Source organism: Cucurbita pepo, chromosome LG09 (genome assembly GCF_002806865.2).
Source record: "Cucurbita pepo subsp. pepo cultivar mu-cu-16 chromosome LG09, ASM280686v2, whole genome shotgun sequence".
Taxonomy (NCBI): domain Eukaryota; kingdom Viridiplantae; phylum Streptophyta; class Magnoliopsida; order Cucurbitales; family Cucurbitaceae; genus Cucurbita; species Cucurbita pepo.
Genome location: NC_036646.1, coordinates 7570863 through 7622230, shown reverse-complemented (window position 1 = coordinate 7622230; position 51368 = coordinate 7570863). Strand labels below are relative to the sequence as shown.

The 51368-nt window shown below is 36.0% G+C and overlaps 6 protein-coding genes and 1 long non-coding RNA gene across 16 annotated transcripts; 5 read left to right on the top strand and 2 right to left on the bottom strand.

Moving 5' to 3' along the window:
* Nucleotides 1-11175: 11175 nt before the first annotated feature.
* LOC111801867 (receptor-like protein kinase HSL1) lies at nucleotides 11176-15397 on the top strand. The gene is made up of 2 exons (XM_023686064.1): nucleotides 11176-13898; nucleotides 14764-15397. The coding sequence occupies exons 1-2, from the start codon at nucleotides 11291-11293 to the stop codon at nucleotides 15177-15179; spliced, it is 3024 nt and encodes a 1007-aa protein (XP_023541832.1). The 5' UTR covers nucleotides 11176-11290; the 3' UTR covers nucleotides 15180-15397.
* A 5817-nt stretch (nucleotides 15398-21214) lies between these two features.
* LOC111801974 (NAC domain-containing protein 73-like) lies at nucleotides 21215-23409 on the top strand. 2 transcript variants are annotated; one of them, XM_023686227.1, is made up of 3 exons: nucleotides 21215-21761; nucleotides 21841-22033; nucleotides 22743-23409. In XM_023686227.1, the coding sequence occupies exons 1-3, from the start codon at nucleotides 21666-21668 to the stop codon at nucleotides 23339-23341; spliced, it is 888 nt and encodes a 295-aa protein (XP_023541995.1). In that variant the 5' UTR covers nucleotides 21215-21665; the 3' UTR covers nucleotides 23342-23409. The 2 variants fall into 2 exon arrangements, with proteins under 2 accessions (XP_023541995.1, XP_023541994.1); XM_023686226.1 differs by having other exon boundaries at nucleotides 21256-21761; nucleotides 22740-23409.
* Nucleotides 23410-24821: 1412 nt separating this feature from the next.
* On the top strand, nucleotides 24822-29672 carry LOC111801503 (GDSL esterase/lipase At5g45960-like). The gene is made up of 4 exons (XM_023685515.1): nucleotides 24822-25315; nucleotides 26105-26338; nucleotides 28971-29244; nucleotides 29369-29672. The coding sequence occupies exons 1-4, from the start codon at nucleotides 24920-24922 to the stop codon at nucleotides 29566-29568; spliced, it is 1104 nt and encodes a 367-aa protein (XP_023541283.1). The 5' UTR covers nucleotides 24822-24919; the 3' UTR covers nucleotides 29569-29672.
* A 1770-nt stretch (nucleotides 29673-31442) lies between these two features.
* On the bottom strand, nucleotides 31443-32917 carry LOC111801533 (D-aminoacyl-tRNA deacylase-like). Of its 3 annotated transcripts, none has more exons than XR_002816151.1 (8): nucleotides 32777-32915; nucleotides 32612-32703; nucleotides 32457-32523; nucleotides 32264-32294; nucleotides 31993-32133; nucleotides 31865-31890; nucleotides 31663-31773; nucleotides 31443-31556 (listed from the first exon to the last, which is right to left on the bottom strand). XR_002816151.1 is itself a non-coding variant. In XM_023685555.1 (8 exons), exons 1-7 carry the CDS (start codon nucleotides 32816-32818, stop codon nucleotides 31714-31716), a joined length of 459 nt encoding a protein of 152 aa, XP_023541323.1. In that variant the 5' UTR covers nucleotides 32819-32915; the 3' UTR covers nucleotides 31443-31626; nucleotide 31713. The 3 variants fall into 3 exon arrangements, 2 of the variants coding, with proteins under 2 accessions (XP_023541323.1, XP_023541324.1); XM_023685555.1 differs by having other exon boundaries at nucleotides 31443-31626; nucleotides 31713-31773; XM_023685556.1 differs by having other exon boundaries at nucleotides 31443-31773; nucleotides 32777-32917.
* Nucleotides 32918-33670: 753 nt separating this feature from the next.
* On the bottom strand, nucleotides 33671-36092 carry LOC111801985 (peroxidase 19). The gene is made up of 3 exons (XM_023686239.1): nucleotides 35606-36092; nucleotides 35277-35477; nucleotides 33671-34356 (listed from the first exon to the last, which is right to left on the bottom strand). The coding sequence occupies exons 1-3, from the start codon at nucleotides 35882-35884 to the stop codon at nucleotides 33775-33777; spliced, it is 1062 nt and encodes a 353-aa protein (XP_023542007.1). The 5' UTR covers nucleotides 35885-36092; the 3' UTR covers nucleotides 33671-33774.
* LOC111801986 lies at nucleotides 34221-39266 on the top strand. Of its 4 annotated transcripts, none has more exons than XR_002816216.1 (5): nucleotides 34221-34338; nucleotides 35235-35521; nucleotides 36519-36674; nucleotides 37979-38077; nucleotides 38968-39266. It is a non-coding gene; the product is annotated as an uncharacterized LOC111801986 (long non-coding RNA). The 4 variants fall into 4 exon arrangements; XR_002816214.1 differs by having other exon boundaries at nucleotides 38953-39266; XR_002816215.1 differs by having other exon boundaries at nucleotides 37958-38077; nucleotides 38953-39266.
* Nucleotides 39267-40877: 1611 nt separating this feature from the next.
* On the top strand, nucleotides 40878-50709 carry LOC111802228 (probable pre-mRNA-splicing factor ATP-dependent RNA helicase DEAH9). 4 transcript variants are annotated; one of them, XM_023686519.1, is made up of 24 exons: nucleotides 40881-41106; nucleotides 41204-41348; nucleotides 42011-42085; nucleotides 43370-43459; nucleotides 43558-43637; nucleotides 43930-43999; nucleotides 44091-44176; nucleotides 44342-44411; nucleotides 44584-44679; nucleotides 45290-45392; nucleotides 45819-45865; nucleotides 45953-46036; nucleotides 46114-46167; nucleotides 46490-46590; nucleotides 46868-46958; nucleotides 47517-47681; nucleotides 47958-48047; nucleotides 48657-48728; nucleotides 48856-48954; nucleotides 49027-49065; nucleotides 49143-49229; nucleotides 49404-49457; nucleotides 50257-50336; nucleotides 50424-50709. In XM_023686519.1, exons 1-24 carry the CDS (start codon nucleotides 41006-41008, stop codon nucleotides 50569-50571), a joined length of 2127 nt encoding a protein of 708 aa, XP_023542287.1. In that variant the 5' UTR covers nucleotides 40881-41005; the 3' UTR covers nucleotides 50572-50709. The 4 variants fall into 4 exon arrangements, 3 of the variants coding, with proteins under 3 accessions (XP_023542289.1, XP_023542287.1, XP_023542288.1); XM_023686521.1 differs by lacking the exon at nucleotides 44584-44679 and having other exon boundaries at nucleotides 40879-41106; XM_023686520.1 differs by lacking the exon at nucleotides 49027-49065 and having other exon boundaries at nucleotides 40882-41106.
* Nucleotides 50710-51368: the final 659 nt, after the last annotated feature.

Sequence of the window (51368 nt, the reverse complement as noted above, 5' to 3'; positions counted from 1 at the left end):
ATAATTAATGACAAGCACATTAAGGAACTTGGTCCCAATGGTTAGGTAGCTCTAATTTATCCATTCTAGGAGGAAGAAGTTATGGGCCATCTATCTGTTTGTCAAATTATTACCCAATGGAATAATTGATATCTAAAACATGAGGCGTGGATTTAATTGGCCATTCTTATAACATGCTTTAAACCTTACCGAGTTGACCACCACAAGCTAGCCATTAGTGTTTGGTGGTTGCAACAGGGACTCAATGGTAGTGGGAGTTGGAGGCCCTCATTATGCAGTCATGTGCCTCTCCCTTGGAAGGAACTCCCAAGATGTTTTTAACGGCCCAAGCCTACCGCTTCAAGGTTTTGAAAACGCGTCTATTAAGGAGAGGTTTTCACACTCTTATAAAGGGTGTTTCATTCTCCTCAACCGATGTGGGATCTCACAATCCACCCTCTTTCAAGGTCTAGCGTCCTCGCTGGCACTCGTTCCTCTATCCAATCGCTATGGGATCTCACAATCTTTCTAAAAGGGTGTTTCATTCTCCTCCTCAACCGATGTGGGATCTCACAATCCACCCTCTTTCAGGGCCCAACGTCTTCGCTGACATTCGTTCCTCTCTCCAATCTCTATGGGATCTCACAAATTTTCTAAAAGGGTGTTTCATTCTCCTCCTCAACTAATGTGGGATCTCACAATCCACCCTCTTTCAGAGCCCAGCGTCTTCGCTAGCACTCGTTCCTCTCTCTAATTGCTATAGAATCTCACAATCTTTTATCTTTTTTGTTTTTTTTTTCCTTCCCTTTTTTTGATGCAGATTTTGACAATATTACCACTTGCAATTATTAACTGTGTTGGTTGGTTTGTGGCTTTCCTGTTTTGAGTGATTATGTACAAAGCTTTCAACTCACAACATCCTTATAGATATCTGGTGTGAGAAATGTGATGATGAGTTGTCTCAATTGCATCTGGAATGTGACCATCCTTTTTTTGGCACACACAAAAGCATGTTGAAATATTCATCTGGACATTCTTCCTTTCTCTCTCTTTCTCTCTCTTTGAATGCTAATAATTGATAGCCTCCAAACTTTATTTTGATGTCAGGTTGCCCTTTCTGATTTAGGCTTCATTAGCAATGAGTTTGTTTGTTGCATTTAGCACTTTTCCCTCAATTTAAGGACTAGTTGGCAAGCTCAAAAGTGGTCATCATCACCTACTCTTTATATGTTTTCATTTCATACAATCATGTGTTAGATCCCACATCCGTCGGAGAAGTGAACGACGCTAGTACTAAAGGGGAGTGAATTATGAGATTCTACATCGGTCGGAGAGTGGAACGAAACATTCTTTGTAATGGTGTGGAAACCTCTTTAAAAACTTTAAGCAAAAGTCCAAAAGAGAAAGCACAAAGAGAACAATATCTGCTAGCGATGAAAAGAGAGGATACTACTTGATTCTCGTGCTTCTCGTGCTGTCGTAGTAGAGCCATCCATCAGTCAGTCACTTACCCATCAGCGTTTTTGAATTCTTTTAAGGCTCAAAATCTTTCGTTTTTTTCTTTGGTCAAAATTACTTTTTTTTTTTTGTACCCAATTTTTGAATTGCCCCTTTGATTTTGACACTTCATTAGTATCAATAAAACATATGGTTAAGGCTAACCAAATCTCATATTTTGTCACTTCTTTAGTACTTTTCATAATTTATTTGCCCATTTATATGATTTTAATCTAACTTATCTAATTTATTCAAATTTTAATTTTTTTTTTTAAAAGTTTTTGATGTGGGTCCCACATATTTATAAACAATAAAGTGTATTTAATCATGAATATTAAAATAACTTTAGTATAAGATATGGAACATTTAATAAAATGGAGGAATTAAAATGGTACAACAACATCCCATGTTTAATAATAACATTACCTCAATATCCAATATTCATATCATAGTATGATGATTACTTTTGAAAAATTTAAATAAATAAATGTACAATTCACATGTGCTTTTTAAAAGATAAATTTAATTTTTAAAAAAAAATTATTTATATAAAAAATTATAACTCACCTTTATTGTATTAAAAAGAAAGAAAAAATCTCTTGGAATCTCCTACGTCTATCCTCAATAATATATGATAGTAGGAGAGAAGAGAGGATAAACCACTGCGAGCATATATTGTCCTCTTCGGGTTTCCCCTCAAGAGATCCACTGCGAGCAAATATTGTTCTCTTTGAGATTTCTCTTTCGGGCTTCCCCTCAAAGCTTTAAAACAAGGTACTTGTTCTCCTCCCCAACCAATGTGGGACATCACAATCCACCCTCCTTCGAGGCCCAGCGTCCTTGCTGGCACTCTTTTCTTCCTCCAATTGATGTGGGACCGCCCCCAAATCCACCCCCCTTTGGGGGCCCAGCGTCCTTACTGGCACACCGCCTCGTGTCTACCCCCCTTCGGGGAACAGCAAGAAGGCTGGCACATCGTCTAATGTCTGGCGTTGATACCATTTGTGACAGCCCAAATCCACCGTTAGCAGATATTGTCCTCTTTGGGCTTTCCCTTTCAAGCTTTCCCTCAAGTCTTTAAAACGCATGGTTTCCACACCCTTATAAATGGTGGTTTCTTCTCCTCTCGAACCAACGTGGGACATCACACAAACACTTCTTTAAACTACTTCTTAACATTCCTATTCTCAAGATCATTTGACCCACAATAATAAAATACCAATACGAACAGACATTCCTATAAACAAAAAACACGAAAATTTATGATTAAAATTACTTTTTTCCCGTCCCCTTCTGTAAGTACGTAACGGAGCCAAGACGCAGCTTATCGAGCTAAAACATTATACGATAATTGTGGGAAGGAACAGGGTGAAATGGGTTGGAGCCACCATTGGCTAACACTGTTCCCTTTTTCAAAATAATCAAAGTTATTATAATGAAATTTGGTCCCATTTTTGTGCCTCAAAGTTTGAAAACATAAACTCCCCATTGGCATTGGCCCCACACATTTTCATGCCTCTAAGATCTAATAAAAATTTAAATTCCCTTTTATTTTTAACTTTTGTCGCATATTTAAATAATATAAAGTACTTCGATGCACATCATTAAAGAAATTAAAAGAAGTCCTTCGAGCTACCCTTTCTTTCTGTTTGGACCACTCTTAGTCACATCTATATTACAAATTAATATAAATCGACTTTTTTTTTAAATATATAAATATAGCTTTTCGGTTAATGGGTTAGTGTAAATTTAATTATATCATCATTTTAACGACCGTTCTTTAAAAAGTAAATAAAGAGTTTTGAAGGGGTAAAAAGGTAAATAAAGAGTTTTGAAGGGTGGAAATGACAAGATTTGAATCTAAGTTGTACAAACAAATCCAATGTCTATGTCTCATGTTTGGTAGCCTATCAAAATCAAGTTTACATAATTTACTTAAATGCCCCTACATTTGTCTATATTGTTTTTTTTTTTTTTTTCATTAATGGTCACAAAATACTAAATCGTCTCCACTTAAGCCCATGCACACGTTCGAGTGATCGTGAGTTAGAGTTTGCACGATAAATTGGTTTATAAAGTTAGTGATTGATGGGACTTGTTATAAAGCGTATGCTCGTTTTAAATAGTTAGGTATGTTGATTGGAGAATTTATTTAATGTTTCGTAAAAAATAATTTTTTTAATTTCTCTTGTGTATTCGATAGTGTATAATTGTTAGTTACGTTGTACTAGCCTCCTTAAATTATTGCTTTGTTGTTTGTTGTATTTTAGAAAGATCGTCCTTCAAATAAGTCATCACCAAAAAGTTTTTTTTTTCTTTCTAGAAAGATCCAAACCTCGAGGCCAATCGAACGAACTAAATTCTAGAACCATAGCTTAGGAACGAAAACTACATCATCACTCGTACATTAGCAACCTAGCTTGATTGGTGCATGGTCTAGTAACTTGTAGCTCAGTCGCCTAGCCTAGAGTGTAAGCCTACACGTTCGGCCGCACCTGACTCGCTTACACACCCTCTAGCCTCGACTTGCTTGTGACTCCCTCTTTAACCGCCTCCCTCAAGCCAACCACCAGTCGTTTCCTGCACAACCACTAGCCGAATTTTAACCCCAGTTCAACTTATTCAGCTTAAACGCCTCGATTTAAAATTATAGACACTGTAAACCATTTTAGATCATCTAATAGCCCTTTTTGACATATCTGGAAGTCTTTGAGGTCAATAAAGCCACTGTTTAACTAATTTAACATACTCAGAGCCTTTTTGGATCAATCACGAGAGTTTAGAAAGTTAATTCTTGAATATGCTCTAATTATGATATCATGGAACATCATAGATGGAACCAGACCTAAACGAGCAGGATCAAACTAACAATAACTCAAGAAATTTAGTGATTTTCGCTGAAGAGTAGATCACACCATGAACCATACAACCATGTTGCACGTAATTGCATTACCTATCTACTAAAGATAACCGATTGAATGATTGAGAGACCATGGATTACATGTACATGAAGAAAGTGACAAAGAGTGATATGAATGGTTGGGGCGTTGAGGGAAGAAGCAAGGCAAGGGCATGCCTTTTGGCATTGTATTGCATGAGGATCATCACTACACATGGCTGAAAAGGCCAACACATTGCTCATCATGCCCTATGTAGATATCAATTGAACCCTCCTCCGCCTGCCTTCACGCGGCTCACTCTCTTTACTTTCCCTCACCTTTTCTCTTTTAAACCCTACCTTTTTCTAATTTCGATAATCCCGCTCACTTATTGGCTTGAAAGTTTAGTATAAGATCCAACGACTCGTTGTCAATATTACTAAAATTGTAACCGTTCAAGCCCACCGCTAGTAGATATTGTTTGCTTTAGCTAGTTACGTGTCACCGTCAGCCTCACGGTTTAGAGGTTTCCACACCCTTATAAGAAATGTTTCGTTCCCCTCTCCAACTAATGTGGGATCTCACAATCCACCCTTTTAGTGGTCTCCAACGTCTTCGTTGGCACATCGCCTCGTGCCTGACTCTGATACCATTTGTAACAACTCAAGCCCACCGCTAGTAGATATTTTTCGATTTAGCCCATTAGGTATCGTCGTTAGCCTCACGGTTCTAAAATGCTTCTAGGTTTCCACACCCTTCTAAGGAATGTTCTTTTCTCTTACTTACTAATGTGGGATCTCACAATTCACTCTCATTCGGAGCCCAATATCCTTGCTGGCACACCACTTGGTGATTAACCCCGATACCATTTGTAACAGCTCAAGCAGTCTGCTTAAAACGTACGGAATTAAATTGAAACCTTTTATACCGTAGGAATAAAATTGAAGAACTCCCAAAACATTAGAGGCTCAAACATATCATTATGGTCTTATACTTCGATACTTGTTTTATTTCGGTCATTATACTTTCAAGTATTCAAATTCAATCCTCGTCATTTTTTAAAATCTTAAAATTAGTCTTTTTTGTTGGTTTAATGGATAAAAATTAACTTCAAATTAGCGATAGTAATTATTAATTAAACTAAATTTGGTGAGCTAACATAAAATACGAGAACGTAAGGTATCATAGATCAAAATGATACTTTAACGACGCATATTTAACTTTTAATAAATCAAAGTATTCCAAAATGCTTTTTGAAAAAAAAAAAAAAGAAACAATGGTTCTAAACTCATTAGAAATGCCATTGTCAACATTTAAACATTAAAAAAATAATAAACATAGCGGATCTATATTTAAATTATAAATATGGTCGAGAAAAGTTAGAATTTAGTCCCTATAAATTTAAAATTTAAAATTCTGTCCTTATGATCTGATAAAACTTCAAAAATAGTCTATACTATAGAGACTACTTAGGTGAATTTTAGCAAATTCTAAGGACTCGTTCTAACGTTAAAAAAATTATAGGGACTAAATTTGTAATGACCTATATCCACCGCAGTAGATATTGTCCTCTTTAGGCTTTTCCTTTCGGACTTCCCCTAAAAGCTTTAAAACACATCTAAATGGTATCAGAGCGGACAATATCTGCTAGCGGTGGGCCTGGGTCGTTACAAATGATATCAGAACCAGACACCGAACGATGGGTCAGCCTTCTCGTTGTTCTCCAAAGGGGGGTAGACACAAGGCGGTGTGTCAGTAAGGACGCTGGGCCCCAGAAGGGGTGGATTTGGTGGTGGTTCCACATCGATTGGAGAAAGAAACGAGTGCCAGCGAAGACGTTGGGCCCCGAAGGGAGTGGATTGTGATGTCTCACATCATTTAGGGAGGAGAACAAAACACCCTTTATAAAAAAGAGTGTGGATACCTTCCCGTAGCAGACACGTTTTAAAGCTTTGAGGGAAAGCTCGAAAGGAAAAATCTAGACAAAGAGGACAATATCAACTCGCGGTGGATCTGGGTAGTTACAAAATTCTAAATTTCTTCCAACGACAAGGACCAATTTACGATATAACCTATATATACATATATATATATATATATATATATATAATTTTAAAAACTATGGGTTAGGTTGAGATTCTTGAAAAGCAACCTCATCTCATTGGCATCAAATCTCTCAACTTCAATCTTTTCATTAGCATTTAGGATGCTTACATATCCTTTAAACTCAAACATCTTGAAGTAATATGGAATCATTATATGATAAATACTACTTGTTCTTCCCTATGAGTATCAAAAAATCTTGGGTTACATGTGAACGTTTCTTCCTCTTGTGGGTCTCGCTCGTTCGAGTTTCAAAAAAACAACAATCTCACATGGGTTTGTTTCTTTAATTAATGTGGATTTTATTTTAGCAATTGACGTATCATAGTTGAACGATGCAAGAACAGAAAAGTCTTCTCCTCATCTGTTCTTGTCACCTACTTCAATATTCATCTTGCAAAATTTCGGGAATTTCTTAAAGGGATTTATTTTTGTCTTATTTAATGAAAAATTATAAATTCTTCTACTAAAAAATAAAATTATATAAGTAAAAACATAGATACGATGTTACACACAGTCTCTAGTAACTTATTGTCGTCGTTATAGTAGTAATAATTAGAGTGGGGATAGAGATGAAAAACGTAATCCCGTCTCTATCCTCACTTAGCCAACAATGAGAAAACTGTGACGACTCAGTAAATGAGGAATACATGAACGAACTGAAATCACATTTAAATAATTAAGAAATGCTTTAAAACAATTAAAAATTATTATCTATAACAACAATGTGCACTTTACTTCTCAGTGGCTCAATCGTAATAATTACCAATAGGGAGTCAATTTGGTAATTTTATTAAATTATTTATTTCAAAACATTTTCTCTTTGGAAAATGTGTCCAAAATAATAATAATAATATATATAAAATATATTTTTCTCCATCCTATTTTTTCCGTAGCTTCTCCAAATCTTTTCTCTCAGATTCTTTTCTGATTTTCTATATTTATCCCAAATAGGTAATATTCTTTCCTGTTTTTTTCTCTCTAAAAAAATAATTAAATTTTAATTTATATTAAATTATTAACTTGAATTAAGATAAGTGTTGAATTACTATTAAAAATAATAATGATAATAATATTATATATATATATATATATATATATATATATATATATATATATATATATATATATATTTTCATGAATTATAGAATATAAACTTTAATATAAATGTATGATTTCTTATAAGGGTGTCGTAGCTTTCTTGGCAGAGAGGATAGTATCTAGATGAGTACTAGTTCCGCTGCTTAACTCTGAAATGGGAAAATTCGCTAAATCAAGACAATATCTGTTAGTGGTGGGTTTGGTCTTTACAAAATGATATCAGATCTAGTCAGGGGATAGTGTGAAGTACTGGTTGGAGTAGGCTAAACCTTCTGTAGACGCGCTTTAAAACTTTGAGGGGAATCCTAGAAGAGAAAGTCCAAAAATGACAATATCGGGCAGCGGTGAGCCTGAGTTCTTACAAAGAAGGTGCGTCATTGTTAGTATAGCCAGTAACTTTCAATTGTTTTAAATTTTTCTTAGTCATCCTATCATCAAAATCATTCTCGTTTGAACGTGGTATCGGTTCATTCTGGTCACGAAATTTATTTGGTTTTAAAATAAAATGAATCCATATGTCTGGTGACGACAATTAGACAAACATTATGGACAGACCTTAGTAATTGTTTTATTATTTTTTTATGTTTTGAAATTGATGATAATGTTTTATGTTCCCTTTTGTCTTTATATTAATTTTAAATAATTTTAAATAATCCCACACACTCACAGTCCAACCGACCAACATCATATTAATATTTTTTAATTCCAAATTCAAATTTCGCATTTTATGACTGGTAGATATTGTCTGATTTAACTCGTTACATATCGTCGTAAATCTCCCGGTTTTAAAACGCGTTCTACAGAGGTTTCCACATCCTTGTAAGGAGTGCTTCATTCCCATCTCCAACTGATGTGAGATCTCACGATACCGACTGAGGGACTGACTATTTCTTGCTTTGATTAAACGAACTTTAATGAATTTGATCAGTGGAATATTCCTACGAACCAACTCAAATTCTTTTAGCATTTTTATTCACTTACATGTCTCACAGTTTCAAACACGCTTAACTTTGGAGTTTCTACGATCAAGTCATCAAAGAAAAAGATACGTTTAGTTTTTATAGGCAGTAACCATCAATTTTTTAAAAATATTTTCTAGCCATCATATCTTCATAATCACTTCCGTTGAGATTTGGTATCGATTCATTCATGTACTCCTCTTTTACTCGAGCCACGCATGTTCACGTTTGATTATAAAGTTCCTATAATTCAACCATTCATTTATACTCGAACCAGCATTACTAATAGATAAAACTATTACAATGACGATAAAAAATATTTATAGGAAGAGTAAAGATAAAGACGTTGAAAAAGGTAGTTATTCATCATGAAATTTACCACATATAATGAGTAATTATGTGTTTTTTTTTTTCTCTTCTTCAAAATAGCTTTAACTCCAAGCATGCTTATTGACATAAAAGAAAATAAAATTTCATTAATGTTTGTACAATATGGTCATAATGGAAATACCACCGTCGTCTCTCACCTAACCCTAAAATCTATCCCGACTCTAATTTTTACCTAAAAAAATGACGATTCGAGTCAAATATACCAAAAGTACTGATCAATGGCTTTTTGACCCTCTTAATACCGCTTGCTGAATACGACAGATAATATTTTTACCTAGGGTTAGAAATTTTCGATCGGGTATCTTCAAAAGTTTGAAGCAGACAGAATGTTCTTCCTTCAACTTGAGCACGATCAGATAGAGTTAAAAATAAAGTGAGAGTTCGAGAATTTTCGCTCGCCCTAAATTTCAATAATTAGAAAAATATTTATTTAGTTAGCTAAATTATTTAATAAATGGATTTTTTTTTTTTTTAAATAAAAGAAATGAAACATATAAAAGACAATATTAAAGATTTAAAAAGGAAAAAAAGTAGAGAGGAAAAGGACGCATGGGAAGGGAGAATAAATAGAGGGACGGATAGACTTTAATCGGTCAAAATATTAATTGAGTGCAATATCAGCCGTCCGATCATTACCGAGCACCCTCATGATCCTACGGTCAGTTTTAATTATTTCCTGATGTGAACGACATCCACGCGCTGGTCTCCTTTCCACATCCTACGTGTCCCACATCTTTCATTCCCCCTTTTAATACACCAATTTATAAACATTTAATTTTTTTTTTTTGTTTTTTAAATTTCATTTTTTCTTTACAAATATATATTTAATTTTTAGTCAAATTTCAAATTTTAAAATTTATAGTACTTTTTCTTTAATTACAAGTAAATAAAAAAAATAAGAGTAATATATATATATATATATTTAATATTTTTATAACATAATAGTTAAAAGACACGTGGGATGCACATTGTGTTAAAATATTTTAAAATATAAAATTTGATGGTAAAATTTAAATGGTAAATGATTTTTTTTTTTTTTTATGAGATCGGAGGTCGATGGTAAAATGAAAGAAAATATTTTTTTGTAAGGGTGCAGAAACTTATCCCGAGCAGACGTGTTTTAAAACTTTGAGAGTAATTAGCTTTGTCTACGAACAAGGAAGCTATAAGCAATGCAACTATGAATCTCCTAAAGAGTTCGATCCTGGCTAGGATGAACGCTGGCGGTATGCTTAATACATGCAAGTCGGACGGGAAGTGGTGTTTTCAGTGGCAGACGGATGAGTAACACGTAAGAACCTGCCCTTGGGAGGGGAACAATAGTTGGAAATGACTGCTAATACCCTATACGCTGAGGAGCAAAAGGAGGAATCCGTCCGAAGAGGGGCTCGCGTCTGATTAGCTAATTGGTGAGGCTATTGCTTACCAAGGCGATGATCAGTAGCTGGTCCGAGAGAATGATCAGCCACACTGGGACTGAGACACGACCCAGACTCCTACGGGAGGCAACAGTGGGGAATGAAAGATCGGTTTTAAAACACGTCTGTTAGCAGTGGGCTTGGATTGTTAGAAATGATATCAAATATAGACACCAAGCCGTGTGCCAGTGAGGACGGCGGGCGCCGAAGGAGGTGGACATCAGGTAGTGTGCCAGCGAGAACGTTGGGCCCCAAAAAGGGTGGATTGTGAGATCCCACATCGATTGGAGACTAGAACAAATGACTAAGACTTGTTTGCTGGGATCTGAAGGAGGTGGATACCGAGCGGTGTGCCAGCGAAGACACTAGCCCCCGAAAGGGATAGATAGTAAGTTGAACACGAGTAGAGTGCCAGTAAAGATGCTCGACCTGTTACATTTTTTATTTAGTTCAAAATAATAAATACTTAACTAACAGCTATAAATATTTCTTTTATTTTAGGTTAATTTATAACAATATGAAATGTATTAGGCGTGAAGTCGAAATTTTTTCAAATATATTCTTTTTATGGTGAAATATAAATATTAAATAAATATACTTTTCGTTAAATTTAAAATTATAAATATTTGACCATAAATTTAAAAATAACGAAACAATTAATATATAAAAAAATATTTTAAATTTAAATATATATATCTTTTTTTACTGTGTACTTTCTTTTTTTATCTTTTTTTTTTTTTTAACTAAATTTTTGTCACTTTTCAAATTTACCCATTAAAAAATAATAATTGAATTTTAATTTTTAATTTTTTTTCTTTTCTGGGAAGGTCCTTAAAATTAAATTGTTCTTCTTCAAGCTCTCTTCCATGGCAGCTGTCTCTGTGTCTGAGCAGGAGGCGCTCTGAATCTCTGCAACTCTGCTACAACACGCCCATTTCACACACCCACCGGAGAACCTCCGACCATGCTTCTCCTTATCTTCCTCTCCGCCTTCCTCTCAAACCCTTCTCTCCTCTCCCTCTCCCTCTCCCAAGAAGGCCTCTATCTCCACACCGTCAAGCTCTCCCTCGACGACCCTGATTCCGCCCTCCGCTCATGGAACGACCGCGACGACACTCCCTGCTCCTGGTTCGGCGTTTCTTGCGACCCCATAACCAACTCCGTCCACTCCCTCGACCTCTCCAACACCAACATCGCCGGCCCATTTCCTTCGCTTCTTTGCCGTCTCCAGAATCTCTCTTCCATTTCTCTCTACAATAATTCCATCAATATGACACTTCCCTCTACTATTTCCGAGTGTTCTAGTCTCCAGCATCTCGACCTCTCTCAGAATCTCCTCACCGGCGAGCTACCCACTTCCATTTCTGATCTCCCCAACCTCCGGTATTTGGATTTAACTGGGAATAACTTCTCCGGTGACATTCCGGCGAGTTTTGCTCTGTTTCGAAAGTTGGAGGTTCTGTCTCTGGTTTATAATCTTCTCGATGGGCCGATGCCGGCGTTTCTCGGTAACATTACAACGTTGAAGATGTTGAATCTGTCGTACAACCCATTTGCGCCGAGCAGGATCCCGCCGGAGTTTGGGAATTTGACGAATCTTGAAGTGCTTTGGCTGACTCAATGTCATTTAATTGGGGAAATTCCGTCGTCTCTTGGTCGGTTGAAACGGCTGACCGATTTGGACTTGGCGATGAATAATCTTTATGGTCCGATTCCAAAATCGTTGACGGAGTTGAGTAGTGTGGTTCAGATTGAGCTGTATAACAACTCGTTAACAGGGGAATTGCCTTCTGGGTTTTCGAATCTGACCTCATTACGGCTGTTTGATGCATCGATGAACGGTTTAAATGGAGTGATTCCGGATGAGTTGTGTCGGTTGCCGCTTGAGAGTCTCAATCTCTATGAGAATAAGTTCGAGGGTACGTTACCGGAAAGCATTGCGAACTCGCCGGGCTTGTATGAACTCAGACTGTTCAGTAACCGGCTCACCGGCGAGTTACCGCGAAATCTTGGGAAGAACTCGCCGTTGAGATGGATTGATGTTTCCGACAACCAGTTTTCCGGGGAACTCCCAGGGGATTTGTGTGAGAAAGGCGAGTTAGAGGAGCTTCTAATGATCAACAACAACTTTTCCGGGGAGCTTCCGGCGAGTTTAGGTGGATGCGAGAGTTTAACAAGGATCCGATTGGGTTACAATCGGTTTTCCGGCGAGGTTCCGCCGCGATTTTGGGGGCTCCCACATGTTTATCTATTCGAACTAGTGAGCAACTCGTTTTCCGGGGGAATTTCCGACGACATTGCCACTGCGAAGAACCTTTCGATTTTCATTATCTCGAAGAACAACTTCACCGGCAAGATTCCGGCGGAGATTGGGGAGCTGGAGAATCTTGTGAAATTGTTAGCGACTGATAACAAACTCAATGGATCTTTACCAGAAAATCTTGCGAATCTCAGGAAGCTTTCGAGTTTGGATCTTCAAAATAATGATCTCTCTGGAGAACTTCCCAATGGAATCAAATCCTGGAGGAATCTCAACGAACTCAATTTAGCAAACAATGAATTTTCCGGCGAAATCCCTGAAGAAATCGGGGCTTTGCCGGTTCTTAATTACCTCGATCTATCTGGGAATCAATTTTCCGGCAACATCCCAAATGGGTTACAGAATTTGAATCTAAATCTTCTGAATCTTTCAAACAATCGGTTGTCCGGTGAGCTTCCGCCGTTCTTAGCCAAAGGAAACTACGGAAACAGCTTTCTGGGGAACCCAGATCTGTGTGGACATTTGGAAAGATTATGCAATAACAAAGATGAATCGAAGAGCGAAGGCTATCTCTGGTTGCTGCGTTCGATCTTCTTCCTCGCGAGTATCGTGTTCGTCGTCGGTGTCGTCTGGTTTTACCTCAGATACCGAAAGTTCAAGCTGGCTAAGAGAGAAATGGAGAAGGGGAAATGGACATTGATGTCGTTTCACAAGCTGGATTTCAGTGAATATGAGATATTAGATTGTCTTGATGAAGATAACATTATAGGTAGTGGCTCTTCTGGTAAAGTTTATAAGGTTGTTCTCAACAATGGCGAGGCGGTCGCCGTGAAGAAACTGTTCGGAGGGATGAAGAAAGAAGGCGGCGGTGGGGGTGGCGGTGGCGACGTCGAGAAGGGTCAAGTTCAAGACAATGGTTTCGAAGCCGAAATCGAAACGTTGGGGAAGATAAGGCATAAGAACATTGTGAAGTTATGGTGTTGTTGCATTACTAGAGATTACAAGCTTTTGATCTATGAGTATATGGTTAATGGAAGCTTGGGAGATTTGCTTCATAGTAGTAAAAAGGGATTGTTGGATTGGCCTACTAGGTTTAAGATTGCTTTGGATGCTGCTGAAGGGCTTTCTTATCTTCATCACGATTGCGTCCCTCCGATCGTACATCGAGACGTTAAGTCTAACAATATCTTGTTGGATGGTGATTTCGGAGCTAGGTTGGCGGATTTCGGTGTAGCTAAGGTCATTGATTCGACTCCGATGGGACCGAAATCCATGTCGGTCATCGCGGGGTCTTGCGGTTACATTGCACCAGGTTAGTTCAAAGCTTAAAAGTTGTTATTGTTAGCGTGAGATCTCCTATCGGTTAGAGAGGGGAACAAAACATTCCTTGTAAGGGTGTGGAATCCTCTACCAGTTTTAAAACCGTGATGCCGATGACAATACCTAATGGGCTAAAGCGGACAATATTTGCTGGCTGTGGGCTTGAGTTGATACAAATGATATCAGAGTCAAACACCGGGAGGTGTGGGACGTTGGGCTCTCAAGGGGTGGGTTGTGAGATCCCACATCGGTTGGAGAGTGGAACAAAACATTCCTTGTAAGGGTGTGGAAACCTCTCTTTAATAGATGCGTTTTAAAACTGTGAGGCCGACGATTAATACATAACGAGCCAAAGCGGACAATATCTTCTAGCGGTAGGCCTGAGTTGTTATAAATAGTAGCCAGACACTGGGCCGTGTGTCAACGAGGACGTTGGCCCCCAAGTGGGGGTGGGTTGTGAGATTCTACATCGGTTGGAGAGACGACCAAAACATTCTTCATCTGAAAACCTCTCTTAACAGACGCGTTAAAACCATGAGGCCGACTGCGATACATAACGGGCCAAAACGGACAATTTGTTAACGGTGGGCTTTGACTTTTACAAATGGTATAAGAGCTAGACACTGGGCAATGTGCCACCGAGGAAGCCGGGCCCTCAAGGGGGATGAGTTGTGAGATCACACGTCGGTTGAAGAGGGAAACAAAACATTCTTATAAGGGTGTGGAAACCTCTCTCTAACAAAAGCGTTTTAAAACCGCAAGGCGGACAGGGATAAGTAACAGGCCAAAGGAGACAATATTTGTTATTACAGCTAGACATCAAATATTCTAAATGTGGTATGTTAATGTTGTTGCAGAGTACGCATATACACTCCGAGTGAACGAGAAGAGCGACATATACAGTTTCGGTGTAGTGATCCTAGAGCTGATAACGGGGAGGCTCCCGATCGATCCGGAGTTTGGGGAGAAGGATTTAGTGAAATGGGTATGTTTCAAATTAGACCAAGAAGGGATTGAGCAAGTGATGGACACCAAACTAGAGAGTTGTTTCAAGGAAGAGATATGCAGAGTGCTAAACATAGGGCTGCTGTGCACCAGCCCTCTGCCCATCAACCGCCCATCAATGAGGAAAGTGGTGAAAATGCTGCAAGAAGTAGGCGCGGCGGACAACCAAATGAAAGGCAGCAGCAACAACAAGGATGGGAAATTAACGCCATATTATTACGAAGAAGATGCTTCAGATCAGGGAAGTGTAGCAGCAGCAGCATCATAGAAAGAACATGAGTTGAAATTCACTGTGGTTTGAATGTAAATGTGTTTGCTTTGCTGAATCTGTGGGAAGAACAGCATGATTGTAGTGAAAATGGTGTTTTTTTAATTGGAAAATTACAGTTTTACAGCACAAAAGTTTGGATTTTTATGAACTATTTATGAAGGAAGAGAGATTCTGAAGAGAATCTGTGGCAATTAATTTCCATGTGACTGTTTTTTTTCTCTCGTGGGGCTGTTTTGATGACATTAAAAATATCAAAATCATGGATTCCTTATGGTTCCGACCAAGGTAGATAACTTAATTTAATCACAATTGAACTCAAACGACAATATGTAACGATCCATGCTCCGAGTTCACTGTTAGTAGATGTTGTTCTCTTTAAGCGAGAATTGCGGGTCCTACATTGGTTGGAAAGGGAACAAGTGTCAGTGAGGACATTCGACCTTGAAGGGATAAATTGTGAGATCTCACATCGATCGAAGAGATGAACGAGTGCTAGCGAGGACGCTGGACCCAAAGGAGGGTAGATTGGGTGTTCCACATTGGTTAGAGAGGAGAACGAGTACGAGTTAGGACGTTAGGCCCTTAAGGGGGGGTGGATTGTGAATCTCACATCGATTGGAGAGGGGAAGGAGTACCAGCGAGGACGTTACGCCTGAAGAGGTGTAGATTGTGAGATCCCACATCTGTAACATTCTTTATAAGAGTGTGAAAATCTCCCTTTACCACAAGTGTTTTAAAACCTTGAGAGAAAGCCCGGTAGGGAAAGTCTAAAAAGGACAATATTTGTTCGCGGTCGGCTCCTGGTGTTACACTAATGATCCCGGTATTCTCCTGCGATATTGACACGTACGTCTTACTTCTAAGAGTCGTAAAAAATTCCAAGAGATCATCTAACAAAGAATTGTTTCAAGCAAAACACGTTTAACAATCAAGCACTTGATATCAAACAAGAGAAACTCCTTGGAAAAATAAAAATAAATACCATTTTTGTTCTTTAAGTTTGGAATATATTCTCTCATTAATATTATATTTTTTTTAAGATAAATAAAAACTAAATATTTAAAAATTAAAAAGAAAATAGATTTAAAAGTACAAATAAATTATTATTTATATTTATTTCGGTGGGGCAGTTAGTTATGGTTGTGGGCAGAACAAACATTGAAGTGAAGAAAAAATGTACGAATTGGCAGACAGTTGCCTTGCGCACAAGTTGTGCCACTATTTCTATATTATTTATTTATTTTTTTTATTTAAAAAACATAAAATTAATTTTTAAAAAAAATATATATATATATATATTAAGTCTGAAAAAACAATAATTTTGGATGAAAATAATAAATATTTTAAAAAAATCAAAATAATTAATATTATATTTAAAAGTTCATAAATATTTTGTATTTTTCTTTTTTACTTTTTAAAAGGTTTAAGATTATTTTTGAATTTTTTAAAAATTTTAAGATATCAAAGAAATTTTTGAAACACGATTAAAAATTAAAAATTATATTTTAAAAATAAAATACTAATATTTTTTTATTTTTTTTAAAATTTAAAGTTGTTATTGAAATTTTTAATTTTTAATTTTTTTTAATAGATATTTTGTTGGATAAAATAAAAAGTTAATGGATAATTTTATTTAATTTATGTAATATTTATTGTTTAAAACATTTATGAATATTTAAAGAGAGAAAATTAGAAATCTATAAGTGGTAAGGATTTAAGCTGAGGGTGAGGGTGCAATCCAACCGTACAACACCGCCGCCTGCACCGTCTGCCATTGCGCCGCTGTCCGCCTGCTGCTCTATTAATGCCCCCGTTTTTTATTTTATTTTATATATGAAATTTCAATTTATTTATTTTATTTTTATTAATATTTTTTTACCGTCCAAGCTCATCACTAGAAGATATTGTCTGTTTTTTGACTCATTGCATATCGTCATAATTTCATAGTTTTAGAACACGTCTACTAAGAAGATGTTTATACGGTGAGGCCTCTTAGTTTCAACCGATTCAATTGGCTAGGTTTATCCTATCATATATATTATTCGACTTTTTCAAATTTTAAATAGTCACTTTAAAATTTAAAAATGTATATTTATTTATTTATTTTACAGTTTGGTATTTTTAAGAATAAAAAATGAAAAAAAAAAAAAAACAAAAATACCATTTTTCATTCATGTGTCACTTTCCATAATTTAATTTACTGAGAAAGGAATTATATGTGTTTATTTTAAAATATGGGACCATACCCTTATTTAATATAATATTATACTTCCATCCAATTCATTTATGGGAATTTAATTTTTTTTTTTTCAAAATTTGAATTACCCTATTTTATCTTCTATCTTCATTTTTTTAAAAAACAAAAATAAAAATTGGAATAATCATATGGCAGAAGAAATTAATTCATAGTATGAAAGCACTTTTTTTAATTAAATTAATAAACAATTTTAATATATATATATATATATATATATATATATATATATATATATATGTATATATATATACACACACTTATATATCGTATCATGGGTGCTTTTGGCATGATCTCGTCATAGTTTCATTCCATATTTCTCATCATATCGTTGAGGACATTCTCTAGTATGGCTTAATCGGCATCTCTCTAGTATGCCTTATAAGGTCGATATCATTAAAGAGACAATGACTCTCGTATCTCCCAACGCTCGTCTACCTATGTCATCAGTTGCCCTAACCTAAACAACATCACAACTAAGGAATAGTTGGAGATTCTTTAATCACAACCACAAGTCACTCAGGCTGAACCCTATAAATCATATCGGCACGATGCAAACTCCTACCAATCTGGACAAATTCACTATTAGAGATTGACTGACGATTGTACCATCATAGTAAGATGCGACTCCAAAGTCAATATTGGCTACTAAAATACTATGTTGATCCACGTCAATCGAGTCGAGTTCATGAGTTTATACAAATAAAATAAATGGGTCAACTTCCATAAGTTGACTAAAGTCACCCTCTACCGTCCCAATCAAGAAATTTTGGCTACAATTTCAACTTAAATTTCTTTTTTTCACATATATATATATATATATACACACCATCTAGATATTTCTCTTTTGAGATGAGTACGGACGCGTGCACTATGAGATTGAAATGACCATCAAGATGCATGATGGTCGTTGTAGCTCTAGACGTCCGGCTACAGCCCAGAGGAGCTAGTCCAACTAGTAGGTCCAGGGGGTGTACAAGCCCGCCTGTAGGGCCCATGCTCATACATGTAAATCATGGGTAGAGAAGTACTACACATCCAACTTGTCTCAATTAGTAGGCCACCTAGGACAATAAGCTTTTAAATGATAAGTTTCATTCGTGTTGCATACGTTTGCATTCCCTAACCACAATAGTAGAGCCACTTACTAAATATTTCTTAAAATACACCACCTTATGTTATTCCGTAAAGTCAAGACACCCATGTACGTTTGACAGCAGCGTCGCATTAAAATCATGAAACCTACCTTAGAGTAGTTGCATTTTATTTTGTAGATTTTAGTTTAGTCTAAAGTATCGTTTTAATCTTTTTCTTTGGTTTTATTTTATTTTACATTAAATATTTCTCGTTATTTTAGGTTAAGACTGATTTCAGTAGAAAATCAAAGGTCGTTCATTTTAGAATATATTTTTTATATTATGTAATGCATAATTTATTACTAAATATCCTTAACACCCCACTGCAAACTGAGCGTCGGATTTGAATGAACGTGAAGCTTGGATCTGAAAAATTCAAAGAAGTTGAGAAACACTTTTCGTGAAGATGTCAACAACCTCATTCAGAGTAGGCGTACAGAAACACTTTCTTGGCCATCGAAAACTACAGAGGGATTGTCGCTCAGCGGCAATGTTGCCTTGGCTTCGGCGAGAATATGTCTAACTTATGAAAAGTGATTGTCGCTTAGCGACGATGCTGCCTTGGCTCTAGTGAGAATATGTCTAACCCCAAGAAATAGAAGGGGAAACCAAGAGCAAGGGACAAAGACAATGTTAAAGTAAGAAGATTCGCCACAGTGGGCGAAGGAGCCAATTTTGGCGAGAAGGGCGGCGGCAACTTGGTTGGCGAAGAGGGCAGTGCGGCGCCCAAATTCCAAGGTAAATCTCTGCATAAGATCGATAGGCTTATTGAGATTCTGTATATTTCCGAAGAGAATGCTAACGAAGATCCTAAGATTAGGGTTTCTGTGAAGGATGAAGGATAAAGGAAAAATTGGGAAAAAAATGAAAGAGGAAAATGTGAGGTTGTATGTACAGAGTATGGCGAAGGATGATTTGGAGGTCAAAAGGGTGGAGCCGAACAGTAATCAATCGACTTTGCATGTGGCAGCCATGACGACTGCCCCTGCGGCGTCAAAAACAGAAGTGGTGGTGGAGAAGAACAGTAGAAGATTTCAAAAGTCATTGAAAAGAAAGGATCCGGGTTGCTAAACCAAAATGGCTCTGATAACATGTGAATGTTTGATTAATCCACAACCTCTAAATGGTGTGAAAGTTATCTCATTTATAATCAAATAAATTACCGGATATAGAAATAGTAATAAATGGTAATAAATGAAAATAAGGAAAGATACTTATGGTAATAAGACAAATATTAGATATTTGTCTTATAATAAAATATCAAATATAATATATATGATAAAGTATAATATATTACTGAATATCTTATATTGAATATATTAAAAAAAAAAGTAGCATATGGAAAATAAAAATAATGATTCATTATTTATTTAATTTATGTATTATAATAAATAATTGAGGTTAATAAGTTAAAATTAGCTCAATAAAAACAATTTATATCAATATTTGAACTAATTAAGCTAAATTCTAGAATCATCGTCATAAGAAACTCAATTTCAAAGCTTAATTAAGCCTTCAATTAAAAGCTCCATAATGTTTCTAAATTATTAAGTCAACTGTTTTTTATATCATCCAATCTTTATTCAAGACGATGACGAACTCAATTTAATTTATAATTAAAATTAATTTTGAACCGACCCGAACATTCAATTTAATTTTTTTTAGATTAAAAAACGTGTTAGAATAAAATATATATGTTTTTACTGATTGAACTATATTTAAATTCTCAATAGATTTCGAAATTATATTAAATAATTAGTGGAATATAAATAAATAATAAAGTTTATTAAAAAAAAAGAAAATAATTATTAGAAACTTTCCTTATTTTAATTTAGATGAAAATTAGAAAAGAAATTAAATCTCTAAATTTGAATAACCTATAATTAGGTTTAAGTTGACATTAAAATACGGAAAAAAGAAAATAAATAAATAATAATAATAATAATATTTTGTAAATTTCGTGAAGCTTAATACCTAAGCTTCTTGTTGCTTTGGCTTGTCGAAGAAGATTACGGACGTTGACGGCCAGGGTAAATTTTCACATACGGCCAAGTCCATGGTAGTATCGGTTTTAGCAATTTCATCTACTCCTTACATTCAGTTGACTCGCCAAATTCCACATTTGACTTTGACCCAGTCTTCCACATTTTCTAGATCTTGTAGTTTTATTTTTTTAAGTTTTAAAATGTTTATTTAAAAATTAAAAGAATTTTTCACTTCTCAATATAATTCTTATTAAAAAAACATTAAAATATCATAATAAATTCAATAATATTTGTAAAGGACCCATTAAAGTTTCCAAATAAAGATTTGCGTTATAACCCTGTAACGGCACAAACCCAGCAGATATTATCCTCTGCTTTCTCTTTCAAGCTTCCCTGATAAAATAATACTTCAGAGTCTAATGTACTCGTTAGCACTACATCCATTGTCCACTCCTTTTAGGGCTTAGAATCTTCACCGACACACCGTCCAGTATCGAGATGTGATATCTTGTAAACGGCTCAAGCCCACCTCAAGATTTTGAAAACCCATCTACTAAAAAGAGGTTTTTTCATAATACGATTGTCGGGTATGTGGGTATCGACGGGAAAGAGGAAGAGGTGCATGTAAGCAAGAGCACATAGAGCAAAATCCCAAAAGAGATAAGATATATGTATATATATGCCAAAATCTCACCAATCGTGTAGGTTAAGCTAAAGGCAATAGTTTAGGCATCTTATTAATCATAATAATAACAATACCCTCTTCTTCCTTCTCTCTCTCTCTCTCTCTCTCCCTGCAACATTCTTATGATTACTCCATTTTTAAGACCTCCATGAAAAAAGAAGGATTCCTTGCTTGAGCTGAGAAGTAGAGTCAAAGGAAGGGTTTTTAAGTTGGAATATACAAATTTCAATCTTCTATACCTTTAATCTCACTCCAACTTTGACGCTCGAGCTACCCGAACAACAACAACAAGAACAACAACAAGAACAAGAACGAGAACAGATTCAAACTTGACGTCCAAGCAAGCTTTTTTATGTGATCTTTTCTCCAATCATAACCTCCTTTTTGTTGTTATGTCCGAGTGTTCCCAAGCTGGTCCCAATAATGACTTGGTGTAGTGGCTCCGATGATGATGAGTCCTCTACTGCCCCGGCCCTGCGCTGCCCCTCATGTGGCCTTCATATTGAGTTACAAGACCAGGTTAGTGTTCTAATGATTATGGCTTCTATTGTGTTGTGTTGGATTGGTTCTTGAATGATTGGTGTTGGAATTCATGAAGGCTGGGATTCATGATCTGCCTGGACTACCTGCTGGGGTGAAGTTTGACCCCACGGATCAGGAAATTCTTGAGCATTTGCAGGCTAAGGCGGCTGTGTCCGATGCTCATAAACTTCATCCTCTTATTGATGAGTTCATTCCTACTCTTGAAGGCGAGAACGGGATTTGTTATACTCATCCACAAAAGCTTCCTGGTAATCGTTTCATAAATGTTTCAAAACTTTTTTGAAATCGAAAATTGTGTCGGGAATTTGATTTGGTTGGTGTGTTTTATGTTCGATAGAAATGTCTATTTAATCAGTAAGATATATAGATCTTGAAATCATTTTGTAACAGCTCAAGTCCACCGCTAGTAGATATTGTCTTTTTTGGGTTTCCCTTTCAGACTCTTCCTACCCGTTTGGTTTCTCTCTCCAACCGATGTGGGATCTCACAATTATCCCCTTTGAACCCGGTGTTCACCTGTTACGGAGCTCAGCGTCCTCTCATTAGCACACTGTCTGCTCTATTGTGAGATCTCAAATCGGTTGAAGAGAAGAACGAAACATTTTTTTATAAATGTGTGGAAATCTCTCTCTAACAGCCTCATTTGGTGAGTAGACTCGAAAGGGAAAATCCGAAAAAAACATGAGTCATAAGTGAGGAATATTTGTTAATTTAGTGGAAGATCATGAGTTTATATATATCAAAATTGAGACGTAAAACCAAATATGCTGTTGAAGATTATTGGAAGTGAGTCCCATATTTGTTAATTTAGTGGAAGATCATGAGTTTATAAGTGAGGAATATTATCTCTATTGGTACGAGCCTTCAAAGCAAAGTCATAAGAGTTTATATTCAGAGTGAACAATATCGTACCATTATGGAGAGTCGTGATTTCTAACACTTATTTGATGGCAGGAGTGAGCAAAGACGGGCAAATCCGGCACTTCTTCCACCGACCATCAAAGGCCTACACGACCGGGACAAGAAAACGCCGTAAAGTCCACACCGACGAGGAAGGCAACGAAACCCGTTGGCACAAAACCGGCAAAACCCGACCCGTATTCGTCGGCGGCGTAGTCAAAGGCTTCAAGAAAATCCTCGTCCTCTACACAAACTACGGCCGGCAAAGAAAGCCGGAAAAAACCAACTGGGTCATGCACCAATACCACCTCGGCACCAACGAGGAAGAGAAAGACGGCGAACTAGTCGTCTCTAAAGTTTTCTACCAAACTCAGCCCCGACAGTGCAACTCCACCGCCACCGCCGCCGCCACCGCCGCCGCCGCCCTTCTCCAATCAGAAATAAAATACAAAAACGCCGCCGCCGCCGCCAACCACCACTCCGATTCCACTACCCATGTGGATTATTACAACGCTTCCAATTTCATTAGCTTCGACCACAACTCCGACAACCCACCTCAGTTATTGCCGAATTTAGTGCTTTCCGGCGACGCGTCGTCCTTCCTCCGGTTCCCGCCGGCCGACACTACCAAAAGAAAGCTCGACATGAAACTCTGACATGTCCGTATAACAAATTTCACACAAAACAGATATTTTCTGAGCTCCAAGATTTGGTGGTTTGTTCTTTTCTTCCCCTTTTTTTTTTTTTTTTTTTTTTTTTTNTTTTTTTTTTCTTTTGGGTAATAATTATAATAATTATAATTATTATTATTATTATATAACAATGGAATAAGTTATTAGATACATGTAGATTTGATGAAGAAAAAGAAAAGAACAATAAATAAATAAGCAATAATATAAAAGGTGGTTTACATTAATTTTCCATGAAAAAGGGAAAATAAAAAAAGGATTAATTTTTTTTTTATTATTGATATTCTAATTTTGCTCTATTTTTGTATTTTGTCAATCTTTTTTTTATTTACTTGCAATTTTAAATATTTGAGAATAAACAAATTAAATTATTTTTTTTTCTTAAATCGGGACAATGTTTTTTTTTTTTTTTTTTCGATTTAAAAATGATTTTAATAATTAACATAATAGTATTTAAAAATATTAGGTTAAATTGTAATTTCTTTTTACAATACCCGAAGAATAGCGTAATCTTTTTTTTCCTATTACTCTTACTCNTCAAATTATATTATTGTGAAAATGATGAAAGAAAAAATAAAAAATAATTTGGTCATGTGAACTTTAATAATAATAATTATTGTTATTTATTGTTATTATTATTGAAAGGAATAATTTATATGGGTTTTTTATAAAAATTAATCATTCAATTAAAGACCCATAAGTTACTTAAAATAATGTAAAAAGTGGACCGAAAACGTAGGAATAGCTTACTGGCAGACAGCCTTTTACAATGGGTTCCTATCAATTTTAATTAATAAATACCTGAAAAATACTGTTTCATCTCCAATATTATTTTATTTAAATCCCTCTTAAATAAATCAGCTTTTTAATTTTTAATTTTTTTATATTAAATGAAGTTCGGCATATAATATAATCTCGTCCTCTATCTTATTTATTTAACGGGTAAAAAATATTTTTTTACTCTGTTCCCAGATAGAGGGGAATCCTCGAAACCATCCTTATGGATAAAATAGACATTTTGAAATTTAAAAGGCATAGTCGAGTAAGTGATGAAACATGTCAAATGATTTTCATGTAGGATAGTGACTCAAAATGTTGTTCGAGACTCACAAGATCTTATATTTATTTATACGGCAAAATCATAACATTTTTTTTTTCAATTATGTCATTTTTGTATTTTTTTTTTCTTTTTCTAAAGCTCAAAAAAACTAACCATTTTTCATCCAAAATTGGAGTTTTTAAATTTAAAGATATTATTAAAATTAATTAAAAATTTAATATATATTATTATTACAAATCTCATATAAAGAAAACCCAAGTCGAAGGGAAAGGTTATTTACATTTATACCCTCCATAACTCCAACCAACAGGATTCTCAACCACTTTCAATAAAAGCAGCCCACAAGGGTAATTTCGTCATCTAAATATCCCATTAGCGATAAAAACTGCCAGTCCAGTTCCTGATTCGGCCGCGCTTGATTCCTCCATTTCCGCCGCTTACGCCGTCGCCCTCCGCCAATTCAATTCCGCCGACCCTGAACTGACATGAATCAGCGCAACCCATACCCTCCTATTTCCCATTTTGCCCTCATCTTCCTCCTCCACCTCCCCCTCTCCTTCTCCAAATCGCCGCCGACCAACTCGTCGGTGTCGGCCCTTTTGGTGTTCGGCGACTCCACCGTCGACCCCGGCAACAATAACTTCGTCCCCACCATTTTCCGCAGCAACTTCCCTCCCTACGGCAGAGACTTCCCTTTCCATATCCCCACCGGAAGATTCTCCAATGGCCGCCTTAGCACAGATTTTATCGCTTCTTACTTCGGTGTCAAGGATTATGTTCCGCCGTATCTTGACCCGTCGCTTACCGTCGACGATTTAATCACCGGCGTCAGTTTCGCCTCCGCCGGCTCCGGCTTCGACCCGCTCACTCCCAAAGTTGGGGTACGTACTACCGTACTTAGTACTCTTAAAAATTACTACTCTCTACAATGGTATAATATTGTCCCAATAGAAGCTCTTCCGCCTTTGTTTTGGGCTCCCTAAAATGGCTCGTACCAATGGAAATGACTCTTAACAATAGTCTGATATTATCCACTTTGAGCATAAACTATTGTAATTTTGCTTTGGGCTCGACCCTTCGTAATGGTTTGATATGCTCCACTTTGAGCATAAGTTCTCCTGACATTGTTGTGGGCTTCCCAAAAGGCTCGTACTAATAGAAATGGATGGGATCCCCTCCCAACAATTTTCCCCGGGAACAAAGCATACGGTAAGGCCCCTATGGAGCTCTCGAACCGCCTTCCTTAAATCGAGGCTCGACTCCTTTCTTTAAAGCCCTCGAACAAAGTACATCATTTGTTCAACAGTGCCCATGAGCTCCCTACACTCCCTAATTTAGGGAATGAAATAAACATGAGTTTATAAATAAGGAATACATCTCCTGATTTGAGGTTTTTTTGAGAAGTCCAAAACAAAGTCACGAGAGCTTATACTGAAAGTGGAGCATACATACCATTAACACGTACTCCACCAATTTGTTGTGATGTTCCACATTAGTTGGGGAGGAGAACAAACCACCATTTATAACGGCGTGGAAACTTCCCCTAGTAGACGCGTTTTAAAGCTTTGAGGGGAAACTCGAATAGGAAAGCCCAAAAAGAACAATATTTACTAGTGGTGGATCTGGATCGTTACATTTGTGTTCGATAATAATGAATTGTTTTTGTTCAGAACGTGGTGCCGATCGAAGCTCAAGTTGAGTATTTCAGAGAATATAAAGAGAGATTGGAGGGAGTAATGGGGAAGCAAAGAACAAAAAACCATATAAAGAATACAGTGTTTTTTATCAGTGCAGGAACCAATGATTTCGTTATCACTTACTTCAATTTACCACTTCGAAGAAAGACATTCACTCTCTCAGCTTACCAACACTTCATCATTCAACAAATCTCCCAGTTTTTCCAGGTTCTTCTTCTTCTTCTCTTCTTCATTTATATCTCTCTTTTTCGTCGTTCTTATTGTTCTTGCTCGTGTCGAGGAACTAGAGATGTATATAAATTGGGTTGGGTTGTTATTTCTCGTGTTGAAGAACTAGAGATGTATATGAGTTAGGTTGGGTTGGGAAAATCTTTTGGATTAAAGTGAAATTTCGAAGGGTTGAATTGATAACACGGGTAATTGGAATAACGTTCACAATTCAACCCAACCCAGCTCCAATTTGGTGACCCGAGTAACCCGGGTTGTTAGATGAACACGACTCTCCACAATGGTATGATATTGTCCACTTTGAGCATAGCCTCTCATGGCTTTCCTTTATGCTTCTCCAAAAGGCCTCTACCAATGGAGATACTATTCCTTGATTATAAATTCAGGATCATTCTCTAACTTAGCTGATGTGGGACTTTCATCCAACACCGGTAACTCGAATAAAGTTCACAATCTAACCTAACCCAACCCCAACTTGGTGATCCTTTATTCACAACTCAACCCAATCCAATGTTCAACCGAGTTTACAGAATAGGTTCGAGAATAAATAGGTTTAGGATGAGTTGACAATCCAACCCAACCCGACCCGAAAAAAAAAAAAAATTAGATGTGCTTAATAACTAAAGTCTCATAAATCTCAAATGTCAACATTACTAAATCTGTTATAAACGTCAAATATTCTTAATCTTTGTAATAATTTTAAAGTATTGATTGGATTGACCAAACCAAAAAAAGTCAACTTACAAACCGACCCGAAATTTTTAACCTCTACGAATTATGAAATCGTAAGAATTAAAACGAAATTTAATAGGAAAACTTTATAAAATAATAATAACAACAATAATTTTCAAGAAGTAATAGAGTAATAATAGTGTGGTGATGAGAGGGTAAAGTAAAGGGTCCTTTTTGTTGTCCACTTTGACATGAAATATTGATAATTTTAAACCAATAAATAGTATATAATAATGAAAAAGGGACCAAAGAAATAAAAAGGTCGGTTAAATTAATGTATCCGAGTCATATGAAAAGATCTGAACGACCAAATTGTTATATACTAAAATTTAGGGACTAAATCGTCATTTTCATGTAAGTTCAAAGGTCGAGAGTGTTTCTTGCTCAGATTTTTTCATTAAATTGTGATAGTACTACATGAGTTGTCTTTTACACTGATTTGAAATTAATCACGTGAATTAGGTCGTCACGAAAATTTATTACAGGATTACCAATTCGAGTATTTCCTTGGAATATAGGGAATATTAAGCTGTCTATTTTATTCTTCGACATTGAATATGATCTTTGTCCTCGTCTTCGATCCATGTTAGGAATCACGAGCCTCCACAATGATATGATATTGTCTACTTTGAGTATAAACTCTCATGAGTTTACTTTTGGCTCGTACCAATGAAGATGTATTCTTTGTTTATTAACACACGATCAACCCCTTAATTAGTCGATGTAGGACTCCTCTTCAAACAATCCTCAACATTCCACCTTGTTCAGGGTGAGTCCCCGGAAATTTAAGTAAAGGTTTTTACTAATGAGATGAATTGTTATAAATGAGGTAGTTGGAGTAAGTTAGTATCAATAGAATCTCCGTGTTTGACCTCGTTTAGCTAATAGGGAGATATCTCGTACCACTTCTTGTTCTATTCTCTGTTTGAACGAGAATTTGCCACTATGGTCAAAATGGAACCTTACGGACTCGATTTTATAAGTTAAATAGATATTTGTAGCAAGCGAGCCGCTCGAGTAGGTATGCATAAATGTTAGGGTGGATGAAAATTTGAATATGATTGGCCAACCAATACCAAGCCACTTTCAATTCGACCTGCTGGCTCGAACCACAATAACTACACCGTCCCTCTTTCTCATTTATTACCATTTATTATTGACATTAAATTGTAGGGTCCAGTCTTTTACATATTTAATATAAGGGTACTTCTGTAAATAACCCAGCATCTAAATTTACCTTTTACCTTTCTCCAACACTTTTTACCCATTCCATATTTAACCATTATAGTTAAATTTTGGCTGAATTAATAAAATCTATTCATAAATTTTGTACCTTTTTTTTTTCAAAATATTCTATATATATATATATAAACTCTAAACTTTTAAATGATTGAATGGTATTTTAAATTAAAAAAAAAATTATCATTAATTTTAAAGGAAAATTATTAATATTTTATTTTAAAAATATCCTCAAAATTTTAAAAAATATCATTAATATTTTTTACTTTTTTTTTTAAAAAAAAATTAGATATTTAGTATAGTCTGTAATTAATAAATTATTATTTCCAAATTTTTAACCACGTTTATTTTCGGATACTAACGGTTTCGCCTATATACTAACAAAAAGAATTTTGTGTACATTTTTACAATACTAAATGTTCGAGTATTTAACTTTTTTAAAAACATTAAAGATGTTCTTAAAGTTTTTTTTTTATATAAATTTAAATATATTTTAAAGTTTAAAAGTATTTTAAAAATGTATATAAGTTAAAAGGGTATTTTTGAAACTTTTAAATGTAAGATTATTTTTTTTTAATTTTTTTAATGGAAGAATATTATTTTTTAAGTTAAATGTTTTTTTTTTTTAATGTTTTCTTAGGCCTTGTGGGCCGAAGGAGCAAGAAGATTCGTGATGCCGGGGTTAGCGCCGCTGGGATGCTTGCCGGTGGTGATAACGCTATATTCCAGCAACGCCTTCCTCCATCGCGGCTGCATCGACCGCTACTCCGCCGCCGCCAGAGACTTCAACGCTCTTCTCCAAGCCGAACTCCTCTCTTTACAGACTCATCTCTCTAAGAAATCCCCCACTTTCATCGGCTACATCAACACCTACGATTTCGTCGTCGACATTATCCAAAACGTCGGAAAATCAGGTCAGCCTTCTTCCTTTACACATTCATCTCTTCTCTTCATAAAATTGAACCGATAGATCAACCAGTAAATGCGACGGAGTTCTGAAGGTCGATTGAAATCGATGCGGCGGTTTTTGATTTCTAGGGTTTGAAAAAGTGGACGTCGGGTGCTGCGGGAGTGGGTTACTGGAGATGTCGCTGTTTTGTAATTACAAATCGCCGGTGTGCCTCGACGCCAGTCGGTACCTGTTTTTTGACGCGATTCATCCGACGGAGAAGGCGTATTACAACCTCTTCCGGGCCGGCATCCCGGTGTTCGATCATATCACCAGAGACTTGCGTTGAATTTTCTTATAGTATTTACCATTCTATTTTTTTCTTTTTGATATATATAAAACATAATTATATTACAGATAACTAATAGAAAATCAATAAATGAATAATTGACTTATATATAACATTTATTTATTTAAGAGTTTAATTAATTAATTTTATAATTTGTAGCTCAATAAATAATCAATTTCGAACATTTAGGGTATAGCGGCTTCTCCCCTCTTCTCCTTTCACTACTTGGTTCGTTCTCCTGCCTGAACTCATTCGACCTCTTGGTCTCACAATTCCATTGCCTCTCCCTCTTGGTCTCGCTGTTGAACTCCGGGTGCTGGCATTTCATGCCTTGGTGGTATATATTAAATCGAGTGAAAACAAAGCCAATTGTTCATTTCTTAAGCCAATTGATGGCTACTGTGAATCCCCTAATTGTCAAATGTTCGATTGAATTGATTAAGTTGTCTAAGTGATCGGATATGGTAAAGGGAGTGAATCACTATACAACCCCAGAGCCAATGCTCAATATCCACCATCCAGTATTGAGGATATAAGCATCTTCGCAGCTTGTAAGCCGAACTGACAGCCAGATCTTAAATTGTCCAACAAAAAAGAATGGCTCACTCAATGGAATCTATCTCCACAGTTGTTGTCTATCCACCATCCGTTGTCGCGTTGTCGCTCGAGCCAAAGTCCAAACCTAGTAGATGTTGTACTCTTTAAACTTTTCATTTCAAGCTTCTTCGTAAGGTTTTTAGGTTTTTAAAGTGCCTTATAAAGAGAGTTCATCCCTATTTCGGGTGAGGTTTCTATGCCCTTGTAAAGAACATTTCGTTCTCCTCTCCAGTTGATGTGAGATCTCACAATCCACCCCCTTCGACGCCCAGCGTTCTCACTAACACTCGTTCCTCTATCCAATCGAAGTGGGATCTTTGGGGCCTAGAGTCCTCGCTGGCACTCGTTTCTCTCTTCAATCGATGTAGGATCTCACAATCCACCCCCATCGAGGTCCAGCGTTCTTAGTGGCACTCGTTCCTCAATCCAATCGATGTGGGATCTTTGGGGCCTAGCGTCCTCGCTGGCACTCGTTCCTCTCTTCAATCGATGTGGGATCTCACAATCCACCATCTTCAGAGCCAGCATCCTCACTGGCATTCGTTCCTCTCTTCAATCGAGTATGGGATCTCACAATTCACCCCCCTTTGAGGCCTAGCGTCCTCACTGACACTCGTTCCTCTTTTCAATTGATGCGGGATCTCTTCAATCGAGTATGGGATCTCACAATTCACCCCCCTTTGAGGCCTAGCGTCCTCACTGACACTCGTTCCTCTTTTCAATTGATGCGGGATCTCTTCAATCGAGTATGGGATCTCACAATTCACCCCCCTTTGAGGCCTAGCGTCCTCACTGACACTCGTTCCTCTTTTCAATTGATGCGGGATCTCTTCAATCGAGTATGGGATCTCACAATTCACCCCCCTTTGAGGCCTAGCGTCCTCACTGACACTCGTTCCTCTTTTCAATTGATGCGGGATCTCACAATCTACCCTCCTTCGGGGCCTAGCGTCCTCACTGACACACTACCTGATGTTTGGTTCTGATACCATTTATAACAGCCCAAGTCCACCGCTAGCAGATATTATCTTTTTGGAGCTTTCCTTTTGGGGCTTCCTCTCTAGGTTTTTAAAATGTGTCGGCTAGGGAGATGTTTCCACACCCTTCCATTCACACCCCTATAAAAAAAATATTTTGTTCCCCTCTCCAACCGATGTGGAATCTCACAAAGCATCTATGGAAGAAATTTATAAGAGCATTTTGCCGAGCATTGGGCAAGAAAGGAATAGAATAGTTTCAAAGGAATACTCTAGTAGTTTTTTTTGATGCTATACTTAAACATGGATGTAACTTGGTGTAAATGTTCATCTTTATTCATCACTATAGCTTAACCTCCCTCCTTTTCCTTTTCAAATGGAGAGCTCTTTTGCAATTCCCCTACAGCCCTCCGCCTAATATCATACATCAATCAAATTGTTTCTTATGAAATGCTAATTCATCATGAGTCTTCTAGAGCTTCAACTGTATTCCAGAAATGAAAGTTAATGAAAATCATACCTCCCTAACACCCTGCAGCAGGCAAGAGAGCTCCTAAGTTGGTTGATTACCTTACTTGGACTGTTTGGAGTCAATCTGCATTGTGACTGGCCCATCATTCACCAAATTGACCTTCTCAAACATCAGTGACAAAAGTATAAGAACTGATCAATCTAATAACTATCATAATCACTTGGGACTCAAAAGAGCATATTGAGATTACCTTCATCTTTGCTCCAAACACTCCATCTGCCCACAAGAAAAGGGAACACAGACAAGATTCAGTGCACTCTTTGTATCATTGAACCCAATCCAATTCTGGAAATAGGGAAAGAATGAAGCATAGATTACCTTTAATGGCATCTGGTTTATAGGATTTTCCAAACCTCTCAACTACAGAAGCGTAGAAGGGCTTAGCAGTTTGTGGAGGCATTGCCACATGAAAGTCCGGCTTATTGCCCTTTAATATTCCATAGAGTGTAAACTGACTAACTGGTTTCAATCCACCGAGAGCAATTTCATTAGTGGATTGAATCTAATTCACTTTCTAGCTACAATTTATCAGCAGAAAACTAAACCACTAAACTTCTCTGTAATTCAAGGGGAACTCCCCTGCTCTTACCTAGTAGAACCTCGTAGTTCTTCTGCATTACCTGCAAAAATTTATCAAGGAAAATGGTAAAACCTAATCCCAAAAGCCGTATTCTTACAATTTCTTTAAAGATTCAAACAATCAAACGAAACAACAGTGGTAGATCACTCCTAGTCAGTATTAATCGGATTGAAATGGAAGAAAAGAGAGTATATATGATTACATTCAAGTCCCAAGCCTTGGAGGTACTCTCATTTGGGAACAATCTCATATTCAGGACCTTACGGCATCTGAAACCAAATTAAAAAAGAAGTAGGTTCGTGATAAGAACAAGTTTTAATTGAGCATAGAATGAGTATTATAGGCACAGAAGAGTACATGTATTCGGCGTCGGAATCGGTGTCGGAGTCATGAACGCCGACGAGCACGAGAAGTCCCGGCCCAATCTCCGAAACGATGCGCCCATCGACCTGCGAAAAGCAGTATCTCACGCTGGCGATTTAGACAATCAACGAGAGATAGAGAGAGAAGGAGAAGGTTGACCTCGACGCTTGCAGAGGCGACTCTCTGAACCACAGCTCTCATGGATCTGAGCGGCTGCGTTCTGGTGCTGCTGAACTGTGTGGTTCGCTTGGCGACTACGCCGGCTGCGAACAATAGCTGGTTCGCTACGCTTTTTTTTTTTTTTTTTTTTTTTTTTTTTTTTTTTTTTNTTTTTTTTTTTTTTAATTATAATTTTTTTTTATTATTATTATTATTTTTTTTGAAATTTGTTTAATAGTTAAAAATATAGTAAATTAATAAAAAAATATCCATAAAATTACATTTAAATTTGTAAATAAATAAATGAAATAAATCTAAATATTTAAAATTTCAATAATATCAAAATTGAATTTTAAATGAAACTGTCGTATCCTTAAAATATCTAAAAAATTAAAAAAATACTCTTATTATTATTTTTAAAAATATCTACGGAGCAAAAACTCTTAATTTTTTTAAAAAAATTATTAAATTTTTTTAATTTGAAACTGTCTATTTACACGTCCTAAATTATCTTCCAACCTTTTAAACTTTTAATTTTTTTTTCTCATTTAAAATAATTTTTTTGTAAAGTATTTTTTTCAAATATCTTTTAAAAATTAAAAATGTGTTTTTGAAATAAAATATTAACCAATTTATTTATTAGTGTAAGAGTATTTTAAAACATTTTTTAAATGTTTTTTAAACAATGTATTATTAGAGGAATTATTTAGATTAATAATTATTTTATATTAATTTAGTATTTAAAATATTATTTTAGCTCCATTTTTTTCGGTTGATTTTATTTTGAATATCATGCGAATATATTTAAATTTTATATCTAATAAAATAGATTTTTTTTAGTTGAATTGAGCTGAAAATTAATTTCTGAAAATTACTATAAAGCTGAGCTGGAAAAACAGAAATTTCTCCCATGTATTGCTAAAATTAAAATAATAATTAAAAAAAAAAAAACCAATAAAAAGGGATTATTTTCAAAGATGCCATCGTCAAGTCGTCAATCAACTCTGATGAACGCTACAATCCGTCCTTCGCTCTCCATGTCGTCGCCCCCTCTTCACTCCGATCGACCCCATTTTCTCCATCGCCGCCGCGAAAGCTTGAAAAAACTTCTGCTTATCTTTCGCCAAGCTCTGCACCATCGTCTTCATCCTCGCATCCGATACCAGAGCTTGATCCGTAGCCAACAGCCCTAATTTACTTTCCAAATTCCCGTAGTACGCGTGGTCGAACACAAACGGTGTTGTTACATCGAACGGCGCCACTATATCCGTATTTCCACCGTACCTAGGGCACGACATTTTAAGCTCCTTGAGTAGTCTCCCGTCGATCGCCGGATCCGGTTTTTTCGTGCCTCTGTAGTCGTAGAGACGGTTTGTGAAATGCTCGCAGTGCGCAAATCCGATCGTGTGCGCACCGGAGAGTACAACGAGGTCATCGCTTGATAGACCTTTGGAATTGAAGAGTTTGAGAAGCTGATCAACGGTGGAGTTTGCTTGCGGCAGATTGGAACCTACTCTGGCCGCCATTGATATCTTCCCGTCCCATCGTCCCTTCTTCACCTGGTAATACGGTCCTCCTGCCTGCAATTTTCAATAATTCAGAAATTATTTTATTACATGAAAATGTTAGGACTGAAATTACTTTTTCACCCCTAGGCAACAGATGCTGACAGGCCTCATAAATGGAGATAAATTAACAGAAACTAATTTAAATTCGTTCATGCTGTCTTCCATGTACAACGCAAACACATTGATGATTATTAACTAAAGCATCATAGAAAAGAGGAATACAAGATTAAATAATGGAGGTTTAGCAAAGGACAAATTAGTAGTAAACCGATATTGTAGATGAAAATTTAAAAAGTTAATCACATGGAACTTTGATCCATTGCTTTGGTTTTTGCTTATTATGATTTGGATCTATTGTTCGCCTAGTTGCAATTTCCATAACAGTAGCCAATTTTATTTCTATTGATGTTCTATTGAATATAATTATATAACCATCTAAGTTTTGATTTTATGTATGAGTTTCATAAACTGGGGCTGTGTCAGAATCTGACTATAGAGAAATGGATTTTCATATGAGCTGGAAAATGGGGAAGCTGAAAAGACAAACTTTTATCTACATTTTGAGGCTGTGGACAAGTATTGGATCCCCATTAATAAACATTTACAGGCCAATAATAAACAGAAGCATCTCCTTGTCATTTTGGATTCTTCTATGCCCAGGTTTTCTAATCAAACAATGGAGAAAATGGCAAAAGTGGAAGGAAAATTTTCTAGGATTTTGGGAATTCATTATGATACTGTTGAATATGTATTTTCTTTTCCCTTGATGTAACCCATCTTTCACTTTTTTTAAGCAGAATGGTTACAATGCAAATCCAATGTCAAATTATTGTTCCAACTTTCAAACACCATTTATTGGCTTTTGCTTAAAATTTTCTATGTTTATGCAGAAAAATGACCAGATTTCTTTGAATCAAGAGAAGGGCTCTAACCAAATGGACAAAATCTCTGGCTGCAATTGCGAGGATGTCAGCACAAGACACAACGCCAGGGCACTTGCTCTCAACCAACGCTTTGGCCTTCTTGATGCTTTCAAACCCCTCCGGTCTCAGCCCCTTGTTGTCCGCTGCATCCTTCTCCGCTGCCACTTTGCTGCCAGGCTTCGTCGATATCAGAATCGACCCATCACAGCCCTGCCATTTTCAAGAGCTTCTCAACATTTTTCAAACACAACCAGGTAATTGAAATTGATTGCAGAATGCATGCAGTATAAAAGTGTATGATTCTATATGTGGGGTAATGGGGTTCCAATTTTTCTTACTTCTACAAAGCAATCATGAAAGAACAGGCGAAGTGTTGCTGGAGCTGAGACTGGTGCGTCTCTGAACTGTTGGGTGGTGATTGAGGAGACGAGTTGCTCGAGGTGAGGGCATGTTTTGGTGTAGTAGTCGACAGAGAGGAGGCGGTGGCGGCGGGCGGGGGCCTTTTTAGGTGCTGGTGTTGCAGCACATTCTGATGGTGTGATGAAAATGAGAAGCAGAGTGAGAAAACAGAGGGGAGAGAGAGGGGAAGAAGAAGAAGATAAAGAAGAGACAGGCATGACTGAGTGTGAGAGTGAAGGAAGGGGCACCTTAGGACAAAGAAGGAATAGTGGAAAGAAGAATATAAAAGGGGAAGACCCCAGGAGTTGAAGTTGTTGGAGGACAGATTGCTGTGAAGAAAAAAGGGGAGAATCAAGACCCGTGAAACCCAATTCTTATGGCAAAAAGCTAGAGAGAGAAACGACCAACAGGCCAATAAAAAAGCTGGTGAGAGAGAGAGAGAGAGAGAAATATTTTAATATAATTATATGATATTATATTGTTTCTAGGTACTGGGGAGTACTGGTACCAAAAATTATATTTTGTGTTTGATTATGATATTGTAGGTGGGTCTGGGGGTCAAATGAAGACCATTCAGTAGCATCTAGAGGGCACCAATTTGGTACCAAAATCTCATTTTCACCTCTCATTTATAGGCATAAAATATATAGCAAATAATCAATTATAGGAACAAGAACAGGGGATTGGCTTATTGTCTAATTTAATAGAAGGAAATTGCTAAATCTTGCCAATATTTATCCTTATTTCATTACTGCAGTTACTACCTGTTCTGTGTTTGTAATTTTTTTCTGGTGAATACCTTTTATTACTAAAATCTGTATGTACTTTAAATCGTTGCATTTATCTTTGCAGTTTGGTATAAAATTTGGCAGCCACTGAAAACAATGAAATAAATTGAAGGCTGATAAAAGCTGATAGAGAGAGAGCGTGGTGGACAGAAGGGCGTGTAATAAGCCAAGCCAAGCATGAGTAATGAACTTCATAAATGCAAGGCATGTGCTACCACAGGTGCCTCACTCACTTCTCTTTACCTCATTTTTCCTACTCATATCAATGTCACCCACCATTTTTCATCCCCCACTTTAGTGTCAAATTGAAACAACCGTCCATCATATTTCTATGTTGATACGGTCATATTTACTTTATTCCATGTGCATAAAGATGTCGTTTCTATTTGTATATTCAGTATTTTCTCTACTTTTAACTGACTTGAGGCCATACCTGATATGAACTAAGTATGAAGTGAAGGAGACGCGAATATTTTCGATGTTGGTTAGAATGTAGAGTAAATATTGGGTGAGGACAATATGTTTATTGGTTTCATTGAGACTTTCTTAAGTAGAGATCGAGTTTGAGTTCAGCTCTAAAATTAACAACTAATTCATCGGTCTAAGAACTTGTGAGATCCTATATCGATTAAAGAGAGTAACAAGTGTCAGCAAGGATGATGGGCCCCAAAGAGGAGTGGATTGTGAGATCCCACATTAGTTGGGAGGAGAACGAAGCATTCTTTATGAGGGTGTAGAAACCTCTTCCTAGTAGATACATTTTAAAAACTTTGAGGGGAAGTCCGAAAGGAAAAGCTCAATTGGATCGAAATAAATCACCTTGAGGGGAAGGACAATATCTACTAACCATGAGCGAACTCCTTAATAACCTTATGATGTTGGTGCTAACTCGATAAGTGTAGAAGGAGAAAAATTACTTGAAATTCACTGGCATCCATTCAATTGGATTGAAATAGATCACTACAGATAATCGCAGCCTCGTGGGTGGAGAATATTTTTTCTTGTTTTACATTTGTGGAAAAGGCTGAAGAGGTGATGCTAGTGAAACTTAATAGCTGAAAGGACCATTTGTCTCTCTCACTCCCTCATTCCTCGTGGCCTTTTGAATTGGTACCACAAAATTTATGGATCTGTAAAAGCAGTAATGAAAGCAACCCAGAACAAAAGGTCAGTGTTTTTTCCCAGTGGCAAAGCACTTGATATAATAATGTTACAATAAATAACCTTTTGGATTATTAATTGGTTGATGAGGGGCCACTATGGCTTTGGCTTTGGCTTGCCAGTCATCACTAAACATAGGGTCCCTGGAAACATATCAGAACCATCGGTACAATCTAATAATTGTTTCATACCTAACAAAATTCTAACTTTTAAAACTAATTTTAACTTCTTTTGCATTTTATATTTCTAAGATTTAAATTCGGTGTATTTTATTTTTATTTTCTATTGAGTTTATTAACAATTTACTTTGTGACTCATTCTTTTGATTGATCGTTTTTTTAGACGTTGATCAAATTATTACAGGTACTCTCTAGTTGTAGCACAGGGCAAAATAAGCTGCAGGAGGATTGTACTAACATGCCGCCAGTGACTTTCTCAAGGCTCCGTATGAGAAGAAAGAAGGTATGGGGAAAATTTGTAATGAAGTGAAATCCCCCTTTCTTTATAGTATTGTCCGTCCCCTTCTTCATTCGTTTAAGTTCTTCATTCATCCATTTAGGTTCTCCATATCTTGGTATAACTGTAATGATCCAGATCTACCGCTAGCCGATATTGTTCTTTTTGAGCTTTTCCTTTTAGGTTTCTCCTCAAGGCTTTAAAACGCGTCTTTTAGGGGAAGGTTTCCACACCCTTATAAATGGTGTTTTGTTCTCTTCCCTAACCAATGTGGGACATCACAATAACTATCCCAACAAAGTAATCTTATGTAGAATGCCACAAGAGCCCTTTAACCCGACTTCTGCACTAGAACAAACAAATCATGTCTCTCTTTTTGAGAGACACCGAAAAAAAAAGCAAAAGCCAATAGTGGAGCACCTCATCGAGATTAGTTGGACACTAATTATCATTTTAAGAGTCAATAGTCCAATATTATGATCAAGAGCCCTTTAACTCGATTTCTGCACTAGAACAAACAAATAATGTCTCTCTTTTTTAGAGACATCGAAAAAAAGCATAAGCCAATAGTAGAGCACCTTCATCGAGATTAGTTAGACACTAATTATCATTTCAAGAGTCGATAATCCAATATTACGATGATTTAGGGAGAAAATAGTTTGAATAGGGAAATTGTAGCATTTGTGAGTGGCAGACATATTCAGCATCAGCTTTCCATAGTGGCAACAGAATTGAGGACAAAATGTGAAACAAAGAATCCAGTGCTTGCAGAAGGGATAAATCCAACATTTGCATATTTCAGAAAAGGATTTAATTACATTATAATATGATGATTATTCATTAAACAACATTAAATTCTGCTGTTATGTTTTTTTTGTCAGTCTCTGTGTTTTTAGTCTGCAGTCATTCCACTGAAAACCGTTCGAGTACTTTGATGCTTCAAAAGTCAGAATTGCTTAGTTTCAAAGATTTTGAAGTTTGGAAGAACATGGTGAAGAGTGGCACAGCCGTTCATGAGATTCCCCACCCCAATTAAAATATTTCCCCTCCTACTTCAATGTAAAGCTACAAAGTAAAAAGTTTGTAGGGTTGTTTCTTGAGAATAATAATTAATAGATGTAATTAGCTAGATGGGCACCACGTTTATTTTAAGTTGAACTGCTTGAGATATATATCAGTTGGGGTGTACATTCAACTCGATGTTCCGACAACTCGGACCAACCCAACTTGAATTATAAGGGTTGGGTTGGGTTGAATTAGCATTTTGGGTAGGATTGAGTTCATTTTTTGAACCCGAACTGAATCGGTTTTGAGTTCATAGTAAAACCTGACTCAAGACAAATAAAAATATATTAAATAATATTAAAAATTCTTCCGTATTAATGGATATTAATGAGTTTGATAGAGTGGTATATTAATGAGTTTTAGACCCATCTATGGATACATGTTCTTTTTTTATCTAACAGGTTTCTTTTATTTTTTTTTTATTTTTTAAGTTTCTTTTTAATTTCTTTGATATTATTTTGTTATTTTATTATTAATACACTTTATACTATTCTTAAATAATTATTCACATTTAAATATATGGTTTATTATCAAAGTTTATTTATTAATTATGATTTATACGATTTAAGTTATTTTGAAACCAGAATAAATAAGTATATTTTAATTAAAATATTTAAATATATTTTTTATTTTGGTTATATACAACATCTTTAAATTAATTATTTTTATTGTTTATTTAATTTCAGGATCTATCCTTATACTTTTGTTAATTCAACCAATTCTCAAGAAATGTCGGTATTTAGTGTCTTTATGTTAATACTTTTTTATTGATTTTTTTTTTAATAATTATAGATTAAGTTGTGTTTGTTTGTGAACTTTTAATATATTTCATTAAGACTGTATCCGAATAATTATATTTTGTGGATAAATAAAACTTAAAAAAAAATTGACAACTCAACTCGTACCCAATCCAACCCTGAAAACTGAAAATAGAGGATTGGGTTGGGTTACCAATTCAACCCATCCGAACTTTTGTATTGAGTAAAAAAAAATCCCTCCGGAAATAGAGAATTTGAGTGGTTTTTTTTTTCTTCGTTTAGAGTTTCATCGAAGTCAGTGGGTGAAGTTATAGTTAGGTCCCGCCTCGTTTGGGTCATGGAACGGGCACACCGCCTCGTTTATCGTTTTTGTACAAATCAACCAAACATAACAAACTCGTATAAAACGACTCTTTTGACATCTAATTATTTACTTTTCTGAATTATGATAGTTAACCTAATTTTCTAAATATTAAGTTTAGTTTTTAAGACTAAACAACTTTCATAAACCAACATTATTACATTATTACAATTCTAAACTCAACTCATTCCTGATTATCGATCTAAATTAAAAACAACCAGTAGAGCGGAGTAAAATTCTCTCCAAAAATACTTTGAAAAAATGTTGTGCTATGCCCTTTCCATTTTCTTCTTTTCTACCATTTTTATTGAGAGAGTGCGGCAACCGAGAAAAGGAGAAGCATATGAATAACGAGATTAAATCTAAATGAAAGTGATCATGAGAATATGATAATTAAAAAATACTCCAAAGAATTGAAAGTTATTATCTATATCAACAATATGCATATTCCTTCTCGATCGCTCAATCCGAGCTTGATATCTTCGTAGTTTCTAATATAAAATTTTATCTATTCTGCTATTTAATTTTTAAAATAAATGATTTTATCGTTAATAAAAAAAAAAAAAAAAAAAAGCTAATATCGGGGAGCCCATTCGATGAGCCAAACGTGCCGAAGTTGCTCGATTCGGTTCTCGATGGGCCTTTCTCCTTCAGATTCAACCGCCCATTTGAGTCCAACTGCTCAAGCATTCAGCTCAACTTCCGTAGTTTGGACGGAGAGGCTGTACTGAGCAGCGGCAAGTGAAAAGAATGGCGCAATTCTGGAAACCGGGCGCCGAGAAGCCCCGTCTGCTCGACGACGGAGAGGGCGGCGTTCTGTTCTTTTCTTCTTCTTACTCTTCTTCATCTGGGTATGTTCATGTTCTTCTTTCTCTTTCAGTGACAATCGCTTAAGCATCAGATTTCTATTCATTTCCCCTTTTACAAGTTTTTGACTCCGTGGAATAGATTTGGGTTTTCGAGCATTGAAAAGCAGCGGCAGAGGCTTCCTGTTTATAAATATCGCTCCGCCATTCTGTATTTAGTGGAAACTCATGCCACTACTATCATTGTTGGCGAGACGGGTAGCGGCAAAACCACTCAAATTCCTCAGGTGAGCTCTATATCCCTTCATGTTTTGAGGAATCACGGATCTCCATATCTACTTTGAGCATGAACTATTGCTTTTAATTTTCTCAAAAGGCCTGGTATTAATGGAGACGTATTTCTTACTTTTAACTTAGGATCATTTCCTCAATTAGCCAAGGTAGGACTCCCTCCCAACAATCCTTCCTTCGAACAAAGTACACCATAGAGCCTCCCTTGAGGTCTATGTAGTCCTCGAACAACTTCTCCTTAATCGAGGCTCGACTTCTTTCTCTAGAGCTCTCGAATAAAGTACACCCTTTGTTCGACTTCTTTCTCATGAGTCACTTTTAACTACATCTTCGAGGTTAGCAATTTCTTTGTTCGACACTTGAGGATTCTATTGCCATGGCTAAATTAAGGGCACGACTCTGATACCATGTTAGGAATCACAACTCTCTACAATGATACGATATTGTCCATTTTGAGTATAAGCTCTCATGCCTTTGCTTTTGGATTCCTCAAAAGGCCTTATACCAATGAAGATGTATTTCTTATTTATAAACCTAACCATTAATTAGCTAACGTGGACTCTCTCCCAACAAAGATTTCAGAGGGTTCAATTGAATTTTGGAATCTTCACTGTTTCTTTTGTTAATTTTGTTATATAACGTTTTCTGCGAGGAACAGTACCTCAAAGAAGCAGGTTGGGCTGATGGTGGTCGAGTAATTGCCTGCACCCAACCAAGACGACTGGCTGTTCAGGTGCATTACTAGCTTTCCTATGCAATTTTTGCTCTATATTGCTATCAGTTGCAATAATGTTGTTCTTGTGGTTGCTATTGCTCGTAGCTTACTGCAATCGTCTTTAGTGGAGGAAAATTTTGGCCCACTTGTTTTTAAGCAGATTATAAATTTTTGGTGCGAATTATGACAACGTTCATTTGATGAGTTTACACTTAAAGTTCTTGTTAGCAAGAATGTCATATGAAAATATAAAATGTTTTTATTCATTTCATGACAGGGAATAGGATTCACTAGAGATGTTACGTTAATTAATTGGATTGCTTCTAATCTTTTCCACTTTCGAATTTTTTCTATCTCATTTTCTTCTTGGATTGTAATCATCATAACCAATGAATAACATTGAATGTAACATTCTTAGGACATAATCGTGTTATAATTTGCTTCTTTGGCGGAGAAGAATCAAATATAACAAGCTTTCTACCAATTTAAGTTTGATAAGAATTTTGTCCTTTCTACTATAATTATACTCGAACGTGCTACTGTTTTCTTGGGTTTGCAGTTTTTTGTTTTATATAAATGTGCTTAAAAGGACATGGATCATGTATTATGGAGTACCGGAGTTGTTATTTTGTGTACTCGAATTAGGATAGTTTTTGTTTGGAGCTGTACCTACACTTTTGGGACAAGTGAGGGAACCTTTGACGTGCAATTGTTTTTTTGTTATTTGTTGGAACATTTGACTTGAGAGACATGTGAGAATTTTAGAGGGCTAATTTCGCACGCGAGGGTTATTTCTTTGTTTCGTCCGGTCATTAATAACTTGAATATTTTGAATCCACTGCTTCGATTTTGGTACCAACAATTAGAAATTGCTATAATTGGACGTGAAAGACATCTAGTGGTCAAAACGAATTGTCAAGCCCTGGTAAGGTTCTTCGCTTTGCATTGAATTAAACCACATGCTCCACCGTTTGTGCGGCCCCCCGTCAATTCCTTTGAGTTTCATTCTTGTGAACGTATCCCTAGGCTTGGGCTATGGCTATGTTCCATGCCTTTTTTGCGGTCGGATTTTAAATTTTTTTGTGGTTCACTTTGTTTTTTATTCTCATCAACTGAACCTCTGTTTGTAATTTATTGGTTGTTTCCTGTACAAGCTCCTTTTTGTAGTAGGTATTTTTATATAACTCATTTTTGTTTTCTCATCTATCTTAATGTAATCAAGATTTCATTATACATACATATACAATATATATATATATGTAACGGATGATCATTGAGCTTTTTTTTTTCTTAATTGCACAGGCAGTTGCTTCTAGGGTGGCTGAAGAGATGGGTGTTAAGCTTGGTGAAGAAGTTGGTTATACAATTCGATTTGAAGATCTTACAAACCCAGTGAGGCCTTTTCTTCTTTACAGCTCAATCTCTCTAATCTTATCTTCTCAATGCAAAATAAATATTTGCAGATGTAATTTTCTATTTTGGCAGCACAGGATGTGACGAGGGTGAAATTTCTGACAGATGGTGTGTTACTCAGAGAGATGATGGACGATCCACTTTTGACTAAGTATAGGTATTGAATGTTGAAACTTTTATAGTATAGTCTCACTGTTGAATATAGTTTTTTTAATATCTCGTTTTTCTAATATATTATTTTATTGGTTTCTCTAGCTTCCAATTACAATTGGATAGTCTTTTTTCCATGTCTGTTAAATATTTCTCTTGGTCATTCACATGAACTTTTTAAGTTTACAAAAGAGAGGTTGTTGTTGATCTGTATTTTTTTGGGTGCAGTTCGTATCATATCGTGCTATGCTTGCAATTTTTAATAAAAAAATTAATATACTTTCATTTGACAATTTTAGTGTAATAATGGTGGATGAAGCACATGAAAGGTCTATCTCGACTGACATGTTACTTGGTCTCTTGAAAAAGGTACAAAAATCCTTGATCCAGACCAAGTATGTCCTTTCAATAACTTGACAGCTTATGCATTCTCTAATGTGGCTGATTGCTTGAAATTCAGATCCAACGTCGGCGACCAGATCTACGATTGATTATCTCTTCTGCTACAATTGAGGCTAAAACGATGTCAACTTTCTTCCAAACCAGGTTTTACTTAGTTGTTTCAACATTTGAATCTCGTAGCTGCTCATTGTTGTTTCAGTTGGGCCTTTTCCTTCTAAGGCCTAGTGTTATGCTCTTTTTCGAACTACCAGTCTGAGATGGCTTTGAAGCCAATATTGATTCGGATATCTTCTATTTTTTATAAATTAGCAAAAGACGTCGAGGACTTGAAGGTGAGGCGCTTGAACCAAAGGTGGAACCTGCTATCCTATCAGTCGAGGTATAAGAACTGGCAAAGATTTCATACTCTCAGGCCATCTTTCTGTACTTTAGAAATTGGGAGACGCAAGTTCTCCTTTCTATTTTTTCTGATGTTATGTTGTCAGGAATTTGTTGACGTTCGTATCAAATGGAAATTCTAACCAAAGCATGTTATATCTTTCGACGTTTAGGGAAGAGGGTTTAATGTACAAATCTTTTACCTTGAGGAGCCTGTTTCAAACTATGTCCAGTCTGCCGTTTCAACTGTATTGTCAATTCATGAACAGGTGACCTCTTAGATTGTGTATATCATTAGTGATTTGCCAGTTGCTACATATTTACATGTGGTACAAGAACTAATTGGTACATTTATAGCTGATGCATACATTTTTGAATTTGATGCATTTAATTTTGAAGATGAAGTTCAAAAAGTAGTATCAAAAGAGTAGTGGACGATTACAACTTAACCATCAAACTTCATTACTATTAATTGGTGCTTTGCTCAGCACATGAAGGGCCTATTCAAGCAGGCATATAAAGGTTTTTGCACGAGCAAGTAGATATAGACAATGTACACGTGGACTCATTTGTCTACAATTTAGTCAAAAGCTGAATTGATTTTCAAGAAACGACTTTGAACGGAGAGAGGTGACTGGTGAGAGTGGAGTTTAATATTTTTAGAACGTCTGTTCTAGTATATGAACCATGCAATTGCAGTAACTACCTCAAACCATTATTATGGCTGATTTGTAAAATATGGTTTTTAAGAAGCTAAATTGGCCTTTCTGTGAAGCTTCTTCAGATAGGCTGGAAATTTTGTTCCTCAACCATAGCATACCATAATGTAATGTTTCTCATTAAACAATATTTTTGTTAAATTTTATGTTTGTTCCTTAGGAACCTCCAGGTGATATACTTGTATTTCTCACTGGCCAAGATGATATTGATACTGCTGTTCAATTGCTTACAGAAAATGACCGAAATGATAGAAAAAAGTCAGGTCTGTTCATGCAAACTTCTATTTAAATTTAAGTTAAAGTTATGGACACTTGTTGATCATACAACATCTAGAACTTGAAATAGTGTGAGAGGTTTGATATGTACTTGTAAGCATTGGATGGGCCCGATCGATTCTGTGTCAGGGTTCATCATCCCTACAAATTGTTTTTTGTTAATTTTGAAAAAATAAAAACTTTGCATTTTCTTTCTTATGAATTTCTTTTCCTAGAACCCCAAGAATCTAAGCTTGTACCAGAGAGTCATAGACTAATTTTTTATAGTTTGCTTATTTTGTTTGGTTGTTGGCCCAAAAATAAATCATGAAAACACTTTGTGCTCTGCCAAACTACTCATAACGTCACATCGAGTTGATGCATATGTTGCAGATTTTGGTTCATCAGGACTAATTTACATGCTTCTTTTCCAGAATTGATCGTCTTGCCTCTGTACTCTGGGCTTTCACGTGCAGAGCAGGTTAGTGACAAGTTATCTTGTACCTTAGTCGGACAATTTGGAGTACTCATTTTATTTGGCTATACACATTCTGCATAAATACTGTAGGAGCTCATCTTCTCACCGACACCCAGGGGGAAGAGGAAAGTAGTGATTTCCACAAATATAGCAGAGACCTCATTAACTCTAGAGGTTAGATTTGTGTTTTATAAGAAGATTTTCCTACTGAGTGGCATTCCTTTCACTCTTAATTCTTCTGTTCTGTGTAGGGCATCGTCTATGTTGTTGACAGTGGGTTCTCCAAGCAGCGGTTCTACAATCCAGTAATTTCATTTTTCTTTTAATAATGAGTATAAAGATTCACTGTTTGTATCTTCTGCAAATATTGAGCTTCCTACCATTTCTTTGATTGTTTTTTTTTTTTGTAACCGGAATCAATCCATTTTTCTATTGACTGATAAAGTATTTTGGTCATTACTAATGCTGTATATTCTTTATGTGTTTTAACACTTGTGTCATGTGTGTTGAAGACTTGGATAGTAAAGACTATCTTAACCATTTTATTTGTGAAGTTTCTTTGCTGTGGATCATATAGGTGACGATGATCTAGAAATGTATTGTTAACTTACCTCTTCTTTTTTTTAGATATCAGATATTGAAAACCTTATTATTACACCAATATCTAAGGCCTCAGCTAGACAAAGGACTGGTCGGGCTGGAAGAATTCGGCCAGGGAAGTGTTACAGGTCTTCATCTTTACATTTACTTATCTTCTAAAAATGTTCAAATAGAAAGTGGCACGTTGAATTGTTTCAACTGATCTTTATGCCTTTCATTATTTTTTTTTTCAATTTCCCGTCTTTACTTAAATTTGTTACTGACAGAGTTGAACACATTATGGTTGTAATCCTTTTGATCAAGTTTTTTATGCCCAATGCATGAAATAGATTATTATAGTACTTCCTTTCGCATACTTGTCTTGTCGTTACAACTTATTCATTCAACTTTCCCGGCTTCATGCAGACTGTATACAGAAGAGTATTTCATCAATGAAATGCCTGCTGAGGGTATTCCTGAAATGCAAAGATCAAATCTTGTTACCTGTGTCATTCAGGTAATTGTTTTTGTTATTGTACCTATTGCTGTAACGACATATGGTGTTTCTTCTTGCTAAAAGATGAAGATATATATGCAGCTATTCATCACAAGAAAAATGATAAATATCAGAAATTATAAAATGATATGAATGTTGTTAATGGTTGCTAAATAAACCTCTAATTGGAAAGTGAGTAACTAGAATACAACATGTTTGCATCCTTGCCAAAAAGTTCTCCATCCATCATCTTATATTTGTGCATTTCAGGCTCTAATCTCAATAATGTCATTTTTCCTATAAGATTTCCATCCATCAGTTAGTTATTATCTCATTTTCACGATCTGTTCGGTTTTCTGTTGTAGTTAACTAACTAATCTTGTTATTAGTTCAAGGTAGTGTGGATAGTTCACATTATTTTTGTTTGGTTACAATGTACTAATTGCGAACATGCTCTGTTTATACCTGATGTTACTGTACATAAAGCTCATACAAATGCAGAGATTTTTTTCCACTTAGTTCTACTTAAATATTGTTTTTCTGCTCTGTTAAGATGCTAATCTTGAATTATTATTACAGTTGAAAGCCTTGGGAATTGATAATATTCTAGGCTTTGATTGGCCATCACCTCCATCTCCTGAAGTAATGATTCGGTCATTAGAAGTTCTTTATTCACTTGGAGTCTTGGATGATGATGCAAAGCTTACTTCGCCAGTTGGGTTTCAAGTTGCTGAAATTCCACTTGTACGTTGCTTGCAGTCATGTACATTAATAATATAGCTCAAATTTTCAATCATTAATGGCAATCTATTACGTATTTTTTATGGTTCTTTTGTCTGCTCATGTGTTCATTAAAGTTCGTTAAAGTATGTTTGTATGTATCTATTTATCTATTTATCTATCTATCTGTTGATATTGCTAAGAAAACCATTTTCATTAAGAGGGATGAAATTATTAAATGTGATAGCACGGGTATACTATATTATTTAATATATGTTCCCATTTCAAAACAAATTTCAGGAGCCAATGATCTCAAAAATGATCTTAGCTTCTGGTGACCTTGGGTGCTCGGAGGAGATCATTACAATTGCTGCTGTTCTGTCAATCCAGGCAAGTCCTTATATCTTAGCATGCCCCAAAAATGATCTTCAAGCTCATGCCGAGAAATTAGGCAATAAAGGTGTTTAGCTGTTAAGGGCCTCAAAATTTATCATTTCTTGAAGCTCACCTAATATAAAATGTAACCACATAATCAGTGATTGATTCTGGTTCTGCTTGATATTTTATGTTTGTTGGAATAAATGGTTTGCGACTCTTCCGTGAGTTGCATCCTTTCATAACCATGGGTTGCGATCCTTCATCAAAGTGATAGCCAATATGTAGAAGAGTCATGGCTATTCGAATGGAAAGATGCCTTTTCTCACATAAAACTTTTCGTTGAAGTTTGGTTTGGTCTATAAAGTAATGTTCACTCGAACATGTGGAATGAAGTGTTGAATCCCTAAGAAGATAATCTGATCTATCTTGGGACAGAATCACTCATTAAACTCGGGCACTAGAGAGAGTAGAATCGTAAAATTGTTTTAAGGAGACAACACGAATTCGTCGGGTTCAGATTTTTCTCTTGCTTACCATTTATTGTTTGCATTACTATTTTTCTGTTTTATGTGATGTTCTTATGGCATAGCGTTGTTTTACAATTAAAATGTCATTTGGCAGTCTATTTGGGCTTCTAGTAGGGGAGCACAGAAGGAACTTGATGAAGCAAGGTTGCAATTTGCTGCAGCTGAGGTACTTGTCTAAGTCTACCCTGATCATGATGTATTCATCAATTCATGTCAGCTAGATTAGCATTTCATAGACCGTCCTAGCTTGAAAAGTGAGTCGATGTCGTGTTTAATTATCTTGATGTATGCAGGGCGATCATGTGACCTTTCTTAATGTGTACAAAGGATTTCTTCAGTCTAATAAATCTTCACAGTGGTGTCACAAGAATTTTATCAATTACCAAGCTATGGTATGCATTTAAATTCATACGTGTAAGCATACAAAATATTTCCTTTTGCATTTCATCGTCTTCGATGTGCAGTGTATTCCCCGACTATCCCCAACCCAAAATAGAGGGAGCGTGAGATCTATAGTCCGACACGTACGTATTGCCACAAATATTTGTCATAGTAGTTATAAACTTCAATTTGTATGCAGAAAAAAGTAATGGAAGTTAGAGAACAACTGAGAAGAATAGCACAGAGATTAGGCATCGTCTTGAAATCATGTGAAAGAGATACTACGGTAAATCTTTGGCCTACATTTATCATCCCCTTTATATTGATTTGTTCATTTTGAAAGGTATTAGCTCAAGCTCATCTGTTGAGCATGTTGCTCCCCAATCCTGTCTTTTGTACTTAAAATTCCATCAGAACTCCTAATTTCTGTTTGAAATATACCCTTTTTTCCTTCCAACAGGTTATACGCAAGGCAGTTACTGCTGGATTTTTCGCCAATGCGTGTCAATTAGAGGTTAGCAATTTCCCGTTCTAATTTGCTACTTTCATGTTGGGTTATGGAGCCGGCAACTTATTTATAGTTTATTTAATTGTTATAATTAGTAAAACTATATATATATATGTACAATTAAATAAACTATATATATATATGTGGTAGATAGTGATATATACTAGGTGGTTATATCTAGTAAAACTATATATACTAAACTGAAACCATATATATACTTCTTCGGCCGTGCTCCGAAAGATGCTCTCTGTACATACCTGAAAGTTGTACTTTCTGCCTTCTATGTATTTTTTCTGCACATACCTGAGCATTCTCTGTAGTTTCTCTGCACATACTCGAAAGATGTATTTTCTGCCTTCTCTGTAGTCTCTTTGTACATACTTGAAAGATGTACTTTCCTGTACATACCCGAAAGATATATTTGATGTACTTTCCTGCACATACCCGAAAGATGTATTGTGATGTCCCACATTGGTTGGGGAGGAGAACAAACCACCATTTATAAGAGTGTGGAAACCTTCCCCAAGCAGCCGCGTTTTAAAGCCTTGAAGGGAAGCCCGAAAGGGAAAGCCCAAAGAGGACAATATCTACTAGCGGTGAATCTGGGGCGTGACATGTATTTTCTGCATTCTCTGTATTTCTCTTTGTATATACCGGAAAGATGTACTCTTTGCATTCTTTGTATTTTCTCTGTACATACATGAAGTTATCAATATAAACCTTTAGTCAATCTTTCTCTTGAATTTTCTCTCTCCGATTGTTTGTGTTCATCAATATAAAAGCTGATAAATTTGGTGGTGTGTAGGCATACAGTCACAATGGGATGTACAAGAGTATCAGAGGTTCTCAAGAAGTTTATATTCATCCCTCTTCAGTGTTATTCAGGTTAGTTTGAACAAAGTCTAAGCGTAGGCTGTTAGGCTTGAGGGGTATATATTATTGATCGAAGAACTCGTGTTGGTTGTGTTGCAGAGTTAATCCAAAGTGGGTGATATATCATTCGCTTGTGTCGACTGACCGACAATATATGCGTAATATCATCACCATTGATCCGGGATGGTTAACCGAGGCTGCTCCCCATTTTTACCAGTTCAGGCAGCTCACTCATATGCCTCACTGATCCTGTATTTATCTTCTACACTTACTAAAAGAGGATGGCAATGTCAACAGCCACCAATATTTTGGCAGATTTGAAGTCTTCTAAGAGTAGTCATCAAAAATTTTAAAACAAATTTTGATTAAATTGCAAATTGGTCCCTATAGTTTTAAGAAAATTAGAATTTAGTTTCTAGAATATTCTCTATTGTAGTTTTTATAAATTCGAATGAAATTTTAATTTTTAACATTATAAGAATTTTGATACAATTCTAATTTAACCTAATAATAAATAAATAAATTTTACTAATTGAGTCTTTAATACTAGAGATGTTCAAGGGACGGTACAGAAGAATCTTTCTTTTATACTTGGTTTTGAAGTAGAAAACGTTCCATTGGTTCTTGAATAGCTTCTTTCAAAAGGGCTTCCACTTTAGGGGTGAATGTCTTGATGGAAGATATTATTTCTTGAAACTGAGGTTTATTCGTTTTTACGTAAGTACGTAACTCAACGAGAAATTTTCTTACTTGTTCAATTTCTAATGAATCAAGATAACCATTCGTTCCGGTATAAATAGTCATTATCTGTTCGTCTACCGTGAGAGGGGCTGATTGGGATTGTTTGAGCAACTCACGTAATCGTTGACCTCTTGCCAATTGATTCTGAGTAGCTTTATCGAGATCAGAAGCGAATTGCGCAAAGGCTTCTANAATGAATCTACCTGTTAAGTAATCATGCATTACGATAGGAACTCCCAATTCTCGGTCGAAGTAGTTCCTTGATTTCACCTGTTTCAGCTTGTAATTTATAAATGGCTTCTG

What these genes read in the sequence shown, in the direction of transcription:
- LOC111802228 (XM_023686519.1), top strand. Translation starts at nt 41,006, where the DNA reads ATGGCGCAATTCTGGAAACCGGGCGCCGAGAAGCCCCGTCTGCTCGAC. An exon ending in CCACTTTTGACTAAGTATAG is followed by an intron (nt 43,638 to 43,929) that starts GTATTGAATGTT and finishes TGACAATTTTAG; the next exon opens with TGTAATAATGGTGGATGAAG. An exon ending in TCAACTTTCTTCCAAACCAG is followed by an intron (nt 44,177 to 44,341) that starts GTTTTACTTAGT and finishes TTTATAAATTAG; the next exon opens with CAAAAGACGTCGAGGACTTG.
- LOC111801533 (XM_023685556.1), bottom strand. Translation starts at nt 32,818, where the DNA reads ATGAGAGCTGTGGTTCAGAGAGTCGCCTCTGCAAGCGTCGAG. An exon ending in TCGCCTCTGCAAGCGTCGAG is followed by an intron (nt 32,704 to 32,776) that starts GTCAACCTTCTC and finishes TGCTTTTCGCAG; the next exon opens with GTCGATGGGCGCATCGTTTC. An exon ending in TGTTTGGAGCAAAGATGAAG is followed by an intron (nt 31,774 to 31,864) that starts GTAATCTCAATA and finishes ATGTTTGAGAAG; the next exon opens with GTCAATTTGGTGAATGATGG.
- LOC111801985 (XM_023686239.1), bottom strand. Translation starts at nt 35,884, where the DNA reads ATGCCTGTCTCTTCTTTATCTTCTTCTTCTTCCCCTCTCTCTCCCCTC. An exon ending in TTCATGATTGCTTTGTAGAA is followed by an intron (nt 35,478 to 35,605) that starts GTAAGAAAAATT and finishes TGAAAATGGCAG; the next exon opens with GGCTGTGATGGGTCGATTCT. An exon ending in CCAGAGATTTTGTCCATTTG is followed by an intron (nt 34,357 to 35,276) that starts GTTAGAGCCCTT and finishes TGAAAATTGCAG; the next exon opens with GCAGGAGGACCGTATTACCA.
- LOC111801974 (XM_023686226.1), top strand. Translation starts at nt 21,666, where the DNA reads ATGACTTGGTGTAGTGGCTCCGATGATGATGAGTCCTCTACTGCCCCG. An exon ending in ATATTGAGTTACAAGACCAG is followed by an intron (nt 21,762 to 21,840) that starts GTTAGTGTTCTA and finishes GAATTCATGAAG; the next exon opens with GCTGGGATTCATGATCTGCC. An exon ending in TCATCCACAAAAGCTTCCTG is followed by an intron (nt 22,034 to 22,739) that starts GTAATCGTTTCA and finishes ATTTGATGGCAG; the next exon opens with GAGTGAGCAAAGACGGGCAA.
- LOC111801867 (XM_023686064.1), top strand. Translation starts at nt 11,291, where the DNA reads ATGCTTCTCCTTATCTTCCTCTCCGCCTTCCTCTCAAACCCTTCTCTC. An exon ending in TTGCGGTTACATTGCACCAG is followed by an intron (nt 13,899 to 14,763) that starts GTTAGTTCAAAG and finishes ATGTTGTTGCAG; the next exon opens with AGTACGCATATACACTCCGA.
- LOC111801503 (XM_023685515.1), top strand. Translation starts at nt 24,920, where the DNA reads ATGAATCAGCGCAACCCATACCCTCCTATTTCCCATTTTGCCCTCATC. An exon ending in CGCTCACTCCCAAAGTTGGG is followed by an intron (nt 25,316 to 26,104) that starts GTACGTACTACC and finishes GTTTTTGTTCAG; the next exon opens with AACGTGGTGCCGATCGAAGC. An exon ending in AAATCTCCCAGTTTTTCCAG is followed by an intron (nt 26,339 to 28,970) that starts GTTCTTCTTCTT and finishes ATGTTTTCTTAG; the next exon opens with GCCTTGTGGGCCGAAGGAGC.